Source organism: Theropithecus gelada, chromosome 2 (genome assembly GCF_003255815.1).
Source record: "Theropithecus gelada isolate Dixy chromosome 2, Tgel_1.0, whole genome shotgun sequence".
NCBI classification, from domain to species: domain Eukaryota; kingdom Metazoa; phylum Chordata; class Mammalia; order Primates; family Cercopithecidae; genus Theropithecus; species Theropithecus gelada.
Genome location: NC_037669.1, coordinates 23,359,074 through 23,431,162, shown reverse-complemented (window position 1 = coordinate 23,431,162; position 72,089 = coordinate 23,359,074).

Below are 72,089 nucleotides of genomic sequence, written 5' to 3'. Positions count from 1 at the left end.
AATTATAAATAATTAATAAGTAAAGTACATAGGCTTTTTCAGAAATCATATAATGGATTAATTTTCTTTGTTGTTTAGATTTGCTGAATCAGTATTCAGTTCTCCAATTCCCTTGATTTGTTTTGAAAAAATTCATTGCATTTTCTGCATGACACTATAATGGTGGATGCGTGTCATTATTAATTTATTGAAACTCATACAATGTACAACTCTAAGAATAAACCCTAATATAATCTATGGACTCTGATAACAATGTATCAAAGTTAGTTCATGATTGTAACAAAAGTTCTACTCCGATGGGAAACGTTTACGGTGGGGTTGGCTATGATTTTATGGAAGTGGGGGTGTATAGGAGAACTCTCTGTACTTCCTGTTATTCTGTGAACCCAAAACTACTTTTTAAAAAAGGATATTAAAACACGACACGTTGTATTTGAGCATGCAAATCACCTTTATACGGACACAGCCAGATATGCATAAACACTGCCTACTCAACTATGAATATCCTATCACATCTTTGTGATTTCTAAAGTCTCAAATAGATACTCATTTCTTTGCACATTCTCTTGAAGTCAAATGCCACATTAAAAAAATCTCTGTGTTGTATTTTGTGTTTGCTTTCATCTAAATTCTTAAAATGCACGGAGATATAAAAGGAATAAACTTGAACCATCGCCTAAGCTTATATTGTTCTTCAAATAAATGGATTAAAAGATAGCTTTGTCTAGAAAATGGCAATATTTGACATTAAATTCCAAAATCCATATAGTCTCACAATAATTGTTGTTTAAGAAATAATTTATCATTGAATACTAGTGAAACATTTGAAAAGATGATCATTGGCCGGGCGCGGTGGCTCAAGCCTGTAATCCCAGCACTTTGGGAGGCCGAGACGGGCGGATCACGAGGTCAGGAGATCGAGACCATCCTGGCTAACACGGTGAAACCCCGTCTCTACTAAAAAATACAAAAAACTAGCCGGGCGAGGTGGCGGGCGCCTGTAGTCCCAGCTACTCGGGAGGCTGAGGCAGGAGAATGGCATAAACCCGGGAGGCGGAGCTTGCAGTGAGCTGAGATCCGGCCACTGTACTCCAGCCTGGGCGACAGAGCGAGACTCCGTCTCAAAAAAAAAAAAAAAAAAAAAAAAAAAAAAAAAAAAAAAAAAAAAAAGAAAAGATGATCATTTTGTTCTATATCTCTTCAATATCTGTGACTATTTTACTTAAATATTTTGGTGCTAATTTTAATTTACAGGTCATTTTCTACCAAGAACATAGTCTGCAAAACTGTAGCAAAACTGAAAAACAATGCAGTCTTATATGCTTTAAAGTATCAATCTGAGTTTAAATTTTCACAAAGAATCTCTAGAAAATTAATCAAAACTCCCCATCTTATTGTTACTGAGCTGTATAAATGCCATAATTAACACTATCTACAATTAGGTCAAATTCCTGCTGTCATGTAACTTTTTAATCTAAGACTAGGTAGAAGTTTCTGACAGGAAAATGTAGAATAAACTTTAATTTCAAAAAAATTAATATGATTAACATTTTAAGCAGCTATTTATATAATTCTGAAGATTATGACTCATATTAGTCATTTTTAAATACTTTAGAACCAGAACACTGTTCTTATCAGAAATCTCCACACTTAAAAATAGACAAGTTGCTCTGTTTCAATGGGAATAAGGGTGGGCATTTCATGGAGTTCTTAGATTATTCTCAGTCCTTCATCCCTGACAAAGTTTCTAAATTACATCATCAGGACCCTGAATGGCCAACTTAGATGTTCCAAAATTACTGATACTCAAAACAAAATTTTAGCCTTTGACCTTTTCCTGTGAAAAAGCAAAATGTTATAGGCCTCCAATTTCTTGTCTATATTTGTTAGGAATAGGTTCAACTTTGAGCAAATAAATATATAGCTTTACTTATTAAACTATTAATTAATTAATAGTTTAAAATAAAGAGCAATCTTTCCTCATAACTAGGGTGTCTGGTTATAGGTAGTTACTTGCCCAAAGATGCCATCCACAATTCAAGCTGTTTCTAATATTCAGATTCAAAACTCCTTGGCCATATTCAAAGCGGAAGTGAAAAAAGAGTTTGAAGATAAATCTTTCCATAGGTAGGTTGAGTGGGTTTTGTTTGTTTGTTTGCTTGTTTTAAAAGAAACCACAGTTTCTTCTCAGTAAACTTCTTATGTCTCGTTAGCCACAGTATTGTCACGTTCTCATCATTATATTAATCACAGCTATGGGGGTGAGGTTTTTTGACAGATTTGCCAAATAATGATTTATTCTTTTGGGATTCATCAGTCCGAGATCAGTGGGCTTGATCCTCTAAGCAAATAAACTATAATTATATTATAATCAGAAAGATGTGTGTTTGGCGGGAGGAAACGGTTGTGGGATAGGCAACTGCAGTGCCCACCAACCATTCTGTATGACACAGTTACCTTTCCAAATTATCTAAAACATTAGTAAATTGGAGAGTTCAAACTCATATTAATATCTGAGGTATTCTCAAAAACGTCAAGCTTTATATCTGTGTAACCCTTAATGTTTTAGCATAGTTAACAAAATATCAAAAATCTCCTTCAGATCTTGATGGCTTAATAGAGATGATCTAATGCTGCAAATAAGAAAATTGAGGCAAAAAGAAAAGAGGCTTCAGATTGCACAATGTTTTGGGGATTATGCTATTTCACAGGAATAATATAGCAGAGGAGCTGATGATAGATTAGATTAGCAATCCATCAATTTATAGTGATAGAATTAAACAATTAATGAAATGAAATGGGTTCTTAGGACATAGAAAGGGAAAGAAACTGAGTTTGAGTTCTTGAAACTAGAGCTTAGGAGGAGTTGGCAATAGATTGTTTGAGAGGTGATGTCAGAAAGCAGAGCTATGGAGTATGATATTGAGAAAAATAAAGCTGGTATCAGCATGAAATTAATGAAGCCAGTTTTGTAGGTTGTGGGGAGTGGGAACATGAGTCCTACTGGGATTTCCAGAGAACCAAATACAATGTTTATCTGAAGGATGGGATGTCCACTATTCTTGAGGGTTCTTCTATTGCTTTCTCACTGGCTACCAGAGCCTCAAAGAAGGTGCTGGCAAACAGTAAAAAGATACTCAATACATCCTCATGTTGAAACTTTGCTGGACTGGGATGAGCCTGAAGTGACAGTGTCTGCCATAACTTCAGCTTCCCATAGCAGTGGGCTACAAACAAATGATGTGTGTAAAGTGCCAAAGAGGTGTTACAAATCGAATAAGAGTTTTATAGCTTATGCAATTTAAAGATAAATTGTTATGCATAACAAAAAATGAAGAATAATGTTTCAAAGTGAAGGAGGGAAAAAAAAAAAACTGTTGACTATACCTCTATACCTCATTGGCTGGTGAAGACACAATCTATGTTACTCAAATGTCTCAGCAACCTGAAGAGGTAGGTATTGTCATTTATACTTCAAAGAGAAAGTTGGCTCTTCAGGTTCTCACAGGTAATAACAGATAATTCTAGAATATGAACCTCACTTCCTTGTAATGTTGAACTGCTTGTTCTTAAAATGCACCATATATTTTCTTGAGCCAATTAAGTTCTTACCTAAAGTAAATTCTGTTGTAAGATTTCTGTTTCATACAGGCAAAAGACAAACTTTTTGTTGTTTATCTTCAGCTTTTATTTTAGGTACAGGAGATACATGTGTAGCATTGTTACATAGGTATGCTGGACCCAGGTAGTGAGCATAGTACCCAATAATTAGTTTTTCAATCCATGCTTTCTTCTCTCATTCCTCCCTCTAGTAGTCCATAGTATCTATTGTTCCCATATTGATGTCAATGTATGCTCAATGTTTAGCGCCCACTTATAAGTGAGAACAGGAGGTATTTGGTTTTCTGTTCCTGCATTAATTTGCTTAGTGTTATGGCCTCCAGTTCCATCCATGCTGCCGCAAATGATATGATTTCATTCTTTTTATAGCTATGTAATATTCCAATATTTTCTTTGTCTGTTCCACCATTGATGAGCAGCTAGGTTGATTCCATGTCTTTGCTATCATGAATAGCACAGTAATGAAGAAATGAGTGCAAATGTCTTTTTGGTGGAATTATCTATATTCCTCTGTGTATACACCCAGCAATGGGATTACAGGATTGAATAATAAATAGCTCTGTTTTAACTTCTTTGAGAATTCTAAAGACTGCTTTCCACAGTTACTGAACTAAATTCCGTTGCAATCAAAAGTGTACAAGCAGTCCCTTTTCTCTGCAGCCTCACCAGCATCTGTTGTTTCAGATTTTTCAATAACAGCCATTCTGACTGTTGTGAGTTGGTATCCCATTGTGGTTTTTATTTACATTTCTCTGATAATTAATGATGCTGACCATTTTTTTATGTGCTTGTTGGCTGCATGTATATCTTCTTTTGAGAAGTATGTGTTCATGTAATTTCACCACTTTTAATGTGGTTATTAGTTTTTTGCTTGTTGATTTGTTGAAGATGACTATATTTTGGTTTTTTATATATATATATATATATGTATGTATATGTACATATATATACTTTGTTGGATCCACAGTTTGTGAATATTTTCTCCCATCTAGTAGGCTGTCTGTTTACTCTATACATAGTTTCTTTTGCTGTGTGACATTGAGAAGAGTAATTCCTAGGTTTCTTCCAGAAGTTTTAGAGTTTGAGGTCTTATATTTAAATATTTAATCCATTTTGAGATAATTTTTGTGTACGGTGAGACGCAGAAGTCCAGATTCAGTCTTTGGCATATCCTTAGCCATTTACGTCAGCACCATTTATAACATAAGGAGTCCTTTCCCTAGTATGCGTTTTTGTTGGCCTTGTCAAAGAACAGATGATCTTGATTCTTCCAATTCATGAGTATGCAACATATTTACATTTATCTGCATCGTCTGATTTCTTCCAGCAATGCAAAATACAAACTTTTAATAGTAACTTTCAAAGTTTCTCCTTATTCTTGTGTCTTACTTCTTCAGTGTCAACTCACCTCATACTCTGGCTCACTTTCAGTGAAGTAGGGACTCAGTGCAATGTGGCTTGACCCAGCCATACTCCTAGCAATGTCTTATACATGACATTCCCTCTAACTGGAACTCTGCACTTCAGATTCCTTTCCTCCTTTACATCTCAGCATAGATGCTACTTTTCTCTAGAAATCTATGACAACCATTCCCAATCCAGATCAAATCACTTTTGTGAGTCTCCTGTCTCATTCCTATAGCTCCATGAAAGAAAGAACATGGCCTTTCATTTTTCATTATTACATACCCAGACTCCACTATCTCATTCTCCTACTATCACTTTGGGGACTATTTCCGAATTCTTTTCATGTTCCACTATTTTAAAATTTGGTATTTCCCATGGATTTCTTCTGTGTTCTCTGTTTCTACAAAAAGAACTCTCTCTGAGAAAATCCTCATTAATTTTCCTGATCCCAAAATCTTTGTAAGTTTCCAGAGTGTTATGAATAATAAAAAGCAAACTCCTACAGTGAATATCCTTGTTATTTATACATTGTTGTGCCACAAACCCATGGAAATTAAACATATAGAAACAGGATTGACAATTTATACAGATATCTCTTCCCATTTTATAAATTTGTTATTTTATGCATAAAGTTTGATACTATCTCCTTTAATCCTTATGCCCAAACCACACAATTTCATGTGATTGTTTTTATCTGACACTTTTTAGGCAAACTGAATGAAAATGTCTTTGAAATAGTAGATTGCTTTGATGATTATTTTAGGAAACTAAAATTATTTTATATTTTTTGTCACAAAAAGGTGAGTTTAAGGTAAAAATTTATTTTATATTAGCTTAGAATAGGACATTTTATAATCACTGTGGTAGTAATTAATTGATCCAGGCATTCATCACTAATGGTTGTTAAAGCTAGTAGTACAAAGTTGATGAGGAACACAGTATTTACATAGTGTCAGAGTACCTCTCTATAAATGACCTATTAATTAGTAACACTTTCTTTAGTTAGGAAACCTGGCAGACAGGACCTTAACTAAGTGATCAATTTAACATCATTAATAATGCGACAAGCCTGTGCCTTCTGCTGTGATACACTGAAAACGACAAAGCATTGCTTTCTCTAATGTTCCAGTGAAAGATGCAAAAATCTAAATATAATCATCTAATAAATCTAGTTCAGCTCTGTAAAATAACTGGCCTGTATTTAAAAAAAAATATATTGACATCATAAAGTACAATGTCTGAAAAATTGTTCCAGAATAAACAACATCTTACATTGAATTTAGAAAATACAGGATCTCAAACTAAATTTGGATGTAATGTTACACCCTGTATACAATCCTGGGACTTAAAACAAAATCAACGATGAGAGGTTGGATGCAGTGCCTCATGCCCAGGAAGCTGAGGCAGGAGGATTGCTTAAGGCTAGGTGTTCAATATAAGCTTGGGCAACGTAGCAAGACAAAAAATAAAATTAAAAATTGAAAAATAGCCAGGTGTGGTGCCACATGCCTGTAATCCCAGCTACTCGAGGGACAGCGGTAGGAGGATTGTTTGAGTTCAGGAGTTTGAGGCTGCAGTAAGCTATGTCTGCAACACTGCACCCCAGCCTGGGCAACAGAGTGAGACTCTGTCTTTAAAAATAAAAATAAAATAAAATAAACAATGAAATTAAGTGAAAAGTACAAATGATTATTTGGAAAAAGACTTTCTCAAATTCATGAACAATTTTCATAGATATATTTTGTAATTTGTTTATATGTTTTTCCCCTAAATGAACTAACATAATTGTCTGATGATAGACACTATTATAGTCAACTTTGGTAAATCCTGACTTGGATAGGCACAATGGATTCTTTTAATAAGTTGATTATGTTCTACTTTTTGATATGTATGATAGATATACAGATATAAACTTTTAAAAATACATTTTTCTGTTGTTTTCAGGATAAGAGCTGTCTATGACAAACCCACAGCCAACATCATACTGAATGGGCAAAAGCTAAAACCATTCCCCTTGAGAACTGAATGAGACAAGGATAGCCACTCTCACCACACCTATTTACCATCATACTGGAAGTCCTAGCCAGAGCAATCAGGCAAGAGAAAGAAAGAAAAGGCATTCAAATAGAAAAAGGAGAAATCAAATTATCTATCTTCTCTGATGATATGATTATACACCTAGAAAATCCTAAAGACTGATAAAAACCTTCTAGAATTGACAAACAACTTTAGTAAAGTTTCAAGATACAAAATCAATGTACAAAATTCAGTAGCATTTCTATTCACCAACAACATCCAAGCTAAACGTGAAATTTAGAACACAATCACACTTACAGTAGCCACAAAGAAAATGGAGAACCCAGGAATACAGCTAACCAGAGAGGCAAAAGATCTCTTAAGGAGACCTCCAAAACACTGCTAAAAGAAATCAGAGGTGACACAAATAAATGGTGAAACATTCCATGTTGTTGGATTGGAAGAATTTATATTGTAAAAATGGTCATATTGCCCAAAGCAGTATTTACAGATTCAATGCTATTCTAAAACTCCCAATGACATTTTTTACATAATTAGAAAAAATCTATTCTAAAATTCTTACAGAAACAAAAAAAGAGCCAGTGCAATTCTAAGCAAAAAGAACAAAGCTGGAAACATAATATCGACTTCAAACTATAATATAAAGTCACAATAAAAAAAAAATAGCATGGTACTGGTACAAAACAGACACATAGACCAATGGAATGGAATAGAAAACACAGAAATAAAATTGCCCACCTGCAACCATCTGATCTTTGATAAGGCCAACAAAACAAGCAATTAGGAAAGAGCTCCCTATACAATAAGTGGTAGTGGAGTAACTAGCTAGCCATATGCCAAAGATTGAAGTTGAACCCCTACCTTTCACCATATCAGCTCAAAGTGACATTAAAAATTTAAATGTGATACCTCAAATTATGAAAACCCTAGAAGACAACCTAAGAACTACTCTGCTCAACATCGGCCTTAACAAATAATTTTTGGCTAAGTTTCCAAAAGCAGTTTCAACTAAAACAAAAATAGACAAATGGGACTTAGAGTAAAGAGATATTGCACAGAAAAACAAAGTGCCAACATAGCAAACAGACAACCTACAGAATGGGAGAAGATATTCACAAACTATGCATCCAAAACAGGCCAGTATCGAGAATCTATAGGCAACTTAATTCAACAAGCAAAACACAAATAACCATGTTAAAACGTGGACAAATTACCTGAACAGACACTTCTCAAAAGAAGACATGCATGCAGCCAACAAGCATATAAAAAATAGTCAGAATCACTAACCATCAGAGAAATGCAAATCAAAATCATAATGAGATGTTATCTCACACCAGTCAGAATGACTACTAATAAAAAGTCAAAAAATAACAGATGCTGGCAAGGCTGTTGAGAAAAGGGAATGCTTATACAATGCTGGTAGAAATGTAAATTAGTGTAGCCACTGTGGAAAGCAGTCTGGAGATTTTATGAAGAACTTATAACAAAGTTACTATTTGACCCAGAAATCCCATTGCTAGGTATATACACCCAAAAGAAAATAAGTAATTTTACCAAAATCACGCATACACTGATGTTCATCATTGCACTATTCACAATACCAAGACATATATTCAATCCAGGTGTCCATCAATCATATATTGGATAAAGAAAATTTGGTACATATATACCATGGAATACTATGCAGTCACAAAAAAGAATGAAGTCACATTATTTGCAACAACGTAGATGGAGCTGGAGGCCATCATACTAAGTAAATTAATGCCGGAACAGGAAAACTGGTAGTGCATGTTCACACAGATAGTGGGAGCTAAACATTGAGCACACACAGACGCAATTACGGGAATGATAAATAACTGTGGACTACTAGAGAGGAAGGAAGATGAGTGGGTTAATATCAGGTACTATGCTCTATCAGGGTGATGGATCCATACTACAAAACCCAGTATCACACAATGCTCCTATGTAACTATTCTGTACATGTAACCCCTGTATCTAAAATATAAGTCAAAATTAAAAAGACAAAAGTACATTGATCATTACATTTATGAAATGCAGAATTTATACACTATAATTCAATTAAAATGTTATAATAATAATCATCACAGTTACTTTTTAATTCTGTGTCTGATAACAAATCATTAAGTCATATGCAGGTTTATTTATATTAGCTTTTTTCCTTTTGATTTCAGTTATTTAGACATGTTGCCTGGATGTTGGTTAATTTTATATTGAGTGCTGACATTGTATATGAAAAATGGTAGGGAAAATTTAATTTTCTTCTGACAGATAGGTAAAATATGAGTAAATTACCTGAACCCAAACTAGGATTAAGAAATTTAATGGATAGATTTCAAATTTTGTGAAAGGAAGTCTTTGTATAGATTTTTAGACTTTTGGTAATTTGTCAGTTTTATGTTTTTCTATTAGTCCTGTTATTCTGTTGTTTCGATTTGATTTTCTGTTTCTTTTTTGTTGTATATATTTATGTAGTATAATGTGATATTTTGTTATACGTTGTAGAATGATTAAATCAAGTGAATTGACATATTGTGCAGTTTACATACCGTTTTTGTGGTGAGAACATTTAGAATCTATTCTCTTAACACTTCTCAAGTATATAGTACAAAATTATTAATTGTAGTCATTATATTGTCCTACAGATCTTTAGAACACTTACTTAAAGACCTGAAAGCATATGAAGAAATGAAGATTGTGTTCTGAACAGCAAAACAATTGTCCTTTCTCTTTCAGAAGGCATCCAATAAATAATAGCGATTTCTTGATCCAAATTTTCAACAGATTAGTGATTAGACTAAAAGAAAGGCATGTGAAATTAAAACCTCTTTACCACCAATTAAGCATAAGTTGACAACTTAAGAAGTTAGCTTTATTTTTTCCATACAGGTATTAATTGACTGAGGCAGGCTTTCCCGAATGAGGTGACCTCCTCAGGTAAGACACGTGTGGACAGGGAATCTCTCTTGTTTACCATCACCAATTTTCTCCAAACTAGAAAGACATAGAATGATTGGTCCCTTTTTCTTTCTAAAGATGAGGTCAACAAATGACATTTCATTTAGTAGGTCAATCTGAGGTGGGGAAAACACAGAAGAATTATTCTTTAGGTAATTTTATTTTTAATCTCTAAAAATATAAGAACTATATTTTGTGAGTCCTCCAGCTCTAAATAGCATATATCCTGGTAGTTTCCCCAAAATAGAGTATAGGAAAATGAAAAATAAATGTAGAGAAATGCAAAAGAGTTTGGCAAATCTATTATGAAGTATAAAATCAAAACAATATTTTTCATTTAAATTATGACCTCCAGAGTTCACATAACATATCAAACCACAATAGTATTGCTCAAAAAGTTTCAAAATCTTTCTTTGGAAATTGCTTTTGATATTAAATGAAGATCTTTTTCTGGAGATTATATTTTTTGAAAGATTTCAAATAATACAGAGGTGAGGTTATTTTATCATTATTATTATTTAACTAAATGAACTAAAGATTGGATAATGCAGTTTTGGATTTAAAAAACAACCTGCAATGTAACATATTTAGACTGATTAAATGAGTAATACAATGGCCAAGAAACAAAGCAAAGTATGTTGCCTATAAATTAACTGAAGATGATTACAAAATAAAAGTATCCATCATTTATTTTGGGGGCGATGGGTATTTGTTTGCCCATAACAAATTTATCAAGGTATATCTTTTGGTCTGTTTTTTATAAGCTCCTGCTCCCTTAAAAAGTTTGCGCTCCCATTCTCATCATCTTCCAATCATACACTAATTTTATACAGCCTCAAATTTTTATCTAAAAATTGAAGAAAGTAAAACTTATATATTTGGACAGTTTTTTTTAAAGAATCCTTATTAAACCATGCTAAAAAGTGCTCTCCAAAATATTCTGTTATTCCAGATGTTTAAAATATCCAGTAAATCCCACAGCCAGATTATATTAAATTAGCCTCTGACTAAGACAAGTCCCACAACTACCTGAAATAGTTCTGCTTAATTGGGGCCTCAGTGCAATGCTCAAGTACAGCAGAACTTCCTTATCATTTCTTTTCTTTCTTCTATAATTATTGTTGATCACCAGTGCTTAACTAAACAAAACCCTTCTATTTAAAGCTAATTTTATATAGTATAATCTTATCTAATGCTTCTGAATGTTTAAGGTATAATGCACTGTTAATGGAGTTGGGGTTATTTTTCATCAAACTCTGAACAGAACTAGCATGGCAATCAAAACTCTATGCTTTGACACAAGTAATTATTAAGTAGTAATCAATCAAATACATGTATTAGGAATTACCTCGCTTAATGGCAAAAGGCAAACATTGCACATAGTTCCAATGTCAAATAGATAATATAACATCTAGCTCCATTTTGACCAAGGAAATTAAGCTGCTTAAGTGAAATGACTTAAAAAAACAAAAAAGTATCACATATAGAATCAGAATTTTAGAGTTAGATTTGTCTTTTCTCTATAGGCCGAGAAGAGCTATTGGCAGCTAACTTTGGAATATAAAAGATAAGGAGTTGATCTTCTTTAAATGTAGCTGAACTTCATGGTCCACGAGATGGAGATTCTCAAAGTTAGAAAATCTTGGCTCTTCTTTTGACAAAGTCTAATTCTTCCTAATTGTATTGAGCAAGTGGAAAGATAAACCTCAGTAAAACGTTAATCTTCAGAAGAAAGCCAGTGAGTTAGAAATAATCACTTCTCCATATTCTGTCTCTGATTGTGAACCTTAAAGACATCTTCCTTATATATTGAATTAAAATCTGCTCTTCTCTTTCCCTCCCAGCAATTTTTTTCGATTACCTTCATTTAGACCTGCTTCTACACAGAAGGCCTCCATTATTCTCTATATGAGATAGCAGTTATAATTTTTTTTTCCAAATTAAATATTCCCAGGTCTCTCTACATAAACTAAAATATCATACTTTTGTTTGTTTGTCTTTTAATATTGGTACATATTTCTCATAAGAGAAGCTATTGGAATTTTGGGAGACAGAGTTTTTTATTGTGTGGAATTCTCCAATGTATTGCTGAATTCTTAGCATTCTTATTCCTCTTATTAGATTCCAAGAGGCATTTATAGCTCATTGTGACAACTAAAATGCAGCCCTCATGAATTTCTAAACATCCCATGGGTCTGGTATAGTTCTGATTGAAACTACATATATCCTTAGTCTAGGAACATTACTCTGAGTGGACTCTATTTTTTCACTCAAGTAGATGTCTTCCTAGAACCGAATGAAGTAGAACTGTGCAGAAACAGAACACGGTGGAACCATCCCTTTGTTTTTATTCTGAACAGCTATAATAAATGTTGTTTTGTTATAGGTTATTTTTTTTTGGCATTGAGCACTTTTTCATATACCTGTTGGTTATTTTTATGTCTCCCTTGGAAAAATATTTGTTCAAGTCCCTTGTCCATTTTTATTGTTATTTGTTTTACTGCTGTTGAGTTATAAGGGTTCTTTATAAATTTTGAATATTAATCTCACATTAGCTATGTGGTCTTCAAATATTTTTTCCCAGGCAATAGGATGCCTTTTCATTTTATCAATTGTGTCCTTTGTTGTACAAAAGCTTTTAGTCATGTTTATTTTTACTTTTGTAGCCTGAGCTTTTGGTAAAATATACAAAAATCTTCACCAAGGCGAATGTCAAGGAGAGTTTCCCCTACGTTTTCTTCTAGAAGTTTTATGGTACAATATCAGGTCTTACATTTAGGTCTTTTAACCATTTTGAGTTGATTTTTGTATATGGTATAAGATAAGGGTCCAATTTTATTCTTTTTCATGAAGACAATGAATTTTTCCAGCACTATTTGCTAAAGAAAGTTTACTTTCCCTAATGTGTTTTCTTGGTACCTTTGTCAAAAATTAGTTGACCACACCATTATGTATTAATATCAGCTAAAGTTTTGTATTTTAAGAAATAAATGATGACTATCTTTTTGAGCCATCCAGATAATCAGTTAATGATCCAGACTGCTAGCCACATCATCCAACTGCTAAACCGTCATTGTGCACTTCCCTGAATACATTGCTGTCTTCTTTTCTTCCCATAGTTCCTTCATTTGCTTATTTAAGTATTGAGTATCTCCTATGTGTCTAGTACTATGGTAGACATAATAATAAAGACACAATTCTATCGTTATTACATTTAGTAATCGGTGTATACGCCAGACACATGTTTCTGTAGACGGTGGCTAGGAATCTTTACAATTGTATCATGTAAATAATGATACAAAAAGAGAATTCTTAAAGGCATATATGGTTGGAGATTCATTGCAAAATCTACAGCATTTTATACCAACTCATGTACCCTAGTTAAGCAGGAGAACATAATGTGAGAAAGTAATCTTTTTTTTTTTTTTTTCTGGAGAGGGAGTCTCACTCTGTCACCAAGGCTGGAGTGCAATGGAGCAATCTTGGCTCACTACACCCTCTGCCTCCTGGGTTCAGACTATTCTCCTCCCTCAGCCTCCCAAGTACATGGGATTACAGGTGTGCACCACCACACTCGGCTAATTTTTGTATTTTTAGTAGAGACAGGTTTCACCATGTTGGCCAGACTGGTCTCAAACTCCTGACCTCAGGTGATCTGCCCACCTCGGCCACCCAAAGTGCTCCAAAGTGCTGGGATTACAGGCATGGCCACTGCACTAGGCTGAGAAACTAATTTATGTTACAGAGTGCTTCATAGTAAAAAGTAAAGATTTTCACAAGCTATATATCAGTTTAGTTAAAAATAATTCTAAAACATAGGCAACAAATAGTAGAAGAAAAAACATACTTACTAATTTTAGAAGATCCAAGAGTGAATCAGGTACAGCTATCTATGTTGTAGAGTTGAGAAGTTACCTAATATCTTGAAACCTCATTTACTTCATTGGGAAATGGGGATGCTTGATTACATTGTGAGGATTGAATGAAATAATATACGATTTCTAGCATATTCCAAAAACCAAAAATGCATTTTCTTTCTTTTTATGTAACTGCTTTTGAATGAGGAGAAATAAACTTTCTTTAGTCAACATACATTTGATACATGTTGGGATACCTTGCAATTGTACATCCAGTTATAGTTACCACATCTCATATGATTCATTTTACTTGAGATTCACAAAAAAGACTGTGAGACTCAAATGACAAAATAGTTATTAGGAAGGTACAAAATATGTACAACAACGTTACTGTGTGGTATTACATAGCATATGTCTTGACATAACTATGTAGGATGACATAACATATGTCTAAACATAACATAAAATGGAATAAGAGAAATTGTATTTAAAAAGAGACTCAGAAGTCCAGACAAGGGTGTTATCAAATCTGACTTGTTCACAAAGATTCCTATGGCAGAGGGCAGATACTAGCACCTTCCACTTCAGGAAGCATTAGAAAATGTGTAGTGCTTGTTTTTCTTTCTGTTTACCACGCCTTCAGGTCATGTGTGCTTAGGTCCTTGGTGACCAAGGAAGACATAAAGGAGTTCAGAGATTACCTGATAATGACAATGCTTTTTTGTAACACAATGTAAGTTTCAACGTTTAAATCCCAACTCATAGCCTATGTTACTATATTAAATAAAATCATGAATGTAATCCATACAGGGCTCTCTTAGGCCGAATAGATGCAGAAATATGAGTTTGAAAGACTTCCAAAGAAGAAAATGTATGACTTCTGATGTCTCTGATGGCAAATAAAGGAAATTCAGTATCATCTACTGATATGGTACTCAACCTGTACAGAGAGTACAACACTCTGCGGACAGAAGTCTTGAAGTGAGTACATAAGGAAACCTATAAATTAATAAAAATTTAGAACAAAGAACATAAAATATATGCATTTACAATTGTATGTGTGTAAACATTAGTAACAGGTAAATGAATACACCTTCTTCTTAGTTTCTCATAAACATGGTAATGTTGAAACATTACTGGGTGTCCTAAAGTTACCTGTTCATAGAATTAGTTTGGGAAGATTGCCTGAAAGAGATGAAGTTTGGGTGCAGGTATTTAGTTCATCTTTAGAAATTCCAGCATGAATTTGGCTACAATTATTTAATTGATTTCTTATCAGTGCCCTTGCCAATTTTCAAGGTAGTTGGATAGATTGTATTGTGGTTGTTTGTATCATCTGTGCATTTCCTAACAGAAGCAGTACAAGAACAAGGCAGAACAATTTGCCTTTAAAGTTCCGATTTGGAAATTATGATAAAGGCCAATATTCCCCGAAATAAAACAGTAGATGAGAAAGGGCAAAACTGTGAATCTATCCAATTGTAGAATCCTTCAGGGATGAAAGACCAAAAGAGTAAATGTGGTTCAAATAACGAATTTACCACTAATGTGAATACTAATTTCTTTATCCCCAGAGATTATTTTTATTGCAGGTATTATCATCATAAAAGGACTTTAATTCAGACATGTCTAATTACAGTACGGGTTAATTCTATTAACTAGAAAATTTCCAAAGGACTTTAACATTTCTGATTATTAAATAAGTTTAAGTGGTCTAACCAAATTGCTAATGATTGCTTCTCACTGCAAAAGAGAAACTACTTGATAAATCTGATCTTCCTTCAGGAACAGGACAAGGACTTGATTTTGAGGGCAACCATAATTTATTGCAATTATACTTAATGCATGGTAACAATGATGATATTATGTATAGTCCGTATTTTTTCCAATGATTGCTTCCCTTGCTATTGTCATTCTCATGCGTAGGCGTAAAGAGCCTGTTATTAGTAATAAAACTAATAATGATAAAATAAATGGGCTTCCTTATGCATAAATGCAAGAAAGCCTCGTTTGCAATGCTGATGGACTTAGAAGCTTCTTTAATGTAAGGCATCCTGTTACAATAGACAAATACAGCTTTTCTATACATCATATGTGGATTCTTTGAATGCGTATTTTTTTGTCGCTCTTTCTGTAGACATTGGTCTACTCACATTAGAATGGATAGGATTAATTAAAACTGTTTGTTTCAGCTTTGCCTGAGCATTTCATGAATCCTTATTTGCCTGTAGAAGAATCTTATATTCCATTCCTTTCCCTTCTGTCACACCACTGAAAATTTCCCATTCATTGTTTAATTTGGCATTTCTCACTCAGTGTTTAATAAGAGTTCAGCACAGTGAAAAACACTAGGAATAAAAATAGCAATAAAACACAGTGGCTTATCTCAAGGAGTTTATGACTTTTTAAATGAGATAGATTTGCACTACTAATTGCAATATGGCAGTCCATGAGATATTTAACTGACTATACTGAGGCTGCCTTGAAACAGGAGCCTAACCATTTATGACTGTTTCCAGCTTATTGAAATAAGTCAATTCAACACAAGAAAGAATTAGAAATATTCATTCTATAGGATTATCTGACCATGCTATCTGAAATGCAGATTGGGCCAAACATTGAAGGATTTCATATACAATTTTAATTCTAGGTTGTTTGTGCAATGAGAGGGCTGCAGAAACAGTAAATAGTTTTAGGGAGTAAAATAGGACTCAAGAGTCAAGTGGTGAGTTTAACAAGAAGGAAATAAGACACAGTATGTAACATAAACTGGCAATTGCGTAAGAACTACAAAGGAATATGTAAAAGTAATGGTAGCTACACTGAAAAGAAGAAAGACAAAAGGGAAAAGGGATGTGAGGAAAAGGCTTTCCATTGAAAAAATGTGGAATTATTAGAATTAATTTAAGTAATTTTATTCAAAACTATGGCCTATCCACTACTTAACTATAATTACCCGATATAGCTATCTTACAAAGAGGAGACAACATGCCCAAAGTCTAACATATAGTGAATGTGCAAAGTCAATTTTGTATTTCATTTTTCCTTGTCTTGCCTCCCTCTCCTCATTATCCTGCTTAGAATGTTAAAATAAATGTGTGGGTCATGGATTGCACCTCTTCCCTCTACTCAGAAGTAGATGGAGAAATTATTGTTTTAAAATATTGATGAATAAGGATTTATGTGGAATGCTTTGGATTGCCAAAGGATGAAAAGAAAAAAGGAATTTTTCTTAGGACCTCTGATTCTTCTTCAACAAGGGTTAAACAATTGTCAATAGATAGGAAAAAGCAACCGACAAATGAAAATGCAAGTATTAAGTGGGAGTATGAGGGAAAAAAATTCAGATGTTAGAGGAGAGAGGAAAGTGTGGTGTGACGTAAAGGTTTAAAGAGGAATAAACAAATAAGATTGATGAGTTGGAGATTATTAGTGTCATTACTTGAGGATTTATGTGCATATAATGATTGGTTCATGACAGCCAACGATATCACCTATTAAACCTTTTTATGCTCCAGGTATGATGCCTTATACATACCATTTTCTTGAGTTATCTGAACATATTAATTCAGTATCATGTATTTTAAGATATCCTTTTTAAATATCTTCATATTGAGTTGGTCTACTTTCTCCTCTATACCACTCTTTATGCAACAGTAGCGGTCATATTTGTCACTTAAACAAGAGGATATTTGTTACTTTCAACTCAAAGGTACTTGTCCCAAACAAATATATATACATCAAGCAACGTAAATTTTCAACTCATAGTAGTTTCTGTAAATTGCGAGTGTCTCTGAGATGATTCGCCTCTAGTTTCAAATCTTCCAGTCATTAAGAATCAAGTATCTTCTCTCCAATAGGCAGTCACAGGACAGAACACCCAGAGGCTAATATCCCTAATTCTAGTTTTACAATTCTGAAGTGACGAAAGGGTACCATTCAAACAACCCCAATCATTACTAATTGGCCAGCAAAATATATAATGTCATAATTCATATTGTTTTTTAAGACTATGATGAAGTCAGTTTTTTACTCAGCCACGGGTAGCAACAAACTATCTAAGATTGGCTGCTGCTACTGCAAGTAGCAGGGAGAAATAAAATAGTGTCATTCAAAGATGAATGAGACTTGAGAGATCTTCTCTTTTTTTCTTTTATTTTCTTGAGTGAATACATCTTGAAGTTAAAAGCCCATTTTCTTGACAAAAAAGCAACTTACTAGTTTTAGTGACTGCTAACAATGATCAGCACTTACTATTGCAAATGCCAAGCTTTTATGTTATGCTTGTGTGTATGTGGATATGTGAGCATGTGTGCCCAGGGAGGTGTGTGAATGTATACTGACTCTGAAGCATTCTATGTAGACTGCTACAGTGGCAAGTAGGAATAGCAGAGAAAAGGGAAATAAGCTTCCTTTGCTCTCCGCTGACTCCTCACTGCTCATCACATGACTTCTTTTCCAGGTTGATCGCTGTTCACTTTCATAGTCCTCACTACTTTCCTCCCTCCTTGCATTTTATAAATACTTTAGCTTCCAACTGAATAATATTTGACTGGAGTGTCTTGGAAACCTATCATCTATCTATCCATGTATCTATCTATCTCTCTATCTATCATCTATCTGTCTATATCATCTATTTATCTCCTAATCTCTACATTTCCAATGTATATATTTCTGTGCATCTAAGAAATACAACTTTAAGTATAATTTGGTGGGAGAAGTAAAGACAAATACTTTTCGTTCAGTTTCTACTCCAATTAAATTTGTTATAGAAAAATATGTCCTCAAATGAATTTGTCCTTCACTAGGAACAAGAGTATGGAACAATAAAATTTCAATAGGCAGAAAAATAACAGAAAAAATGATTCTGAAATATAAACTAATAGAAACAGAAGGGGGAAAAAGCAGGCCAAATGCTGGACAAATGTCAAATATCCAGAATCTGGGTAAAATTCAGAATATTCATAAAAGGTCACATCTCCATGAATCCAAAACCAAAAACTTCAGATTTCTGGAAATTACCTTATCTGATTCCTCGTTGGGCTCTCTGGTTCAGTTTGTAAGTCTCAATCTCATTACATGAATCTCACAGTCCTCTTCTTTCCCAGGTCCCTCGTCTATTACCATTCATACTCAAAGTTTCAAGAACTACCTGCCGTAGCTCGTAATCAAAGGGCCTATTACCATTTGCCAATTTTCCAGGTTCGCGAAGGAGAAAGGGAGAAGCTTTATTCCCAATGACTGAATCTAGAGTTGAAGTAGATCCCATTCTCATGAGAAAATACTTACCGTGGTTACCAGAATCTATAGAAATACAATGGCAGCTAGTCTAGGTGCCTATCCAAAGAATTCAAAAGGATTTTGTAAATAAACTATACTTCGAGTTTTAATTAAAAGTTTATTTTTCCCTCCCTTGATAAACTTTCTATACTGTGTTGTTTATGACCCTAGCTTCAACTATTGTCAGTATCCCAGTAATCCTTTTCTTACCACCACCACCATTTTGTCTAAACTCCAATTCAGACCACTGACCTAAGCTACTAAACTGTATATCCAAATGCTTACTTAATATTGCACTTGGATGTCTCAAAAGGAACTGAACTCTGCACATACAGAATCAAACTCATTAATCATTGCTCAGACCTGATGTCTTCCAGTTTCCCATAACCTAGTGAATTAACCCATACAGTTAAACAAGATTGAAACATAGACATTCATGAAACCTCACATAAATGTCTATACAATATTATTTTTATTAATACTTGCTAACATTTAAATAAAACTTTAAGGTATGTTTTAAAATGATTTATGTGAACTAACATACTTAATCCATATTTGTACTATTATTACCTTTATTTATAGGAAGATGGAAACACGGAGAGATTCAATAACTTGCCCAAGATCACGAGGCTAGTCATTGTTAGAGCTGGGTTTCAAACCTGTGCAGTCTGGCTCCAGTCTCCGTGTTCTTGTTCAGTACGCTCTATTGCTTTTCTTACAAATTGTAGTGACTAATATTTGTTTAACTGCTCAACATATACTAGGCATTGAACTAAGTAACTTTTAATTTTCTTTAAAACTTGTCCTTGGCCGAGAGTGGTGGCTCACGCCTGTAATCCCAACACTTTGGGAGGTCGACGCAGATGGATCACAAGGTCAGGAGTTTTAGGCCAGCATGACCAACATGGTGAAACCCCATCTCTACTAAAAATACAAAAATTAGCTGGGCTTGGTGGCATGTGCCTGTAATCCCAGCTACTCAGGAGGCTGAGGCAGGAGAATCATTTGAACCCAGGAGGTAGAGCTTGCAGTAAGCCGAGATCATGCCACTGCACTCTAGCCACTGCACTCCAACCTGGGTGACAGAGCGAGACTCCATCTAAAACAAACAAACAAACAAACAAACAAACAAACAAAACTTATCCTCATTGTTCAGCACCCAATTATGAGTGAGAATATGCAGTGTTCGCTTTTCTGTTCCTGTGTTAGTTTGCTGAGAATGATGGTTTCCAGCTTGCATGGACACAGGACGGGGAACTTCACACACCAGGGCCTGGGGCCTGTCGGAGGGTGGGGGACTAGGGGAGGGACTAGGGGAGGGATAACATTAGGAGAAACACCTAATGTAGATGATGGGTTGATGGGTGCAGTTTCAAATCTGTCATTATCACCTTGGAGTCATCAGATATGGCGTCATAATTCAAAATCTGTCATTATCACTTCAGATTCCATGTTTTTTTCTTGAGACGGTGTCTAGCTCTGTTTCCCAGGCTGGAGTACAGTGGCACAGCCATGATACACTTCAGCCTAGACCTCTTGGGCTCAGGTGGTCCTCTCACTTCAGTCTCCAGAATATCTGGAACTAAGGGAGCGTACCACCGCATCTTTTTATTGTTATGTTTGGCAGAAACAAGATCTCCCTATATTGGCCAGGCTAGTCTCAAACTCCTATGCTCAAGCAATCCTCCCATGTAGGCCTGCCAAACTGCTGGGAATTACATGCATGAGCCACCACACAAAGCCATGTTCCCACATTTTTAACAGCCAACATTCTTTACAAACTGTATCAAAATATACAAATAGTCCAGGTTTTGATTAGAAGGACATGATTGTTTGAAGAATACTACAATATTTGTATGCATAAGCAAAGGTTCTGCCTTGTTAAGTATGCTGTTCATTATGGCAAATAAATCTACATCAAACTTTGAGTTCTACTTTACTTTATCTAATGCCCAAGGTTTTTTTTTTTTTTTTTTTCTTTTGATGGAGTTTATCACTTGTTCCCCAGGCTGGAGTGCGATGGTGTAATCTTGGCTCACAGTAATCTCCACCTCCTGGGTTCAAGCAATTCTCCTGCCTCAGCCTCCTGAGTAGCTGGGATTACAGATGCCCACCACCATGCCCAGCTAATTTTTTGTATTTTTAGTAGAGATGGGGTTTCACTATGTTGGTCAGGCTGGTCTCAAACTCCTGAACTCAGGTGACCCACCCTCCTCAGCCTCCCAAAGTGCTGGGATTACAGGCACGAGCCGTGGTGCCCGGCCATGCCCAAGCATTTTCAACCATGTCCGTGTTCAGCTGTATTCTAAAAACAAAATGGGTTTTCTATTGATGGACCAAAATGAAATAATAAATTAAATAATTTGGGCTATATTTCTTTAAATTTTCAACATTATTTTATTTCCAAACACTAGCCTATTTTCTGAGGGATTTGGCTGCTGTGGAGTCAAATATTCCTCTGAATTTTGGAGCATACGCTAAGGCTTTTAGGTTTTTTCCTCTAATTTGTCATTTGAATAAATTAGAAAGCTGTAAGTCTTCTCCCTGCTCCAAACTCTGAAAAGTAAATTACAGTGCAAATATCACCTTGGGAGTACATTCTATTTGAGTAATAATCATTCCTTTTAGACAACATATGCTACCTTATTTTTTAATACTTCCAACCACCTAACAAAAATATATAAGATATATATGATATGTTTGTATTGTATATACACATCATCAAAGGTTTTTTCATCTCTGTTTAAATTTTATGACTAGAGATCAAGAAATATATATATTTAAGTTTTCTTTATATGAGCGCTTTAACAATGAAACTTTAATACTTGTTTACTTCAAAAATGTAGACATTTTATTTGGAAAATTTATAAATCAAAAACATATTTTAAAAATTTCTCCTCTTTAGTTATGTTTTTGACTGGTATACTATTAATTTTTAATATCTATTTGGATCTCCTCCAGTACAGTTAAAACACAGATTATTCTAAATGCAGGTACTGATTTTACTTTTAGAATCACAGCAATGTCTTGAGTCTTCTAAGATAAATTCTTTGCATTTTGAAACCATCGAAAATCAACTCATGATCCTAATACGAATCTGTTTATTCACTTGCAGAATTACATTTTGAAAGTGGCTGGAATTCTATAGTATTTTGATGATCAGTTTTGTTTCAGAAAACACACACACACACACACACACACACACACACACACACACACCTAAAAAGGACAGCAATTCAGGTGACACTGTTCAAAATCCAAATGCATTCATGTGGTATTTAATTAGCTGTTTAGGTGCAAAAGCTGCCACTGTGAGAGGACTTCAAAAGGAATTCTTGGTCTCCCTGGCAGGTGGGTGTCTCTGCTCCAGTAGTCCTAGTGGCAAGAGGGAGGATAGACATTCTCCAGGTCCTACCTTGAAAGGAAAAAGAGTGATAGTAAGTGCCCTTTCCTCCCCTCTCATGATTTTTAAGGTGCTTTAGACACATTATTTCCTGCTTTTAAAGAGATTCTCTTGTAGTTAGTAAAATACAAAGAAAGGAGAGGTTTGGTTCTTCATTTCTCAACAAGGTCAAAAGCCAACATATCACAGGGTCAGATCTGCTGCCCTGGAGAAATTCTAGAGGGCAATTTCTCCTGTCCTCATGAAGGAAGACGGGCAGTTGATGAGCTCTCAGCCTCTGAGAGGAGAATTGAGTCCATTAAAATTTCTTTCATTTATATAATAATTCCTTTCATTCCTTTCATCCTCAAAGTGCTTTGCAAACATTAAACTAATTAATTAAGTGAAAGCAATTTGTGGATTAAGGCATATAAACAACTGCCTGTCATTGGCAAGAAATACTTGTCCTTGTTTGTTTATCATTTCATTACTAGGCTTATGGGCGGCTTTTAATTTTAATAGCATTATCTAAGACACCAAGGCCACAAGAATGGAAATGCCTCACGGTAAAGTCACCCTTTTGCTATGCTATAAAATGACCCCAATCCAGCTCAACACCTCTCCCACACAACTTAATTCATTTAATAAGAGCAATTGAGAGAAGTTTCACTGAAGAAACTAGTGAGCCCTTTACAAATAAAAATCTTAACCTTATTTCCTTTTATTCTGAATATGGAATAAACAATACACAGCTTCTATGGACAGGCTATCTATTTTATTAGTATATTTAGAAGAAATCAAAAACCTCAAATCTCTGTTTATAAAATGCTAAGTTAATAAGAAATGTGAGGTGTTTCATAAGGTAACTCATATGCTCATACAAAACTTTCAAGAACTAAAATGTCTTCCTAAAAGATTAACATATCACAGCTCCAAAAGGTACTCCTTACCTACCAAGGTTTTAAGATTAAAATGTGTATGCCATTGCCCAAACAAAAAGGACAGAGAGGAAAAAAAAAAAAAAAAAAGAGGCTGAGAATAAATAGTTACGTTTTCAAGTTACTCTCTGAAAAATTCCCTTCAAGAGAAAAACACCTTACAGATAAATTAAGATTTTTCTTTTCCCAAGCAGCATGTGAAATTTCAAGTGATCAAAATATGTGCTACAGCACTTTGTACTGAAAATGAGACTACAATGCTTCAGGGTTAAATCATGCACTGATCTTGGAAAATGTGCATGAACAGCTAATTAATAGCTGAAATATCTTAAGACATATCTACCTAGATTTTACGACATATAACGATGGTTAATATCTAATCATTTCTAACTAATAGTGAAAAGCTGGGTACTCTTAACGTTTCAAATAGTGGAAGAATCAATACAATAACACCTCAATGCAAAGCCCTTTCAGTAAAACATTTGTTTATACTAGGAGTCAAAAAAACTCATTTTAATCAAAGGATTACAGATAATTGGGATATGATTTTAGATCTGAAAGGGGTAAAGCGTCCAATTTCCTCATTATATAAATGAACAAACAAGTTCTGAATATTTGGGTAGTAGTGAAGTCAGATAGCAACTTTGTGATAGAAGTTAGAATACAACCATGCAAGTGATCTCTCCACACTACAAGACTGCAAGACTGCTCTCTTCCTAATTTGAGAAACCTGCAGATCAAGCATTGTTTCAGGATATTTTGCTATGATGGTACAGAAGTATTTGTATGTGAGGAGTTGTTATTTGGCCTCTTCTGCCCTAAGTTTGCTGGTATTGTAACGGAGGGGATTGTCAGCACAGCATTTGCTCTTTGTTAGTTTCTGAAACGTGCTGATATTTTATTAGTGCTAACATTTTACTTAACCATAATTTATTTAGCTTCTGGAGAATGCATTTCTGCTACCAATGAATGAATTCTTGACCTGTTGTGTGTCATTAACTTTTTGGCAGTTTATTGAAAGCTGTGGACCTTTAAATGCTTCTCAAAGTAATATTTTTAAATGCTTAAAATAAATTACATATGACTACAAAGAAATCAAATGATGGTGAAATTACTAACATACTATAAATTCAAATTTGTGTAATATCTGTATATGTGTTTTAATTGATGCCTTACAGTGCAGGTGTAATACTTACATTAATTTTCTAAGTAGCAATTGGTGTGAACAATAAACAATCTATAATGGAAAATGAAAGTATCTATGATGTATATTAGTAACAAAATCATAGGTGCTGATATCTATTATGAGTTTGCCCACATTCAAAATGGAAAGAAATGCCAAATTTTAGAGATTGCTAAAAAGAAAGATGTAATTTTTTCTCCATCCAAAATCATGAAGCCCCTAAATTCTAACCTCACAGATGTCAAAGGCTCTCACAGATTCGAAAACTCTCTATTGGTTTTTGTTTTAGATAATCCTATTGTTCCATTTTAATCCCTTTTCATCAACATACATTCTTTTTCCTTATGACCCAATACACTTCTAAAGATTTCAGAATTTTAAGGCATTTATTATCTAGTTCATTTTCTGGCCAATCACTAAAGGTAAAATCTTTGAACAGTGGAGTTGTTTAATAACATGTAGCAGTACGCTGCCAGCCTCTTTAATATCTCAAGTTCCTGGAGATACTTTTTTGTCTTTATAAAAATAGCAGCTTTGCCATCTACAGCACTTTTTGAAATCCGACAGCATGAAAATGACAGCAAGCCCTAAGACTGCTAAGCTATAATGAGTTACAATGGTAAATCAGAGCTGTCTGAATATCTTAAGCTAAATATGAATCTTCACGTGTGGGATTGTTATGATCTATGTTTCCCAACCCCAACAGACAGAAATAAGGCAACTACAATGCCAGGTTCTATGACAGTCAAATGGATCCCAAGTCATCACACACTCATTCTAGAAAACACAGATTGCGAGACCTTTAGATTTGGACTAAACATATCAATCGTCTCCTATCCCTGCCACTCTCTTATTCCTGTTTTTATCATCTTCAGTTTGGATTTTTATAATGTTTTCACCCTTGTTGTTTATTATTATCTCATTTTAATTGTGTATTTGATGCCCACAGCACCTTGATCGGGTGAGTGTAATATAAATAAAATTATCTTGAGACACAAAGACTGTAGGTGGTGTTTAAATTTGTTTTTCTTGTCTCTACCTGAAATCATAGAAGTATTTAGTTTATTTTCTCTCTTTTTCTCTCTTCTTTTTTGCCCGATGACACTCAATCCAGAAAACACCTGCAACTAAGCCATGTTTTTCAATAAACCTGTGCCTGTCTACCTTAAACATACCTTTTTAAGGTAACATAAATTGCAGTGATCTCCAAATACACCTGAAAGATTTTGGTCAGATTTATTTCTCAACAATTTTCTGTCTTCTCTAGAGTCAAAAATCTCTTTTGGAAAATTTGCATTATATAACCATATTAACAATGTCATATATAACTACCTTATAATAAGGATATACATATATATTACAGCAGGTAGTTTCAACAGTAACCATGGAAACAACTAGAATGCAGTAATACTTTCAGAATTTGCATTGCCTACTCTGTGCTAAGGGCAGTGGATACCTGAATAAAAACAGCAACTTTTACCCAAGAGCCACGTTCTAACTTAGGCAATCTAAAATGTTGGAAAGAACGAATCTTGTGTCTACTGTATGTCTGGGTATTTCATGCATTATTTGTATTAGTTACACTTTCTCAGCCACCCTGGGAATGCCATTGTATTCCTCCACTTTGCATATGAGACAAATGGATTTAAGAGTAGTTAAATAATTTGTCTAACATAGTGGAGCTGGTAAACATTAAAGCCAGGATTTAACTGCATAACTCTTAGGTTTAGAAACCATGATCTCTTCAGGGCCAGGATTTAAGTGCACAACTCTTAAATGTAGAAGCCATGATCTCTCCACTATGCCAAACATCTATTTTAGAAGTCAGGTGACAGATTTACCACATTAGAGTTTTGTAGTTTGTAGTTTGGTGTGAGGGACTTGGGAAAATGTGCCTTTAACTAAGACATCCTCTTCCCAGGGTACTGACTGCATTTGGGGTAGATATATTGTCTAAGGAAATCTCTGTGGTAGATAAGAAAAATATTCTCTTAATAAGAGGTATTTTATTTGCATCTTCTATTTTAACAGAACTGTTCTAACGAATTTCTTGAGAACTATGTTCAGTTGTGTAAAAAATAACAACCAAATAATAAAGCACAGAAAGAAATTTGATTGAACCAGATGTGCATTTACTCAAAGACCTCTGTAGCTGCTGCTTGCCTGAGAGAGAGACATATGCGGGCATGGCAGAAACATTACTATCTAAAACTGATGGTTTTGTTGCATTAACTGTTTCTTCCTGTAACAGGAAATTTATTACCAAAAAGAGTGTTATTGACTGGGTACGGTGGCTCATACCTGTAATCCCAGCAGCTCACACCTGTAACCCCAGCACTTTGGAAGGCTGAGGCGGGTGGATCACCTAAAATTAGGAGTATGAGACCATCCTGGCCAGCATGGCAAAACCGTGTTTCTACTAATAATATAAAAATTAGACAGGTGTGGTGGTGCACACCCATAATCCCAGCCACTCAGGAGGCTGAGGCACGAGAATTGGTTGAACTCGTGAGAAGGAGGTTGCAGTGAGCCGAGATCGCAACACTACAGTCCAGCCTGGGTGACAGCGTGAGACTCTGTCTCCAAAAAACAAAAAACAGTGTTATTAATGTTAGAATATACTGGGGCGGGGCCAAGGTGACCCACTAGAAGCAGCAGCGTTCAGAGGCTCCCATAGAAGAAAACCATAATAAGCGTGTGAATCCTTTACCAGCAACCAAAGTATCCAGATTCTCTCATCAAAATTGACTAGAAAGCTGGTGTTACCCACGAAAAGAGAGAAGAGCAGTGTGGCGCAGTGGCCTAACTGAGAGCCACACAGAGAAGAGGAACCTCCTCCCCCAAGCCAAGGGAGGAGTGAGTGAGTGCACTACCCAGCCTAGGAAACCGTGCTTTTTCCAGGGAACAGTGCAGCTCACAGATAGGAAAATCCCATTTGCAAACCCATGGCACCAGGGCCTACCATGAAGCATACACAAGTATCAACAGCCAGATTAACCAAGTGGAAGAAAGGATATCAGAGTTTGAAGACCACCTTACTAAATTAAGACACGCAAACAAGAATAGAGAGAAAAGAATGAAAAAGAATGAACAAAGCCTCCAAGAAATACGGGACTTCATAAAAAGACCAAACCTATGGGTGATTGGAGATGAGGAGAATGGAAACAAGCTGGAAAACACACTTCTGGATATTATCCAGGAGAACTTCCCCAATCTAGCAAGACAGGTGAACATGCAAATTCAGGAGACATAGAGAACACCATTAAGATACTTCAGTAGAAGATCAACCCCAAGACACATTATCATCAGAATCTCCAAGGTCGAAATGAAGGAAAAACTGTTAAGGGCAGCCTGAGAGAAAGATCAGTTCACCTACAAAGGGAAGTCAATCAGGTTAACAGTGGACCCCCCAGCAGAAACTCTACAAGCCAGAAGAGATTGGGGACCAATATTCAACATTCTTAAATGAAAGAATTTTCAACCCAGAATTTCATATCCAGCCAATTTAAGCTTCAAAAGTGAAGGAGAAATAAAATCCTTTACTGACAAGCAAATGCTGAGGAATTTCGTTACCACCAGGCCTACCTGCAAGAGCTCCTGAAAGAAGCACTAAATATGGAAAGAAAAAATCGGTACCAGTCACTGCAAAATCACACCAAAATATAAAGATCAATGAGACTATGAAGAGACTGCATCAACTGGTGTGCAAAATAACCAAGTATCACCATGATGACAGGATCAAATTCACACATAACAATACTAACCTAAAATGTAAATGGACTGAATGCCCCAATTAAATGACACAGACTGGCAAAGTAAATAAGGAGTCAAGACCCATCAATGTGCTGTATTCAGGAGACCTATCTTACCTGCAAAGACACATACAGGCTAAAAATAAAAGGATGGAGGAAAATTTACCAAGCAAATGGAAAGCAAAAGAAAAAAAGCAGGGGCTGCAGTCTTAGTCTCTGACAAAACAGACTTTAAACCAACAAAGATCAAAAAAGACAAAGAAGGCTATTACATAATGATAAAGGGAAAAATTCAACAAGAAGGGCTAACTCTTCTAAATATATAAGGACCCAATGTAGGAGCACCCAGATTCATAAATCAAGTTCTTAGAGACATACAAAGAGACTTACACTCCCATACAATAATAATGGGAGATTTTAACACCCCGCTGTCAATGTAGACAGATCAACAAGGCAGAAAATTAACAAGGATATTCAGGACTTGAACTCAGCTCTAGATCAAGTGGACCTAGTAGACATCTACAGAACTTTCTACCCCAAATCAACAGAATATACATTCTTCTCAGTGCCACATGACAATTACTCTAAAATCAACCACATAATTGGAAGTAAAACATGCCTCAGCAAATTCAAAAAAAATGAAATCATAACAGTCTCTCAAACCACAGTGCAATCAAATTAGAACTCAGGATTAAGAAATTCACTCAAAAACACACAATTTCATGGAAATTCAACAACCTGCTCCTGAATGGCTCCTGGGTATATAATGAAATTAAGTCAGGAATCAAGAAGCTCTTTGAAACCTGTGAGAACACAGAGACAAAGTACTGGAATCTCTGGGACACAGTTAAAGCAGTGGTAAGAAGGACATTTATAGCACTAAATGCCCACATCAGAAAGCTAGAAATATCTCAAATCAACACCCTAACATCACAATTTAAAAAGCTAGAGAGGCCAGAGCAAACTAATCCAAAATCTAGCAGAAGACAAGAAATAACTATGATTAGAGAAGAATTGAAGGAGATAGAGATATGAAAAACTCTCAAAAAAATCAATGAACCCAGGAGCTATTTTTTGAAAAAATAAACAAAACAGAGCAATAGCTAGATTAATAAAGACGAAGAAAGGGGAGATTTAAACAGACACAATAAAAATGATAAAAGGGTTATCACCATTGATCCCCACAGAAATACAAACTACCATCAGAGAATACTGTAAACACTTCTTCTCAAATGAACTAAACAATCCAAAGGAAATGGATAGATTCCTGGACGCATACACCCTACCAAAGCTAAACCAGGAAGAATTTGAATCCCTGAATAGACCAAAACAAAAACAAGCTCTGTAACTGAGGTAGTAATTGACAGCCTACCAACTAAAAAAAGTCCTAGGAGAAGATGGATTCCCACCTGAATTCTACCAGAAATACAAAGAAGAGCTGGTACTATTCCTTCTGAAACTATTCCAAACAATTGAAAAGGAGGGGGTTCCTCCCTAACTCATTTTATGAGGCCAGCATCATCCTGATAACAAATCTGACAGAGACACAACAAAAAAAGAAAATTTCAGTCAGGCCAGTATCCCTGATAAACATCAATGTGAAAATCCTCAAAATACTGGCAAACCGAATCTGGCAGCACATCGAAAAGCTTATCCACCACAATCAAGTCAGCTTCATGCCTGGGATTCAAGGCTAGTTCAACATATGCAAATCAATAAACATAATCCATCACATAAACAGAACCAATGACAAAAAACACATGATTATCTCAATATGTGCAGAACGGGACTTAGATAAAATTCAAAATCCCTTCATGTTAAAAACTCTCAATAAACTAGGTATTGATAGAACACATCTCAAAATAATAAGAGCTATTTATGACAAACCCACAGCCAGTATCATACTGAATGGTCAAAAGCTGGAAACATTCCCTTTGAAAACCTGCACAAGACAAGGATGCCCTCTCTCACCACTCCTATTCCACATAATACTGTAAGTTCTGACCAGGGCAATCAGGAAAGAGAAATAAATAAAGGGTATTCAAACAGGAAGAGAGGAAGTCAAGTTGTCTCTGCAGACGACATGGTTTTGTATTTAGAAAACCCCATTGTCTCAGCCCCAAAACTCCTTCAGCTCATAAGCAACTTCAGCAAAGTCTCAGGATACAAAATCAATGTGCAAAAATCACAACCATTCCTTTACAGCAACAATAGGCAGGCAGAGAGACAAATCATGAATGAACTCTCATTCACAATTGCTACGAAGAGAATGAAACTTAGGAATACAGCTAACAAGGGATGTGAAGGACCTCCTCAAGGAGAACTACAAACCACTGTTCAAGGAAATCAGAGAGAACACAAACAAATGGAAAAACATTCCATCCTCGTGGATAGGAAGAATCAATATCGTGAAAATGACCATACCACACAAATTTTTAATTTATAGATTCAATGCTATTCCCATCAAATTAACATTGACATTCTTCATAGAATTAGAAAAAAACTGTTTTAGTTTCATATGGAATCAAAGAAGACCTAGTATAACCAAGATAATCTTAAGCAAAACAAACAAAGCTGGAGGCTTATGCTACCTGACTTCAAACTATACTACAAGGCTACAGAAACCAGAACAGCATGGTACTGGTACCAAAACAGACATATAGACAAATGGAGCAGAACAGAGACCTCAGAAATAACACCACATATCCACAGCCATCTGATCTTTGACAAACCTAACAATAACAAGCAATGGGGAAAGGATCTCCTATTTAGTAAATGGTACTGGGAAAACTGAGTAGCTGCATGCAGAAAACTGAAACTGGACCCCTTCCTTACATCTTATACAAAAATTAACTCAAGATGGATTAAAGACTTAAATGTAAAACTCAAAACCATAAAAACCGTAGAAGAAAACCTAGGCAATACCATTCAGGACATAGGCATGGGCTAATACTTCATGATAAAAATGCCAAAAGCAATTGCTATGAAATGAACCTAAAAAGGAAAGACATGTCAAGGCAAATGAAAGTGATATTATAATTCATATATGCTAATATTAGGAAATAATTAAAAATGGATACATCTTCCCACTCCTCGGCCTGTTTGTTTTCCATTTAAGGAGAGTGTGTGGGTAGCTCAGGATAGTGTAAATGAACCAGGAGCCTGTGATGTATGCGTTTGCATGTGTGTGTTTGTGTGAGTCTCAAAAAGAAATGAATGGAGCAAAACAGAAACAAACAAACAAACAAAAGTAGGAAGATTGAGATTAGGTTCCTCTTGGTGGAACATTTTTCCTTTCTTTAAGGACAGAGACTATGTTTTAGTCTTAGCAAAATCCTTGGCACTTACTAGATACTAAGCAAATGCCAAATGCATACTGGAACAATAGGAGGGATGGGAAGAAGGAGTGAAGGGAGGGAGGGAGGGAGGGAGGCAGGGAGGAAGGAAGGAAGGAAGGAAGGAAGGAAGGAAGGAAGGAAGGAAGGAAGGAAGGAAGGAAGGAAGGAAGGAAGGAGGGAGGGAGGGAGGGAGGGAGAGAGGGAGGGAGGAAGGGAAGGGGGAAAGGGGGAAGAGGGGAAGGGGAAGGGGGAAAGGGGGAAGACAGGGAGGGAGGGAGGCTCACTGAAGTCTTATTGGTTTATTTATTTGTTTATTTTTTTAAGACGGAGTTTTGCTCTTGTCGCCCAGGCTGGGGAGCAATAGTGCAATCTCGGCTCACTGCAACCTCCGCTTCCCTGGTTAAAACGATTCTCCCGCCTCAGCCTCTGGAGTAGCTGGGATTACAGGCGCGCATCACCACACCCAGCTAATTTTTTTTTTTTTTTTTTTTTTTTTCTTGAGACCCACTCTCTCTCTGTAATCCAGGCTGGAGTTCGGTGGTGAGATCTCAGCTCACTGAAAGCTCTGCGTCCCGGGTTCAAGCAATTCTCCTGCCTCAGCACTCCCCATAGCTGGGATTACAGGCGCCTGCCACCATGCCTGGCTAATTTTTTGTATTTTAGTAGAGATGTAGTTTCACCGTGTTGCCCAGGCTGGTCTCCAACTCCTGAGTTAAGGCAATTCACCCGCCTCGGCCTCCCAAAGTGCTGGGATTACAGGCTCATGCCACTACGCCTGTCCCTAATTTTTGTATTTTTGGTAGAGACAAGGTTTCACCATGTTAGCCAGGCTGGTCTTAAACTCCAGACCTCAGGTGATACGCCTGCCTCAGCATTCCAAATTACTGGGATTACATGAGGGAGCCACGGCGCCAGGCCGAATTCTTATTTGTTGGGTAATATTTACAAGGCATTTTGTGCAGTTCTTCAAGGTGGAATCTGCGATTCTGAAAATATTCCACTTGTGGCCATAGCATCACTTTCTCAAAGTTGGATGATGATAAATGATGGTAGTTGTGAACCTGAATATTTTCTTCTTTACATTCTTTTACACTCTGTTAAACGGGAACTTAGTGGTAGATGCCTTTGGATTAAATGCCTTTAGGTTCACATTTTTTAGAAGACACAGTGAAGTTATTTATGAGAGGGAAAAGCACAGGAGTTAAAATTGATCCATTCGAGTGGAACAGACTTGCTCTATCTCTACCTGCAGGGTTGATCTCCCAAATATTAAGGCTGCCACAGACTTCAAAGTTTAGGGAGTCAGGCCCTCGAGTCAATTAGGCGTCCTATCTCTTTGCTTGCATAGCACTATGTGTATCCATGACATCACCCCAATTAAATTGGATTTATTGTTTCGTCCGATTTTCTTAAATCTTCATGACAGAAAAATTCACCCAAAAATGAATCCCATTGTCTACCAGTCATGTTGAAGAAGTGAGAACTCACGAAAATGCCATTAAAATAATGGTGCAATTCCCTTTGAAAACTGGCACAAGACAGGGATGCCCTCTCTCACCACTCCTATTCAACATAGTGTTGGAAGTTCTGGCTANAAATACCTAGGAATCCAACTTACAAGGGATGTAAAGGACCTCTTCAAGGAGAACTACAAACCACTGCTCAGTGAAATAAAAGAGGACACAAACAAATGGAAGAACATACCATGCTCATGGATAGGAAGAATCAATATCGTGAAAATGGCCATACTGCCCAAGGTAATTTATAGATTCAATGCCATCCCCATCAAGCTACCAATGAGTTTCTTCACAGAATTGGAAAAAACTGCTTTAAAGTTCATATGGAACCAAAAAAGAGCCCGCATCTCCAAGACAATCCTAAGTCAAAAGAACAAAGCTGGAGGCATCACGCTACCTGACTTCAAACTATACTACAAGGCTACAGTAACCAAAACAGCATGGTACTGGTACCAAAACAGAGATATAGACCAATGGAACAGAACAGAGTCCTCAGAAATAATACCACACATCTACAGCCATCTGATCTTTGACAAACCTGAGAGAAAGAAGAAATGGGGAAAGGATTCCCTATTTAATAAATGGTGCTGGGAAAATTGGCTAGCCATAAGTAGAAAGCTGAAACTGGATCCTTTCCTTACTCCTTATACGAAAATTAATTCAAGATGGATTAGAGACTTAAATGTTAGACCTAATACCATAAAAATCCTAGAGGAAAATCTAGGTAGTACCATTCAGGACATAGGCATGGGCAAAGACTTCATGTCTAAAACACCAAAAGCAACGGCAGCAAAAGCCAAAATTGACAAATGGGATCTCATTAAACTAAAGAGCTTCTGCACAGCAAAAGAAACTACCATCAGAGTGAACAGGCAACCTACAGAATGGGAGAAAATTTTTGCAATCTACTCATCTGACAAAGGGCTAATATCCAGAACCTACAAAGAACTCCAACAAATTTACAAGAAAAAAACAAACAACCCCATCAAAAAGTGGGCAAAGGATATGAATAGACATTTCTCAAAAGAAGACATTCATACAGCCAACAAACACATGAAAAAATGCTCATCATCACTGGCCATCAGAGAAATGCAAATCAAAACCACAATGAGATACCATCTCACACCAGTTAGAATGGCGATCATTAAAAAGTCAGGAAACAACAGGTGCTGGAGAGGATGTGGAGAAATAGGAACACTTTTACACTGTTGGTGGGATTGTAAACTAGTTCAACCATTATGGAAAACAGTATGGCGATTCCTCAAGGATCTAGAACTAGATGTACCATATGACCCAGCCATCCCATTACTGGGTATATACCCAAAGGATTATAAATTATGCTGCTATAAAGACACATGCACACGTATGTTTATTGCAGCACTATTCACAATAGCAAAGACTTGGAATCAACCCAAATGTCCATCAGTGACAGATTGGATTAAGAAAATGTGGCATATATACACCATGGAATACTATGCAGCCATAAAAAAGGATGAGCTTGTGTCCTTTGTAGGGACATGGATGCAGCTGGAATCCATCATTCTTAGCAAACTATCACAAGAACAGAAAACCAAACACCGCATGTTCTCACTCATAGGTGGGAACTGAACAATGAGATCACTTGGACTCGGGAAGGGGAACATCACACACCGGGGCCTATCATGGGGAGGGGGGCGGGGGGAGGGATTGCATTGGGAGTTATACCTGATGTAAATGACGAGTTGATGGGTGCAGCACACCAACAAGGCACAAGTATACATATGTAACAAACCTGCACGTTATGCACATGTACCCTACAACTTACAGTATAATAATAATAAATAAATTAAAAAAAAAATAATAAAATAAAATAAAATAAAATAATGGTGCAAACATAATTTAGCTTGAAATTATAGAGTCTGCTTATTTTTGCTTTTATTTTTGTTTTTATTTTTGTCTATGCCAGTCTTGTAGCAACAGGAATATTTCAACCTTCCTCAACCCTGAAACAGTATCTTACACTTTTCTTCTTTTTAAAAAAATTTACTGTCCCATTTTATGCCATGGCTCTGAGCACAAGTAAAGGCTCATATTCTTGGACTCTGTATAGGTGCAGAATTAGCCAAGTATTTACAAAAATCATTAAAATAATAGTAATAAAAATAATAATCTATACCACAACAGAAAATGTTCACTGCTATTTAGTAGGAAACTAGTAGCAAAGTATTTGAATTGTTTTGCTTCTGTGATAAAATATGTTCCCTTTAGAATGTACTTCATCTCCGTGATCATATCCAATGTCTAAATAAATGTAGATCAAAGGAGTTCGCATTGATATCAATGCGTCAAATATGAAGAATTCTGACCAGCTTGGCAAAGAGAGCACAACCACATCCTCTCCCACCAATAAAATTCCTCTCGATACCACCTGAAAAGGTACCTACTAAGCATGAAGCACCTTTCTCTCAACCAAAGCACATTAATTTTATTTTCAAAGTCACCATTGCGGGTACAAGTATTACTTAAGGTGATTTATTTGCTGATTCCATGTAAACCCAAACTGCAGAAACATGTTTACATCCTCATCGTTATAGAAATATGAAACATGCAATTGTACATACCCCTTCTAATTTTGTTGCTTATATCTTTTAGATTGCATTAGGAGGCAGGGTTTATTAAATAAGCAAGTCCAGTGTGTACAAAGCATCATTAATTTTGTGTGGAATGACATGCCACTGGGTACTTGCAAGAAATAAAAGAGCTCCCTCTGCTGCCAGAAAATGAATTTTTCTTTAATTGTTATTAAAATCTCCTACCTAACTTCTCTGATGTTTACTTCATAAGTTATATTCTTTGTAATTACTGTTTCTCTTATCTTTAAAATTGTTTGATATTATACCATTTGATTTTTAAGAAAAAATAAGCAATTTAAATTCAATATTTAATTATTTCAAGTAACTCAAAATTGTCTCCACTTAAATAGTAATTATAAACAGTTCTTTGTTGCAAAACGAAAACATCAGTTCACACAGACTTGCATTAATCTCAAGAATGTTATAATTACCTAAAATTGCACACAAATTAATATTTCAGCACATGCCATCAAAGAGTCTAATACATGAACTTTTCAATAAATGAAATTGGTATCCTGAAGATGATTCAAAAAAAACCTCTGCACATCTACAGCATCCATAAATTATTAGTTTACCTATACTTACAGGATTTTCAAAATGTGTCTTTTTCTGAATTTCTTTGGAGTCTGAAATCGTCGGAATGAATCCTGTGACATAATTGAGTTCCTGGAGATACATCTGTTATTAATAATGATTTAATTCTAAAATATATACACACAATAAAGATTACAATTTACAGTGAAGATGGGAGTGGTCAATTGAGATTATTCACTAGATTTTCACTTCTTGGAATTCACACTCTTCTTCAACTAAATTATAAATTAATATCACGGGCCTTTGAGGTCATAAGAGTATATAAACTGCTAATATTAAAATTTCTATCTGACATTTTATTGTGATTTAAAATTTCATTGACAATTTTATAAGCATTATTAATAAGAAACTTCAACACTGAGATTAATTTCAGTAATCTAGGAGTAACCTAGAAGAAAAAGGTGGTATTGAATGGAATGTAAATAATGATTCCAAAAAGCATCAACACTTCCCTTGCTAGACATGGAGAGCTATCTATAATTCTCTGCCTTTACAATCACTTGTACATGCCCTAGGAGATAGCCAAAGGTTTCTAAATAATTATGCTAGCAATATCAGCATGTGCACAATATTATATAAAACCTGCCGTTACAAGAATTTGATTCTTATACGTTTTGCTGTGTTAACAAAGGTGTTTGAAATTACAGATTCTTTCAATACTGGGTTATGTATATACCATTCAAACTAATAGATCCAGGCTTACCTTCCCCTTAGACTAAATCGAGTCTAATAATCATGAATAGCAAATGATTGACAAGGGAATACAATCTAGCACTGAGCCAAGATGTTAGAAAAAAATGGGTGGAACAAAACAGAGTAAAAGCAATCAAGAATAATCTCAAGAAAACAATAATATGATATTTTTCATACAATAAATAAACCAAGACTCAGTTGTTGCAGCTTGGCTTTTACCGCTATTTTCATAATGTGCAACAGTAGAAGGTGTAAAGTAGGTATGTAAAAGTGTAAAGGGACTTTTATGAGACAGACAAGCAGGGTTGGTTAAAGATGGATTCAGAAATTGGTAGATGTTAGAGGCTGAGAGAATATACTCTGAGTCAAAGATTTTGGATCTGAGGACATTGAGTCTATACAATCAACACTTATAGAAATAAGGATGTATCTTCATGAAAAGATTAAAAATATCTACTTTTCTGTGTAATAAAATGACATTATTCTCAGCAATGATGAAACTACATTTCAGGGATGTAGCTAAATTTTTGGAATGTTTTCGAAATATATTACTACAATGTGAAGGACATCACAAGTAAATTATACTTTGAAAGCTCTTCTTTTGTAAAATTGGAACAAAAACATATTAAAGTTTTAATGCCAACATGTTTCTAGGTGAAGAGGGTATATGTCCAATATTCACTCCAAACTTTTCAAGAAATAAAATAAAAATGGTATTATATTCTACAGCTATTGGAAAAGATCGCTTGTGTTAAGACAGCTCTCACTTTTAACTTTCCATTCTTTCTTTTGCAGATTTTTTTTCAGTCTTAAAACATCTGTTATTGACGCACTTGACACAACTGGGCCTTTGTTCCTTTCTTTCTCTTTTTCACCATTCCACTAAATTATATTTTCTATGCTTCTGACTTTATTTAATGAGAAGTAAGTTAAGTTTCTAAGTAATAGCTAGTGTTCAAACAAACAAACCAAATTATTGAAAATCCTTGATGCATCTATTGTTATGGAAAGCATATGAAAGATTTGCAGAGATTAATATTTACCTACAGAACAAATCATTAGAGAATCATTCTATTTTGAATTATTGTATGACTATGATCATAAGAAGAGGTCAGTGATGGAAGAGATTATTTGTGAATTAATATAATCAAAATATCAGTGCTGAAATCTGAAAACTTGGAAGATGGGACAGATAATATTTGGTTCACTGATATGAGACATACTTGTTTTTGAGCAAATTAGAAAGGATATGAAAAGGTATCAAACAAAATAAAAATAAAAAAGGTGTATTGCAAGTGAAAAACCAAAAATATTCTCATTTTTAGAAGGATTCATTCCAGAATGGAGCAACAATATGAAAGTAGGATAAGCTGACTTGCTGGAAAACTACATGTAGTGGTAAATAAAGGTCTGACAAAGCCGTAATGAAGCTGGACTCCCGGTATTGCAGTAGAAAACGTAACTACTACCAGAAAGGTTAGGGAGGTTCTCATGCCTGCTGCAGCAGGTAGTGTTTCCATGAGTCCATTCCCTTTGGCTGATCCACACCCATCCAGAAGTTAGAGCTATTGTAGGTTATGAGGAAGACGCAGGAGCATCTCTCTTTATCAAGGAAAAAGGAGGAGGGAGCAAGGCAAGCAGTGCAACTAGGGACCTGCTTCTCCTTCCACGGCTGGGTCTAATATAACAATATCCCTCCCAACACGCTGGCCAATATAGGGATTGCCCACAGCGAGATGTGTTTTTCACTTAGGAGTTTGTCGTTAAAAAATCAAGTTCATTGACCCATTGAAATGACACTTTGGCTAAGTGTCTCCTCCACTCCAGTTCCATAGCACTTACTTCTACTTTTGTTTTCTAAACATGAGCCCCACATCCTTAACATTCAAGAATAATTTTAAACCAAGTTGGGATATAAGTAAATTTTATCTTTAACTTTCCTATTAGGGAAAGCCTCTACAGAATAGGAGGCAGTAATAAGCTGACATACTAGCACATCTAGAGGCCACTCCTCAAAGGCCACAAAAGGAACACTTGCAGAAAGTGTGGTGAGAGATGAGGAAATGATTACCATCTCAAGGCTGCATTCACTTAAGAGGCAGTGTAGCAAAATAGGAAAGAATGCAGTCAGACTGCTTGGTCCAAATTTTGGATACTTCACAACTAGTGTGACCTTAGCCAAATCTTTTCATTTCTTTATGCCTCCATTTTCACTTTTTGTGCAAAGGGGATAAAAATAGTACTTTTCCTCATGGTGTTTTTACATGGATGAGTGATGTATATAGTGTGCTAGGTATGAAGAACTTTGTAAACATTACAAAAATATAGCTGACATTTTACAGAAACTCAGTTTACCAAGCTATGTGCAAATATAACTTCATAGTACTCTGCAAGTTCTTTTCATTATCATTCACATTTCACAGAAGAAACTGAAGCTTAATAATTTCCTGTAAATTTCTGGAGATCACAGAGTGTATAAAGGCTCAAAAGGATTTCATCTACTTTTGAAACTTTTGTTCCATCCTTCCCCCATCTGTCTCTGAAGTCTGGTACTAAAATTCAAACACAACCTTTTGTGTCTAAGAATGCACAAACCTAGAGTATGAAAAGCAGGGTGGGGGGGGGGGATAGTCTATATTTTGCAAGCTCGCTAAATATTTTAGGCTTTACCCTCAACTCATTGGAGGCACGATACCCTCTATATTTTTAATCTGCCATCAATCAGTACAGTATTTTATTGTCTCCACCTTTTATTACTTTTATCAGCAACTTGTAAACATACTGTACTAAGAAAAGTTGTTAGTTACTTACATTCTAAAAATATTAGCTAGAAGTTAAATCTCTATTATGTCTATGTTAACCTGAAATTTTCCTTCCCTTAGTAGCACAGTCACATTTAAACAATGCTGTGACATTTATAATTCAGAAAGCATACCAAGTGAAATGAGTCTGAGAGGGAAAAAAAAGCACAGAGAGCCTCAGAGAAGGCACGTTACACCCGAGTTTAAAATGCTTATAGCTCCATTCCAGATATTTCATGGTAGTAGCAAAAAGAAAAAAAAAAAAGCAACATATTGCATTAACACATAAGCATGAAAATGCCATAGCATGAAAATGCCCTATTCATGGGAGACAGGTGTTAAATTATAGAATAGTGTATTGTTCATATGGTATTTATGTCTTTCAAGTTTGTTTGACATTCCAGAAACAATATGACTCGAGCTCATGAATAAAATTAGAATCATTTTCTTTCTTTCTTAAAAACAAGATACTACTTTTTCCTCATTCTCACTTCTACTGGAAAAATAAGTAGAGGTAAATTAATCTATGTATCTTACTAACACAATACAAATTATGCTTACGGAAACTAATTAAGTAGGTAAAGCACATTTTACATGTGGACTTTCAGATTATTTTTTCTCCGATCCTTGTGGTTTCAAGTTGCAGGAATTCGTTCAGTGACTTTGAAAATGGAGTAACCATATTGCTTACAGGAAGCAGAGAATGATAAATAAAGATACCAGGGATTTGGGAAGAGCGAAAATAAATAAAATGTACTTCTTTCCAGAACATCTTAGATATTCTAATGTGATAATTCACAATACAGCTCACTTGACAGGATGAGGAGTAACGTGTGGGTTTCATCTGCTAAACAGCTCCAGAAAAGACGATGGTTTTTTATACTGAATAAATAAAAGATATACTTGTACACATATAAATGGGGGGGAAACTGCTCATATTTAGTAAATCGCTTTTTTCTCTTTATTACAACATATTTCTTTTTTCTTTTAATCTAGTTTTCATTATAAATTAGATCAGTTATGCCAGAAGTGTGGGTTGAAGGAATTTTAATTAGTTAGTTCCTAGTAGAAAAATATATTGTTCAGAAAGTTAATTTAGAGCTGTAGTGTATTCTGAAGATGAGGGATGTGTTTGTGTGTGTGTGTGGGGGGGGTGTGTATTGCATTAAAATGAGGATATATTATGAAAAGTACATTGTTAGGCTACTTCATCATTGTGTGAACATCATAGAGTGTATTTGTACAAATCCAGGTGATATAGCCTGCTGCACACTTAGGCTACGTAGAATAGGCTACAAACCTATACAGCATGTTACATTACTGAATACTGTAGGCAACTGAAACACAATGGTACTTAGGCTACACTAAATTTATTTTTAAAAATATTTTTCCTTCAATAATAAATTAACCTCAACTTACTGTAATATTTTATGTATTTTTTGTTTTATATAATGTTTACTCTTTTGTAATAACACAGTTTAAAACACAAACACATTGCACATCTGTACAAAGATATTTTCTTTCCTTATGTCTTTTTTGTACGAACATTTTTCTATTTTTTATTTTATGTTTACTTTGTAAAACTTTTTGTTAAAAATTAAGACACATAATTATGAATATCACTGTCCTCCACCTCCACAATCTTGTCCCACTGGAAGGTCATCGGGGCAACACATGCATGGGGCTGCCATCTCCTGTGAGAAACATGCCTTCTTCTGGAAAATACCTTCTGAAGGACCTGCTTGTGCTTGTTGCACAGTTTACTTCTTTAAAAGGAATACATTCTAAACTAATGATGATAAATATAGTACAGCGAATACACAAGCCAATAACATAGTTGCTTTTAGCATTATGAAGTATTATGTCCATGACAGGAAATGTGGTGGTCTGTTTATGCCACCACTACCACGACGTGTGAGTAAAGTGTTGCACTATGACATTATGACAGCTAAGACATCACTAGGTAACAGAAATTTTTCAGCTGCATTGTGATCCTGTGGGACCACTGTCATATATGTGGTCCATCATTGACCAAAATGTCAGTATGTGGCACACAGCTATATATGTGTGTGTGTATATGTGAATATATGTGTGTATACATATATACACACATACATACACACATATACATTATATTCACATATAAACTGTATTTTAGGTCTACATAATATTTGTACTCACATGTAAAACTCAAGTATATCACTTAAACGAATCTTTTCATCACCAATTTGTCATGGTGATTTGGGGCCCTCCCTATATTATTACTAGTAGATGATATTAGCATATTATCTTCAATCTCAATGCCTAGTCTTCAAAAAAACATTCAAACTATAGCAAATTAATTTGTGTGAGACTCTAAATTCTTTGACACTAGCAAGTTATCATTTAAGCAATTACTTCTTTCAAACAATTGAGTACTAAGTCACCGAGTAGATTAATTTACAAATATTTAAAAGTATTTTCAAGTCTCTTCTAAGTACCTACCACCTTATTGAATAGGATTCAAAAAAATAATAATAATAATAAAGAGAAACCACAGTGCTCTTCTACAAGGAAATTGGAAACTGGAAGAGAAACTATATGCTTTGAATCAAATGGCAAAAATAGAGATAGCCTGTGTGTATAGTAATCCAATGTATGTGTTTAAATATGAAGTATATATGTATAACTTATACTATTCAATAGGCAACCCATTGGCTTATACTAGCAGGAATTAAAATAAGTTATTACACATAATTGAAGGAAAAAAAGTTATGCTTGAACTGGAGAAAGATGAATAAAAAAGACAAATGGGTAAAGTGAAAGGTTTATTTTCTTTTAGCATGAGAGTTTTCCATTAACTTTAGGCCAGAGACGAACTCAGTAGACTCCCAAAACCACTAGTAACAAAAGTGAAAATAGACAAATGATATTACCTCAAACTGAAAAGCTTCTGCACAGCCAGAAAACAATCAACAGAATTAAGAGACAACCTAAAGAATGGTGGACAGTGTTTACAAACCATGTACCTCAGGGGTTAAATATAAAATATATAAGAAACTCAAACAACTCAATAGCAAGGAATCAGATAGCCCAGTTTAAAAATTGGCCAATGACCTGAACAGACATTTCTCAAGAGAAAACGTAAAAATGGCCAAAATGTACATTTAAAAATTACTCAACATCACCAACCATCTGAGGAATGCAAATTAAAACCACAATGAGATTACCACCTCATCCTTATTAGAATGACCATTACCAGAAAGATTAAGAGTAAGTGTTGGCCAGAATGTGGAAAAAAATGAATTTCTGCACATTGTTGCTGGGAATGTATAATAATACAGCCATTAGAGAAAACAGTATGGAGGAGATTCCTCAAAAATCCAAAAATAGAACTACCATATGATCCAGCAATTCCACTGCCAGTTATATTCAAAGAAAATGAAATTAGTATGTCAAAGAGATATCTGCACTCCCATGTTTATTGTAACATAATTCACAATAGCCAAGGTATGTAATCAACCTAGGTGTTCATCAGCACATGATGGATATATACATACAATATATGATGTGTAAACATATACATCATGTGGTATACACATACAATAAAATATTATTCAGCTTTAAAAACAAAGGAAATCTTGTTATTTATGACGACATGAATAAAGCTGAAGGATATTATGCTAAGTGAAACAAGCCAGGCACAGAGAGTTGAATACTGCATGATTTCATTCGTATGTGGAATCTAAAAAAGTTGAACTCATACAAGTAGAGGGTAAAATGGTGGTCACCAGGGGCTGGGGGTGGGATCAAGTGGGTGAGATGGTGGTCAAAGAATATAAAATTTTAGTGAGGAAGAGGGATAAGTTTTAAAATTTTCTTGTACAACATTGTGACTATAATTAGTAACCATGTGTTGTATTTTTTAAAATGCAGAGTAGGTTTTGTGTTCTCACCACAAAAAAAATGATATATCAGTTAATTCACATGTCAATTAGCTCAACTTAGCCATTCCATAATGTATACATATTTTGAAAACATGTTATACACTATAAATACAAGGAATTTTTATTTGACAAATAAATAAATAAATACAATGTCGAACGGTGATTTCCAGGATCTGAGGGGAGGGTTAAGAGGGCAGTTCCTACTTAATGTTTATATTGCTTCAGCCATGCAAGATAACATATCTATAGAAATCTGCTGTATGACAATCTGCATATAGTTAACAGTATTTTACTACATTCATACAATTGGTTAAAAAGGTGGATTTCACATTACAATTTCTTTATGATAATAAAAAAGAAATGATAACATGTGAGTGAAAAAGGAATTCAGTAGAGAATAAGAAACACGTGGCATCAGGAGCACATGAGAGATGGTTTACGTTCTAAAAAAATGGAAAAGAGCATCTTAATCACAGCTGGAAGAAAAATCAGTACACAGAGATTCTAAGCTATAGTTAAAATACACATATTGAGACTCATTTTCACAGCATTACAGGCAGAGTTAACATGTAACCCCTGCACTAAATACACATAGAAATTACCCATAAATGAAATGCTGAAATTTCAAGTAGGATTACAAAAAAAAAATTAAATTCAAAGATCTCAGAAATCAAAAACATACTAGAAAATTAGGAAATAGAGTTACTGTGGTTTGGGTAGTATGTGGATAAAGAAAGTCTATTTGTCCCCAAATAGGCCTTAGAGTAAATCTTTGCTTTTTAATAACTCATAAAAAGACAGGAAGTTAAACCTTTGTATCAGGACAAAATAAAATTCAGAAAAATATATGGAATCCATACCTTCAAGGGATGCATATTCGGGGAAATAGAGGGGGTACATCTACTGCCTCTTGAAAAAAAAAGATTAAGGCCGGTGTGTGTGTGTGTGTGTGTGTGTGTGTGTGTGTTTGGGTTTTTTTTTAGTTGTTTTTTGTTTTTGTTTTGTGAGCTGAGTTGGGAAAAAAGAGCTTCTTCTAATACATACACACACACACACCCCAAGCACGATTTATAAAAATCTGTTTTAATACTATACATATGTTGTGGGAAACAGAATCCATTGAGTTAATGTTAAAAAAAAAATGGTCCCACCCTAATTATAACATTTCTCCCATAAATTAAGGCGCATAAGTTTCCATAGGCAAATTTATCTTTATAAAAATGTTCTCTTGTTCCAAATAAGCTCACTATAGAAAATATAAAAAGCATAATGATACAGCAAAACAACACACTAGAGGACAACAAACCCTAAGGAATTAAAACGATAGGACAATGTGAAAAATATTATAATTATTCCAACATAATTAAAGAACTTAACAGGGAAACCAAAAAATACATCAAGATATTACAAAAGGTGTAAATAGGATGTGAGAAAACTACGTAATACCAAAAATAAAATATATACTCATCGATACTAAGAAATCTACTAAGAGGTTGTCCAGACTAGACTCAGCCAAAAAAAAATCATTAGCTATAAGGTACGTATTAGAAAAGCAATCATAATGAAGCTTAAAATAATTGAATCAACATCTAAATATTGGATTATCTAATTACAAAATGTCAAAGACAGAAATAATTTTTTCATCATGAGAAAAATCTTAACTACAAATTAAAACAGGTAGGTAACAGAGCATTTCAACAGGAACTACAGGAGATTTTTTCAAATTGGGTGAAAAAATAATTGTCAACATAAAATTGTACTCACCAAAAATAATATTCAGGATGTAGGGTAAAATCAAAGTACTTTAAGCAAAAAAATGAAGACTTAAAACTAAAATCACTTGCTGTAGAAAACTACTACATCATGGCACAGAAAAGAAAATTGGATCAGAATTCAATAGGTAAGGAACAAAATTGCTTTGTAATTTGGTAGACATTAAATTATATTTCCTGAGAAAGTTAATTGTAAGTATAATAAAGATTTTATCTGGAGAAGTTTCGAAAGAAGATATAATTAAAATAGTAGAAAATATGATACAAAAGTTGAAATGGAGGTCAAAATTAAGTTATTTTATGACTATTGTGTTGTTCAGAGGGTAAGTAAATACATTTATTATGTTTGTATATTAACTCTGTTACATAAGTTAAAATTTTATATATTTAAGTGAACCATTAAAATAGAATACATATATCATAGTAAACAGGTAGGGAAAAAATAGAGAAAAATTTAATCAATATAATAAAGAAAATAGGAGAAACATTTTTAAGACCCTCAAAGCAGGAAAAATATAATGTAATATTATATTTTTTAAAATATCAGCAGTTACTGTAAATAAAGTCATAGAAATTTTGATTAATTTCTATAATTAATTTCTTATTATTAATTTCTATAATTAATTTCTATAATAATTGATTAAGTCATAAAAATCAGATTGAAATTTTTAAAATTTAACAACTATACACTTTTTAACGAAGACACCCCTAAAACATAACGACACAGAACTTTTGAAAGAAAAGTGATAAATATATATTCCTTGCAACTGCTGAGGGAGGAAACTGAGGCCCAAGTGCTACTATAAAGGACCGCTTGGGAATTTGAGGGATTTTTTGTAGAAATTGTCAGAAATGTGGAGGATTAAAATCAAACTATCAGAGGAAAGGCAAAAGAGGTTAAGTACAAGATGTTCCCTTGTTAAGCGACATCTCAAAACTCCATCACACCACATTATCAAAGATTTCCCAGTGTGGTATTAAGGCTCCAAAACTGATGCAAGGAGTTTTCCAAAGTTAATCACCTTGATAGTAGCTGAACCCAAACTACTAATGATTACTAAATACAAAATCTGGTCCAAAACTCTATTATTTGCTTGCTAAAAAACATATTTTTGAGAACTATGATGTCAAAGCAGAATATTCCTTGGAATATCACTATTTCCACAAGCAGGAGAAGCAGTGTACTAGAACTACCTTATCTTAGCTAATGGACAGTATCAAAGAGGTCTGCGTCTGCTATCTAGAAAAATACATACGGATATTTCTCAAAAGAAGACATTCATACAGCCAACAGACACATGAAAAAATGCTCATCATCACTGGCCATCAGAGAAATGCAAATCAAAGCCACAATGAGATACCATCTCACACCAGTTAGAATGGCCATCATTAAAAAGTCAGGAAACAACAGGTGCTGGAGAGGATGTGGAGAAATAGGAACACTTTTACACTGTTGGTGGGATTGTAAACTAGTTCAACCATTATGGAAAACAGTATGGCGATTTCTCAAGGATCTAGAACTAGATGTACCATATGACCCAGCCATCCCATTACTGGGTATATACCCAAAGGATTATAAATTATGCTGCTATAAAGACACATGCACACGTATGTTTATTGCGGCACTATTCACAATAGCAAAGACTTGGAATCAACCCAAATGTCCATCAGTGACAGACTGGATTAAGAAAATGTGGCACATATACACCATGGAATACTATGCAGCCTTAAAAAAGGATGAGTTTGTGTCCTTTGTAGGGACATGGATGCAGCTGGAAACCATCATTCTTAGCAAACTATCACAAGAACAGAAAACCAAACACCGCATGTTCTCACTCATAGGTGGGAACTGAACAATGAGATCACTTGGACTCGGAATGGGGAACATCACTCACCGGGGCCTATCATGGGGAGGGGGGAGGGGGGAGGGATTGCATTGGGAGTTATACCTGATGTAAATGACCAGTTGATGGGTGCTGACGAGTTGATGGGTGCAGCACAGCAACATGGCACAAGTATACATATGTAACAAATCTGCACGTTATGCTCATGTACCCTAGAACATAAAGTATAATAATAATAATAATAAAATACATATTTAGTGATGCCAAGGGAAAAAGAAGGTGTTATTTCAAATCCTACTTACTCTTTTTAATTTTAAGAATAAAATGTTGATAAAAGCACCAAGCCTATTGGATTTATTACTTTTTATGCAGTTTATTTTGCCTGATCTAGATCTCTTATACTTACAGATTTTGTTCTTGAATTTATGCCTTCATGCCTCTAAGTTTTGAATTTAGTATGCTGTGCCATTGATCTGAATTCCTTAATTAAAAATAACTGACCATTTTAGAGTCTGTTTTTCCCAAAAATCTAGTTTTTATGCTCAAATTCATTATCTACAACTTTTTTTAGCTTCAACATTTGTTGAAATTTATTTTTTTGTTTCTAATCTAAAGTCATGCAATATGAAACAAAAAACACTTATGATCTTTTAACCTGTATTAACACTTCTGTGCTACTCATTACTATAACCATACATAAAACTTGCTGTTTGTTACAAAGTTTAAGACATTGGCTGGGCCCAGTGGTGCACACCTGTAGTCCTAGCACTTTGTGAGGCCGAGGCGAGCAGATAGTTTGAGCCCAGGAGTTGGAGACCAGCCTTGGCAACATGGCAAAATCCTGTCTCTACAAAAATTAGCCTGGCAAGGTGGCTATGCCTGTAATCCCACCTACTCAGGAGACTGAGATGGGAGATTGGCTTGAGCCTGGGATGCGCAGATTGCAGTGAGCTGAGATCATGTCACCCCAGCCTCAGTGACAGAGGCAGACCCCGTCTCTCTCTAAAACAGAAAACACATTGTTTATTACACAGGATATGTTTATACTTCTATAAATGTTAAATTTATTTTCAGAAGTATTATTTTACTTTGAATTTTATTCAACATAAATCTAAGTAGTCAAAATGATTAAAAACAGAGACATCAGAGTTCTGTTTGCGGTACAAGAAAGGAAGTTCCTAACAGCTCAAAATTCATAGATAATGGATAAATGGAAATTTTAAAAATACAAAGTAAAGAAATAATATTTTTTAAACTACTTAGAAGAAAAGGTAAGCAGATTTTTTAGGGAATTCAAATCTTGTCAAAACATACCACAGATAAGTTAAAATTTAAAGAAAGGGAGCAGCAGATCTATACTTTGTGCTTTTGCTGGAGAACAGTACTCAGTAGTGGCATGACATAGAATAGTTAATAACTTCAACAAAAAACTCACTATCTTCATGGCCTAGGAAACTAGAGAAATCAACTTACTGTAGGTGGGGCAGAGCTTACTGTTTGAGCCTACCCAAATAAATTGCCTGCTAAAACAAGCACAGCTTTACTCTTTGAAATGAGATAATAAAATTTAGTTTCGAAAACAAAACATTCAAATATTTTAAGATAAAATTCCAATTTACGCAACATATAAAGAATCAGAAAACTATGACTCATTCTCAATATAAAAGATAATTAACAGAGAAGAACACTGAAATAATCTATACAGAGGTGTCAATACACAAGGATTTACAACCTTCAATGATGACAAAGAAAATGCACTCATATTGAATGAAAAGATAGAGAATCTCCCCAGAAAACTATACAATATTTTGCAAAATAAAAATTTTAACTGAAAAATAATATATAACATTTAAAAATTGGATAAGCTTTACAGTAGAATGGATATGATAGAGGAAAAAAGCCAATAAACTTTAAGATCAATCGCATCCTTTTAATATTTAATACAGAGAAATAAGGTTGAAAAAAATACACAGTCTTAGAGCTCTGTGATGAAATATCAAAATGTCTAACATATAGTTATGGAGTCTCAGAATAGGTGAAGAGACATAATAGATCAAGACAAATATTTAAGAAAAAGTGAGTGAAATTTTCCCAAACTTAAGGAAAGCCATAAAAGTGTAATTCAGGAAGCTCAGTGAACTCCAAAGAGGGTAAATTGAATAAACCACCTCTTGGCACTTCATAGTCAAATTGTTGAAAACCAAATATAAAGAAAAAATCCTTAAAGCAGGGAAAAATACTAAAAAAAACTATGGAACACAAGACAGTGTAAAAAATTCTTAAACTTTTCAGAAAAAAATGTTTTTAAAACTGTCAATGTGTAATTCTTATCCAGTAAATTTTTCATCAAAAATCAATGGTGTCATAATTTCACTTACATAAGGTATCTAAAACAGTTAAACTCATAGAAACAGAGAGTAGACATTGGTTGTTGTCAGGGATCTGTGGGGAGACCAGAACAGACAGGGACTTGCTGTTCAATGCTTATAAAAGTTTCAGTTACACCGAATTAGTAAGTTTTAGAGATATGCTATGCAACGGTGTGCTTATAATTAACAATGGCGCATAATCATTTGTTAGGAGGTTACATCTCATTGTAAATGTTCTTACCACAATAAATAAATTAAAAGTGCTTGTGCAGGGTTAGGGAAGAAGGGACCTTTGGTGGTAATGACTATAGGATGGAGGGTTTATTTTTGGGGTGATGAAAATATTGATTGTGGATGCACAACCTTGTGAATATGTAAAAAGCTACAAATTGTACACTTTAAAAGGGTAAATTGTGTGTTATGTAATTTATATCCCAATATAACTGTTTTCTGAAAACTGAATGGAGACATTAAACCCATCCATGTTCAGATAAAACAAAACCAAGAAAATAAATCGCAAGCATATCTGCATAAATTAAAACGTTCATGGACTGAAAAATAATGGGACAGAATCAATATTGAAGTAAATATAAAAAGATTGCTTTTATGTTCTCTTAACTTATTTAAACATATATAGTTTAATGCAAAATATATTGTACACTGATGTCATACAGATGACAAACATAGCATAAAGGAACATAGTAGATGAAATAGATGGATATTAATGGCTGCAAGACTTCCAGTTTTTTTCAAGAATACAATATTAACTCTAACTGCTAAGTGGACAGAAGAGCAGAAAAGCAGCAGAATAGCACAGGAGAGAAGGAGAAAAGAGAAGGAGCATCTGAACATTGAAAGGAGTCCTTCTGAGGATGGTCGGAGAGGAGATCGGCCACAGGATGGCCAGACTCCAAGGGGAAGATTATCTTCCCACTCCAGTTCCCCATCCATCCTACTGAGAGGCACCTCCACCACTCAATAAAACACCTACATTCACCACCTGTGATGGTTAATACTGTCAACTTGATTGGATTCAAGGATGCTAAGTATTGTTCCTGGGTGTCTCTGTGAGGGTGTTGCCAAAGGAGATTAACATTTGAGTCAGTGGGCTGGGAAAGGCAGGCCCACCTTAATCTGGTGGGCACAATCGAATCAGCTGCCAGCGAATATAAAGCAGGTGAAAACATATGAAAAGGCGAAACTAGCCTAGTCTCCCAGCCTACATATTTCTCTTGTGCTGGATGCTTACTGCTCTCAAATATCAGACTCCAAGTTCTTCAGTTTTGAGACTCAGACTGGGTTTCCTTGCTCCTCAAGCTTGCAGACAGCCTATTGTGGGTCCTTGTTATCATGTAAGTTAATACTTAATAAACTCCTTTACATATCTATCCTATTAGCTCTGCCCCTTTATGGAACCCTGACTAATACAGATTTTGGTATCAGGAGTGGTTCTAGAGGAACAGAATATTAAAGATAGAGTTATTTCATTGGTTTTGGGGTTTCTGGAGTTGGTTGCTTAACATGATTAGGCCTAAAAACGTTAAGAACTCTACTTCCAATAGTATAGAGAACACCGATAGTCCTTGGCCTGAACTGTTTAGAGAGTTATGCAAAATAAATGCGTCTGCCACTGATTCACCACTCATGAGAGGCAAGGAGTTTCATTACTCTATACATAATACCTTTGACCATACATGGAGAGCCAAGGAACATAATGAGACTGGTTGGTTGCTCCTAAGTACAGGGGACAAAGTGATGAAATAAATGGTGAACTCAGGGATTCTGTCTCCTGGCTTTGCAAGCAGACACTGAGCCTCAAATCTGCTAAGAGTGCCCTGAGTGAGAGTTTTATCTCCTGTAGACAAAGAGCAGAAATTGTGGAAAAACAGACACAAGCTTTTATCATTCGAGTGACTGACCTGCAACAAAAGGTGCATGCACAGCCTTGCCAGTTGTCTACTGTTAAAGTGAGGGAATTGATTGGGAAAGAATGGGACCCTGCAATTTGGAACGGGGATGTGTGGGAGGACCCTGATGAAGCTGCGGACACAGAGTTTGTAAACTCTGATGAACCTTTTTTGCCAGAAGAACAGCTTTCCCATCCCCAGTAGTGGCAACATTCCCTCCCTGACCCATGTTGCCATCAGTCTTTTCACCTTTGCCTGAGTAGATAAACCCTATGCTGCCTGAAGCAAAGTGATGGACTCCCCTGAAGCAGTTGTCAGGCAAAATAATGTTGATTCTCCTCAGGAGCCACCCCCAAAACCCCTGTTTGCTTCTAGACCTATAACTAGACTAAAGTCCCAGTGGGCCCCTAGAAATGAGGTTGAGTGTCACCCATGAGGAGGTGCATTACATGTAAAAAGAACTGCTTGATTTCTCTAATTTATATAAAGAGAATTCTAGAGGACAGATGTGGGAACGGGTATTAAAGGTATGAGATAATGGGAGAAAGAACATAAAGTTAGATCAGGCTGAATGTATTGAGCTGGGCACAATAAGTAGGAACTCTGCATTTAATGTTGTGACTCAGGGAGTTGGGAAAAAAAGATTTGAATAGTTTATTTGCTTGGTTAGCTGAAATATGGATTAAAAGATGGCCCAATGTGAGTGAGCAGGAAATGCCTGTTCTCCCTTTGTTTAATGTAAAGGAAGGAATCCAAAGGCTTAGGGAGACTAGGATGGTGGAATGGGTTAGTCACTTTAGTCCTACTCGTCCCAGCTGGCAGGGTTCAGATGATATACCATTGACCAATGTCTTGTGAAATAGATTTGTGAGGGCAGAACCTGCATCTTTGAAGAACCCTGTGATTTCTTTTCTCTATGTGTCAGATCTAACAGTAGGAACCACAGTCACTCAACTACAAAATGTAAATATAGTGGGAATAATTGGATCCTGAGTTTTCAGAGGCCAAGTGACAGCAATCCACCATCCAAGTCAAGGTGAGCATAGCTACCATAATGGACAGCAGAGGCAAAGTGACAATCAGAATCATCTGATTCATGTAATGCTCTGACATTGGCTAATTAATCATGATGCTCCTAGAAGTATGATTGATAGGAAGCCTACTGTTTTCCTACATAATTTGTATAAGGAGAAAATTTCTAGGTCAAATGGACAAAAGAATAATTTGAATTATAAAAACAGAGACTCACAGCCCTTCAATCAATTTCCAGACTCAAGTCAGTTTACAGAAACAGAACTACTTGAATGAAGGGAAGGCCAGGTCCCCTTGAGGAACGACCCCACTACATTACCAACAATCTATCCAGTGAACCTTTTCCCATCCTTCACCAATGAGACCTCCAGCCTTTTACCAGGGTAACTGCATTGAGGAAAGAGAAATGATCAGAGATTTCAGGGACTACTGGACACTGGCTCTGAGCTGATGTTGATTTCAAGGGACTCAAAACATCATTGTGATCCTCCAGTTAAAGTAGGGGCTTATGGAGGTCAAGTAATTGACTAAGTTTTAGCTTGGGTCTGACTTATAGTGGGTCCAGTGGGTCCCAGACTCATCCTGTGGTCATTTCCCCAGTTCCAGAATGCATAATTGGCATAGATAAACTTAGCAGCTGGCAGAACAACCACACTGACTACCTGATGGTCAGGTGAGGGCTATTACTGTGGGAAAGGCCATTAGAGCTTTCTTTATCTAGAAAAATCATAAATCAAAAACACTAACAACAACAACAACAACAACAACAACAACAACAACTTTTCATCCTTGGAGGGATTGCAGAGATTAGTACCACCATCAAGGACTTGAAAGATGGAGAAGTAGTGATTCTGACTGTATCCCTGTTCAACTCTCCCATTTGGCCTGTGCAGAAGACAGATGGATCTTGGAGAATAATAATGGGTTATTGTTCGCATAACCAAGTGGTGAGTACAATTGCACCTGCTGTACTAGATGTGATTTCATTCCTTGAGCAAATTAACACATCGCCTGGCACCTGGTATGCAGCCATTGACTTCACAAATGCCTTTTTTTCTATTCCTGTCCGTAAGGACCACCAGAAGCAATTTGCCTTCAGCTGGCAAGGCCAGCAGTATACCCTTACTTTTCTACCTCAGGAGTGTATGAGCTCTCCAGCTTTGTGTCATAATCTTATTTGGAGAGACCTTGATCACTTTTCGTTTCTGCAAGATATCACACTGGTCCATTACATTGATTACATTATACTGATTGGATCCAGTGAACAAGAAGTAGAAAACCCACTGGACTTATTGGTGAGACATTTGCATGCCAGAGGATGGGAAATAAACCTGACTAAAATTCAGGAAGCTTCTACCTCAGTAAAATTTCTAGGGATCCAGTGGGGTGGAGCCTGTTGAGATATTCCCTCTAAGGTGAAGGATAAGTTGTTGCATTTGGGTCCTCCTATAACCAATAAAGAGGAACTATGCCTAGTGGACCTATTTGGATTTTGGAGGCAACATGTTCTTCATTTGGGTATGTTACTCCAGCCCATTTATCAAATGACCTGAAAGGTTGCCAGTTTTGAGTGGGGTTCAGAACAGCAGAAGGCTCTGCAACAGCTCCAGGCTGCTGTACAAGCTGCTCTGCCATTTGGGCCATAGGGCCCAGCACATCCAATGGTGCTTGAGGTGTCAGTGGCAGATAGGGATGCTGTATGGAGTCTTTGGCAGGCCCCCATAGGTGAATCATAGAGGAGGCCTCTAGCATTTTGGAGCAAGACCTTGCCATCTTCTGCAGATAACTACTGTCCTTTTGAGAGATGGCTCTTGGCCTGTTACTGGGCTTTGGTGGAAACTGAACGTTTGACTACGGGTCATCAAGTCAACATGCAACCTGAACTGCCTATCATGAACCGGGTACTTTCTGATCCATCTAGCCATAAAGCCAGTCATGCACAGCAGCATTCTATCATCAAATGAAAGTGGTATATACATGATCAGGCTCGAGCAGGTCCTGAAGGCACAGTAATTTAAACGTGGAAGTGGCTCAAATGCCTATGATCTCCACTCCTGTACACATGACTTTTCTCCTCAAGCCTGCATAGATGACCTCATGGGGAGTTCCCAATGATCAGCTGACAAAGGAAGAGAAGACTAGGGCCTGGTTCACAGATGGTTCTGCATGATAAGCAGGCACCACCCGGAAGTGGACAGCTGCAGCACTACAGCCCCTTTCTAGGACATCTCTGAAGGACAGCGCTGAAGGGAAATCTTCCCAGTGGGCAGAACTTTGAGCAATGCACCTGATTGTGCACTTCGCATGGAAGGAGAAATGGCCAGATGTGTGACTATATACTGATTCATGGGCTGTGGCCAATGGTTTGGCTGGATGGTCAGGGACTTGGAAAAGCATGTTTGGAAATGTGGTAACAAAGAAATTTGGGGTAGAGGTATGTGGAGGGACCTCTCTGAGCAGTCAAAAACTATGAAGATATTTGCATCCCATATGATTGCTCATTAATGGGTGACCTCAGCAGAGGAAGATTTTAATAATCAAGTGGCAAAAATACTACAGTGGATTTCAAAGTGCAGTACCTGAAGCTTGTAGTCATTTATGATCCTTGTAGTAGGAAGTTTGTGAGGTGCATTCATGTGACTGCTATAAGAATCATGCCACCAGAGAATACTAAAAACACATCTACACAAATAAAATAGACAATCTAGAAGAAATGGATAAGTTCCTAGACATATACATCCTCCCAAGACTAAACCAGGAAGAGGTTGAATCCCTGAATAGACCAACAACATGTTCTGATATTGAGGCAGCAATTAATAGCTTACGAACCAGAAAAAGCCCAGAAACAGATAGATTCACAGCCAAATTCAACCAGAGGTACGGAGAGAAGCTGGTGCCATTCTGTCTGAAACTATTCCAAGCAGTTGAAAAGAAGGGACTCCTCCCTAACTCATTTAATGAGGCCAGCATCATCCTGATAGCAAAACCTGACAGAGACACAACAAAAGAAGGAAACTACAGGCCACTATGCCTGATGAACATTGATGCGAAAATCCTCAATAAAATACTGGCAAACTGAATCCAAAAGCACATCAAAAAGCTTATCCACCATGATCAAACTGGCTTCATCCCTGGGATGCAAGGCTGGTTCAAAATATGCAAATCAATAAATGCAATGCATCACTTAAACAGAACCAAAGACAAAAGCCACCTGATCATCTCAATAAATGCAGAAAAGGCCTTTGAGAAAATTCAGCATTCCTTTGTGTTAAAAATGCTCAATGAACTAGGTACTGATGGAACATATCTCAAAATAATGAGTTATTTATGAAAAACCCACAGCCAATATTATACTGAATGGGCAAAAGCTGGAAGCATTCCCTTTGAAAACTGGCACAAAACAGGGATGCCCTCTCTCACCACTCCTTTTCAACACAGTATTGGAATTTCTGGTCAGGGCAATCAGGCAAGAGAAGGAATTCAAATAGGAAGAGAGGAAGTCAAATTGTCTTTTTTGCAGATGATATAATTTTATATTTAGAAAACCCCATCATCTCAGCCCAAAAACTCCTTAAATAGATAAGTAACTTCAACAAAATCTCAGGATATAAAATTGATATGCAAAAATCACAACCATTCCTATACACCAACAATAGACAAGCAGAGAGCCAAATCATGAATGAATTTTCATTTACAATTGCTACAAAGGGAATAAAATATCTAGGAATACAGCTAACAAGGGACGTGAAGGAGAACCACAAACCACTGCTCAAGGAAATAAGAGAGAACACAAACAAATGGACAAACACTTTATCCTCATTGATAGGAAGAATCAGTATCATGAAAATGAACATAGTACCCCAAATAATTTATAGATTCAATGCTATTCCTATTAAAATGTTATTGACATTTTTCACAGAATTAGAAAAAACAACTATTTAAATTTCACATGGAATCAAAGAAGACCCCATAGAGCCAAGACAATTCTAAGCAAAAAGAACAAAGCTGGAGGCATCATGCTACCTGACTTCAAACTGTACTACATTACTACAGTAACTTAAACTGCACGGTACTGGTACCAAAACAGATATATATGCCAATGGAACAGAAGAACAGAAACCTCAGAAATAACACCACATTTCTACAACCATCTGATCTTCAACAAACCGAACAAAACAAGCATTGGGGAAGGATTCCCTATTTAATAAATTGTGCTGGGCAAACTGGCTAGCAATATGCAGAAAACTGAAACTGGACTCCTTTCTTACACCTGATACAAAAATTAGCTCAAGATATATTAAACACTTAAATATAAAACCGCAAACGATTAAAACCGTAAAAGAAAACCAAGGCAATACCATTCAGGACATAGGCATGGACAAAGATTTCATTACAAAAATCCCAAAAGCAATTGCAACAAAAGCCAAAATTGACAAATGGGATCTAATTAAACTGAAGAGCTTCTGCCTTCTGCACAGCAATAGAAACTATCATCAGAGTGAAGAGGCAACCTACAGAATGGGAGAAAATGTTTGCAATCTACCCATCTGACAAAGGTGTAATATCCAGAAACTACAAGGAACTTAAACAAATTCACGAGAAAAAAACAACCCCATCAAAAGTGGGCAAAAGATATGAACAGACACTCCTCAAAAGAAGACATTTATGTGACCAACAGACATGTGAAAAAAAACTCAACATCGCTGATCATTAGAGAAATGCAAATCAAAACTACAGTGAAATTTCATCTCATGCCAGTCAGAATGGCGATTATTAAAAAAGTCAGGAAACAGTAGATGTTGGCAAGGCTTTGGAGAAATAGGAACGCTTTTACACTGTTGGTAGGAATGTAAATTAGTTCAACCACTGTGGAAGACAGTGTGAGGATTCCTCAAGGATCTAGAACCACAAATACCATTTTACCCAGCAATCCCATTATGGTTATATACCCAAATGAGTATAAATCATTCTGCTATAAAGACAAATGCATACATGTGTTTACTGCAGCACTATTTACAATAGCAAAGACATGGAACCAACCTAAATGCCCATCAGTGATAGACTGGATAAAGAAAATGTGCCACATATACACCGTGGAATACTATGCAGCCATAAAAAAGAATGAGATCGTGTCCTTTCCAGGGACAAGGATGAAGCTAGAAGCCATCATCCTCAGCAAACAAACACAGGAATAGAAAAAACAAACAGCACATGTTCTCACTCATAAGTAGGAGTTGAACAATGAGAACACATGAACACAGGGAGGGGAACAAAACACACCAGGCCGTGTCAGGGGGTGGGGGGCAAAGGGAGGGAGAGCATTAGTACAAATACCTAATGCATGCCAGGTTTACAATCTAAATGATGGGTTGATGGGTGCAGCAAACCATCTTGACACGTGTATACCTATGTAACAAACCTGCACGTTCTGCACATGTATTCTGGAACTTAAAGTAAAATTTTAAAAAAATATATGCATTACTAGCAGAATAGAATTAAGGATTGGAACTCCAAATTGGTTTAAAATATGCAAAGTAACTAATGTGCTTCATGTTGTTAACAAAATAAAGTAGATTTAACCTTTAGAAAGTAATCGTTGCAAATAAAGATATTAATGGAAACAAATACAGTATTTTAAAAGATTAACACTCATTTATAATAAAAATTCTCAGCAAACTAATAATAAAAGCAACTTTTTCAATAAAATAAAAAGCATTTAACAAAAACCTAAGTGTAACATCGTATTTAATGGTGAAATACTGATTTTTTAGTTGTTATGTTTGAAAACAAGGCAAGAATTTTTACTCAAATCATATGTATTTGATATTATACCAAAAGACACCGTGAAGCCCCAATATATAGGGCATGGAAAATATACAGAAAACATGAAGCTCTGAACAGAAAAAGCGACTGCTCTTCTATTTACAAATAGCTTATTTATTTAATATAGAAAATCCTTAGGAATCTACAGGCAAGCAAGAACTAATAAATGAATCAAGAAGGTAATATAAAAAGGATAATTTTGAAAAAAATCAATCGTATTTTTAATATATTAGCAAAAATGTTAGCACATCTTTGAAATCCTTTTACAATAACCTAAAATACATATAGAGAAATAAATTTAACAACAGCCATGAAAGTTTCTAGACTACAAACTCTAAAGTGTTTACAGGAAATAAAGAACTACATAGGTGGAGAGTAAGGCCATGTTCATGAGTTGAAAGTTTCTTGATTGTTAGATTTTATTCTACCTAAATCTGTGTACATTCAAATTATCCCATTGAACATTCCTGCAATTTTTAAAGAAGTTAACAAATTGTTTATAAAATATTTATTTAAATGCAAAGGATCTAGAAGATCCAAAGAGATTTTTAAAAATGAAACACAAATTGGAAGATTTATTCTACCTGACTTTAAAACTTACAGCTACTACAGTAGCTATAAAGCTATTGTAATCAAAGGAGTATGGTATTATCAAAAAATAGCAATACAGATTAATAAAACACAAGAGAGAGCCTATAAAAATCATTTTATAGAAAAAAAATCATTCTATCAGCAACTTAATATCCATATTGTAACCAAGTGGCTTGGCTTTACAATGCATTTCAAAATTTCATTTCTTCTCTCTGGTCTTAGTCTTGTAATACATTTTAACTCTGTTTCCCGGCCGGGCGCGGTGGCTCACGCCTGTAATCCCTGCACTTTGGGAGGCCGAGGCGGGCGGATCACGAGGTCAGGAGATCGAGACCATCCTGGCTAACAAGGTGAAACCCCGTCTCTACTAAAATACAAAAAAAATTAGCCGGGCGCGGTGGCGGGCGCCTGTAGTCCCAGCTACTCGGGAGGCTGAGGCAGGAGAATGGCGCGAACCCGGGAGGCAGAGCTTGCAGTGAGCCGAGATGGTGCCACTGCACTCCAGCCTGGGGGACAGAGTGAAGACTCCGCCTCAAAAAAAAAAAAAAAAAAAAAAAAAAAAAAAAAACTCTGTTTCCCTTCCTTCCCACCAGGCACTCCCTTGCACTGTGCTCACTTATCTAAATATGCACTTGCTTGCAAATTCCAGGGGCTAATTTTGAAGTAAACCAGGCAGGAAGACCGAGCTGTAGAATTCTCTGCATCTAGCAATTATCAAGGCGGTTCATCTACAACTTGGCCATTGTTGAGATGGCACCAGCCTACGCTTCAGGTGGGCAGAAGTTCAAGTTAGCTATCAGAACAAGACACGCAGTTCCTGCACCCTGCCCCACTCCCACATGCTTCCCATGCCAACCTTTCCTTCTAAAACCTACCTATTTCCTTAAAACTTTGAAATTGTTTTTGGAGGTATGAGCCTGGCCATTCTCAACTGCCAGCATTTGAGTAAAATTGCTCTCCTTTCACTGCACCTCTTTTATCATATTAATATTTTGGCTTTCAAAGAGTGAGCAGCTGGACCTGAGTTTAGTTTCAATATGGAAAACAATTCTCCATTGAAATTGTGCTTGAAATAAATTATAATCTTAAATATAAAAGATGAAAGTTAATCACAGCAAACCAAATATATAAAATTTGATGTCCAACTATTGGAATTCCTTCTTTATTTTTAAATGCAAGCAAAAAAAAAAAACACTTATTGTAATTGGTAACAAAGAGAATTACAGCAAACTTGAGAGTCAATACCCTACAAATGTCTTCTGCTCTTACTGGAATTAAATGAAAGATTAACAAATTTAAAATTGCAAAAAATATATACTTGCATACATAAATTTTTTAAATTTGAAATTAACTTCTAATTGCTAAAATACCTATAAGAGATGAAAACAAAAATTCTACAAGTCAAAATGTCTAGGATATAGCTACTGCAGTGTTTAAAAGACATTTAAAATGTTAGTCTTAATATTAGAAAAGAAAAAAGAAATAAATATTAATCCCTTATATAGCTTAAGAAATTAAAAAAAGAAAAATAGGTTATATCCCAATAATTTAGAGTAAAAAAATATAATAACAATATAAGAAGAGGTTCGGTGCAGTGGCTCATGCCTGTAATCCCAGCATTTTGAGAGGCCAAGATGGGCGAACACTGAAGTCTGGGAGTTTGAGACCAGTCTGGGCAACATGGAGGAACCTGTCTCTACTAAAAATACAAGAATTATTTTGGTGTAGTGGTACAGGCCTGTAGTCCTAGCTATTTAGCAGGCTGAGGTGGGAAGATCACTTGAACCTGGGAGATGGAGGTTGCAGTGAGCAGAGATTGCAACACTGTACTTCAGCCTGGGTGACAGAGACCACGTCTCAAAAAAATAAATAAAATAAGATAAAATTAAATTAAATTAAAATAAAAATAAATAAATATACACACACACACACACACACACACACACACACGAAGAAGATACTCTATATGGTTTGGCTGTGTCCCCCACCCAAATCTCATCTTGAATTATAGCTCTCATAATTTCCACATGTTGTGGGAGGGACCAGGGGGAGATAATTGAATCAGGGGTTTGCTGCAGGGGAAGGCACTTGTGGAGAACCCCTTGTAGGGCCGTGCAGAAGAGAAATGTGGGGTCGAAGTCCACAGTTCCCACTGGAATGCTGCCTACTGGAGCCATAAGAAGAGGGTGACAGTCCTCCAGATCCCAGAATGGTAGATCCATCAGCAACTTGTACCATGTGCCTGGAAAAGCCACAGACCCTCAAAGCCAGACCACAAAAGCAGCCAAGAGGGAGGCTGTGCCCTGCAAAGCCACAGGATTGGAGTTGCCCAATACCATGGAAATCCACTTCTTGTGCTGGCATGACGTGGATGTGAGACATGGAGTCAAAGGAGATCATTTCGGAGTTTTAAGATTTGACAGTTCCACTGGATTTCAGACTTACATAGGGCCTTTAGACCTTTTACTTTGGCCCATTTTTCCCATTTGGAATAGGTATATTTATCCAATGCCTGTACCCCCAGAGTATCTAGAAATTAACTAACTTGCTTTTGATGTTATAGGCTAACAGGCAGAAGAGATTTACTTTGTCTGTGATGAGACTTTGGACTGTGGACTTTTGAGTTAATGCTGAAATGAGTTAAGATTTGGGGACTGTTAGGAAGGCATGATTGATTCTGAAATGTGAAGACATTTGATTTGGGAGGGGCCAGGGGCAGAGTGATATGGTTTGGCTCTGTCCCCACCCAAATTTCATTTTGAATTTTACCTGGGATAATTCTCACATGTTGTGGGAGGGACCTGGTGTGAGGTAATTGAATCATGGGAGCGGTTCCCCCATACTGTTCTCATGGTAGTGAATAAGTCTCACGAGATCTGATGGCTTTGCAAGGGGTAACCCCTTTTGCTTGGCTCTCTTCTCTTGTCTGCCGCCATGCAAGACATGCCTTTTGCCTTCCACCATGATTGTGAGGCTTCTCCAGCCACATGTGACTGTGAGTTCATTAAACCTTTTATTCTTTACAGATTACCCTGTCTCAGTTTTGTCTTTATCAGCAGCATGAAAATGCACCAATACAATATTCATGGGAATATTTGTAGGATAACAATTTTAGCAGCATTTTTAGTACTGAAAAAAAACATCTTTGCCTGTGGGAGGTAGAATGGATAAGTAAAATGAACTATAGTCCTTCCAGGGAACATTTTTGAGCAATGAAAATATCCAAGAATGATTATGTGTGTCAAGAGGCATGAGTTTCACAGCTAAGGCTGAATTAAAACAAAAAAATTCCGGAAAGATGTATATACAAAATTAACCATTTTACGTAAAACTGAAAAACATGCAAAACTAAATAATATGTGATTTGAAGGTATACCATTGTGTAATTCAGCAACTTACAAAAAGCAAGCTAGTTATGAAAATAAAAATTCAATTCATTTTTAACTCAGGTGGAAAAAGAAAGAAATTCAATATTTTACAAGATGTAGAATACATACAACCCATACAATTGTTTATCCCTTTAAATTATTCTTTAAACAGTGGGCATAATAGGTTTCATAAAACTCAATAAAGCTATTTATTGTAAAGCTACTGGATTGTATTGGAATGGCATTATCTTTTCTCTACAAAATAGTTTTTATATCATTTCTAATGATATAAAAATTGCATGCTGATTGTAAAATAATTGTAACTATGTGAACGTATAAAAAGAAAGTAAATGCAAATGATCTCAACATCCAGAGAAAATAGCTATAAGGATTGTGGGGATCGTACTTCAATGTCTCTCTGCGTGCACATGTGCACATTCCTTGTTACAATGAGATAATCCTTTCAATTATGCTTTGCTTGGTGGACACTTGTTGAGGGCCAGGCACTTGGAAATGCAGCTTCAGTTCCTGCACTTCTTTCACTTAACTTGTCGCTGAGAAAGTCTCTTAGTTTTAACATCTGTAATATTGAATAAATACTTATTTAATGCATATCTCTTTTGAAACAAACACGAGTCTTCTGTTTAAAGGAACAAAAACAGATTTACATATTGGCCTGAAGGTTTAAACACGGGTTCTCTGAAAACACAAGCACCAGGAAATTCTAATACTGGGGACATTGCATGGAAAATACCCTGCCTCTGGGAACATACATTGAAATTCATGAACCATCAACAGGAGCTTATCTTCATTGCCCTATGGGAGGAAAAGGAAGGAAAAGTAATGGAAGGGTAATGAACAAAGCAGAGCTTTAACAGTAGAAAAAAGATGCACTACATTTTCCTTCCCTCTACTCAATTAAGGGTATATGTATGGGATGTGCGTGTATGCGTGTGTGTCTGAGTAAGAGTAGGATCAATCTAATTTTTTTTAAATGAAAACAAATATTTAAACACCTATAATAATAATAATCCCTCGGCAGGAGACAGCCAAAGGTCCCCAGAGAAACCCTACCTTCAAGCATAAAACTGGCAGAAGCTGCAAGACCGGACTGCTGATCCCAGATGAAACGCGCGACCCAGAGGGCAAACTGCCCCTGTTTGCCTGCCCTTTCCTGACTGATTGTTTCTAAATAATGTCCCCATGCACACTGGAGAAATGGGGTGAAGCCACAGGAATTTGCACCTTCTGCAGTGGGGAGGAGACTGGCTTCTTCAGCTCGTGCGTGGTAGTGTGGTGTTCAATCTGAGCCTGTTAGTAGGACGTCTTTTACAGCTGAGAGTTTTCTTTTAGTAAATTCTGCTCTCCTCACCTTTCAATGAGTATGCATGGCCAATCTTTCCTGATTGTGTGACAAGGAGCTGGTTTTAGCTGAGCTAAGGAGCAAAAACTACTGCATCATTAATAGTAACAACATTTGCATTTACACACTGCTTTATAGATTTTAAGTTACTTAAATTTTGCTTTCTCATTTAATCCACACGTCAACCACCTGAGATGGCAGAGAATATATCATTCATTCAAAGAATTAAAAATCTGAAGCGAAGAAAGTGTTTTTTGAAAACTTACTCAAGGTTACAAAGCTGCTTTATGTTAAAACAAGAACTAACACCATTACATCAAGTTGACTGATACGTATGTAGTTTATGGTTCACTCCTACTGAGAAACATAGATATTTTCTTTAAAGCAAATCTGCAGGGAAAGCAATATGTTATCTAATGAAATACATTTAAATGCAGGACCATTTTAAATTTTACTGGTGTGCTTAAAATTAGTTATAAGCTGAATTGAATAGGTATTTCGTTTTAAATATTTTGTAAACAGCATATATAAACACATGTGTATGCTTTGCAAACACAGCTTTTGAATGATGACAAGACCTTTAGAGATGCCAGTCTAATTACTTTTAAAAGGAGAAATAAAATTTTAGAGAATGTAAGGTATCCAAGTTCATGTCAACTTTCTAGGATATAATGTAACCAACGTGTAATGCAATATAGATTATAAAATAAAATATGTGTATGTTTGTATAAGTTATAAAATATATTGATGAGTTATATTGTAATAAGAAGCTTGATTTAAATTATATACATAATGACTATTTCATAGATAATTACTTTAATTGGTGAATTGCATAGTTGTGGTACATTTTCTCTAGCTTCATTAAAATGTGATCAATGAATAAAAATTTTATATATGTATGGTGCAAAATGTGAAGTTTTGATATACGTATGCATTGTGAAATCATTACCACAATCTAGCTAAATAACATATCCATCACCTCACATTTATTATTTTTTTGCAGTGAGAACATTTAAAATCTACCTCCCTGGCAATTTTCAAGGATACAATGTACTGTCATTAACTATAGTCACCATGGTGTACAATTGATCTGCAGACCTTTTTGTCTACTTGAAGCTTTGTAGATTTTGACCAACATTTACCCATTACCCATTCCCACCACATTCCCTGACAACCAACATTCTATTCTCTGCTTCTCTGAGTTTGATGTTCTTAGATTCAGTATATAAGTGAAACTATGATGTATTGTCTTTCTATGCCTGACTTCTTTCACTTAATCTAATGTCCTCCAGCTTTATCCATGTTGTTATAAATGGCAAGACTTTTGTCCTTTTAAGGCTGAATAATATTCTTCTGTGTGTGTGTGTAACTTTTCTTTTTTAATTTTTTTTTTTTTTAGACAGGTTCTCACTCTCTTGCCCAGGATGAAGTGCACTGCTGCAAACATGGCTTACTGCAACCTTGATTTCCTGAACTGAAGCGGTCCTCCCACCTCAGTGCTCCTGAACGGCTAGGACCACAGGTGCATACCTCCATGCCTTTTTAATTTTTTGACTTTTGGAAGAGATGGCGCCTTACTTTGTTGCCAAGGCTCATCTCGAACTCCTGGGCTCAGGCCATCTTCTCACCTTAGCCTCCCAAAGTGCTGGGATTACAAGAATGTGTCACCATGTCTGACCACATTTTCTTTGTTCGTTCATCTGTAGATAGACACAGGGTGAATTCCATATCTTGGGTATTGTGAATAGTGCTGCAATAAACATGGGGCTTTTATATGTAAACTGCTTTTGTTGTAGTATAACTTATATTCAGAAATGTGTTCATCAGATAAGTGTAAACTGTATACATTTTCTCAAATAGACCGCATTGTATAATAAAATCACACTTAAAATAAAAGTCAGAAGATTAATCAGAACACCAGAAATTCCTACCTGCTTCTTTAGTGAAGCAACTCCATTCTGAATTCTAATGATACAGAAGATATATATGAAATATACATAAGCACTTTTTGACTGGATTTTTTTTGCTCGGCATAGGTTTCTGACATTCATCCATGCAGTTGCATGGAGTTACATATAGTTGAAACATAATTATTTAAAACCATTTTACTGTTGATGAATATTTAGGTTGTTTCTAATTTTTGGCAATTATCAATAATGCTGTAAAAAATTGTACACCTGGCTTGTGATGAACACAGGTACACATTTCTATTTTGTCTAACTCTAGGAATAAGATGGCCTGACCATTGCCCTTGTTTTAGGTCACCTTTAATAGATATTGACAAATGGATATCCACAGTACTATGTGACAGAATCCATAGATCGAAATCCTCGAAAAATGTAATATTTGGTATCATACTGAATCAATAGGCAAACTTGAAAAAGTATCTTTTAAAAAATATTGAGTCTTCCTAACCACAAGCCCCGCATACGCTTTCATTTTTTTGTCTTTGAAATTTTCTCGTATTCCATAACTTTCACTGTAACAGATTTACACAGGTTTTATATGACTTTTTAAAGCCTTAAGTGTATTTTATATTATAAATAGCATAATTTATGAATTTACATTTCTATTTGTTTGTTGTTGATACATAGCAAATACAACTGCCATTATTATGTGAACTTTTTGAAGATAATTATAGATTCAGCTGCATTTGTAAGAATGCAGACAGATTAATGCATTCTTTACTCAGTTTCTCCCAAAGAAAACTCCTTGCAAAACTCTAATACAATATCACAACCAATACATTAGCATTTTTCCAGTAGAGGCATATGAAAGTTACAGTACCACAACAATGCTTCATGTTGCTGTTTAATAGCCAAGTGCATGTCCCTTTCTATCTCCATCCCTTACTCTTAACAACAAATAATAATCTGTTCTACATTCATATAATTTTGTCATTTTAAGAATGTCATATAAATAAAATAATAAAGTATGTAGTCTTTCATTATTGAGTGTTTTATTTAGCTTAGTTTCCTGCAGTTGCATCCAACTCACTGCATATATCAATAGTTTTTTTTTTTTTTTCTTTTTATTACTTGAATAGTATTACATAGTAGGGATATACCCCACAGTTTATTTAACTAGTAACCTACAAAAAGGCATTTGAATTATTTCCAGGTTGGCAATACTACAAATAAAACTGCTAGGAACATTGATATGCAGGATTGTTACACATCTTATTTTTTATTTCTCTGGGATAAATATTCAAGATTCCAATTGGTAGGTCATATGGTATTTGTATATTTAGTTGTACAAAACTTGTCAAACTATTTCACTGACTGGCTGTACAATTTTACATTCCCACCAGCAATGTAAGAGCAATCCAGGTTTCCCTGCATCATTGCCATCATTTGGTTTTGTCACTATTCTTAACTATTCTGATACATGCAGAGTGATATCTCATTATGATTTTAATTTGCATTTCCATAATGGCTAATGATGTTGAATATCTCTTCTTGAACCTCTTTGCCATCTCTATATACTCTTTGGTGAAAACTATTAACTATTAATAGTTAATAAACAAAAAATTATGTTTTGCCCATTTTTGAATTGCATTTATTTTCATTTTCAAATTCTGAGAGTTCTTTATATAATCAAGATACTAGTCATTTATTAAATTTGTGATTTACAAACATTACCAAGTAGTATTTAGCTTTTCTTTTTATCTTATAAACAGGGTATTTTCCACAGTCCATATTTTTGTCTTGTTTTTATTTTATTTGGAGTGATGGAGAATGGTATTATGATTTTAATTTTGTTTTCCACGTGTTCTTATTTTAGTACATAGAAACGTGATTGATTCTTATATGAGATCTTGTATCCTGTGAAGTTACTAGACTCCCTTATTAGTTCTAGGAGTGGTTTCATTTCTTTCTTTGATATTTTTGTATTTTTGGACATTGTTTACATAGAAAATCATGTCGTCTTCAAATAGGGAGAGTTTTATTTATTTGTATTTTTAATATTCAAATATCTTCCGTTTCTTTTTCTTTCCATATTGCAATGGCTAGAACTTCTGACATTATGTCGGAAAAACGTGGTAAGACAATATATCTAGACCATTTTCCTGAGGGTAGAAGTTCTTGATGTACTTGAGAAAGTTTCCCTCTATTCCTAGTTTACTGAACATTTATAATTATGAATGGCTTGAATTTTGACAAATATTTTTATGTGTCAATTAATAGTATTATTATTTTTTAATTTAAGTATGTTGATATGGTAGATTACATTAATTATCTTTGAATGCTGATAAGACTTCATATATGGATTAAATTCCATTTCATTTTAGTGTATAATTATTTTCATAAATAACTTAATTTTATTTAATATTTATTGAAGATTTTTGTTCTGTTTTCATTAGAGTCTATGGTTTTCTTTTCTTCTATTTTTTGCACTTTTTGTGGTACAGACTGTGTTTTGGTTTGGTATCAGGGTAATACTAGCTTCATTAACTGAGTTAAGAAGTCCTCTCTCCTGTTCTATAAAATAATTGGTAAGATTGATGTTAATTCATCTTTAAATGTTTAATAGACTTCACTGAAATATTGTGCCTGGAATTTTTTGAGGCAATTTTTAACTATTCCATTTTGATATACAATTTCTTAATGTTTATAGGAATATTCAGATAGCAATTTTATTTTGGTTGAGTTTCGGTAATTTTTCAAAGAATTGGTCCAAATTCTAATCAGGAAAAATTATGAACATAAAGTTGTTCATATATATCCTCATTTTATTTTTAATGGCTGCAGGATCTGTAGTAGCATTTCCTGTATCATCCTTGAGGTTGGTGATAATGTCTTTTTTCTTTATGTACTTGTCAGAATTGTTAGAGTTTTGTTAATTTCATTAATTTTCCATAGAATCAGTGTTTTTACTAATTATTTTTAATTTTTTTTCTTTCTACTTAATTAACTTCTTTTATCGTTGTTATTTTTTTTTCTTTTTCCTATCTCTGGGTTTATTTTACTCTTCTTCCAGTTTCTTAGAGACTTAAATTACTGATTTGAGAGCTTTCCTTTTCCAATGTAAGTATCTAATGCTATTCATTTCCCTTGTAGTACCTTTTTAGATGCAGCCCATCACTCTTTATATGTTGTGTTTTCATTTTCACTTAGTTCTATGAATTTTTAATATTATCTTTGAGATTATTCACTGACACATGCATTATTTCAATATGTGTTATTTAATTTCCAAAAGTTTGTAGATTTCTCCTTTGAATCCATTCTTGTCAGAATACATACTCTGTAATACAGCAATTCTTCTAACTATGTCAAGATTTGTTTTAAGGTACATGATATTGTTTATTGTTGTATATGTTCTATGGATACTTGAAAAGAATGTGATTCTATGTTGTTGGGCAGAGTAATTTATTGATTGATGTACCAATTAGTTTGTATTGGTGGATGGCATTGAGTTCTATATTTTTGCTAATTTCTCTTTAGGTGTTCTATCAGTTGTTGATAGGTAGGTGTTAAATCTCCAGCTCCAATTTTGGATTTGTCTATTTCTCTTTTCAGTTCTATCAATTTTGCTTCTAGTATTTTGAGGCTCTGTTATTTTGCGTGTACACATTCAGGATTGTTATTTCTTCTTGGTGGATTGCTCCTTTTATCTTTATGTAATGGTCCTCTTTATCTCTAGTAATTTTCTTTTCTTTGAAGTGTTATGTAGCCACTCCTGCTTCTTTTCTTTGGTTAATGTTTGCATGGTATGTATTTTTCCATTCTCTTACCATCAAACTAACTAGTTCAGTGTATTTGAAGTGGGTTTTTTGCTGACTGATTATTGCTGGATATATTTGTTTATCCACTCTGCCAATCTCTGTAAATTGATGCACTTAGACCATTTAAATATAATATATTTATTGCTATGCTAGTGCTTAAGTCTGCCATTTTATTATTTGTTTTTTTTATCTTCCTCATCCTCCATCTCTCTCATTTTCCTGTCAGCTTTTCTTAATTCCTGTAGGTTACTTGGACATTTTTAAGGACTCTATCTTGATTTTTTGTATAGAGTTCTTAAATATATTGCCATATTAATTTCCTAGTAGGTCTCTATGCATTGAGATATACATGTGTAAATTACTACAATCTGTTTTTATCTATATGTTACCACTTCAACTGAAGTGTAAAAATTTTATTTTCCTTTAGGTTCCTTACCTTAATTTCAGTTATTATATTTTTCAGTTCTATAATTTTTACTTACCTTTTTTTAATAACATCTATTTATTTGCTGGTATATTTTCTTTTTAGAACATTGTTTTAAGCACTTTGGGAGGCCGAGACGGGCGGATCACGAGGTCAGCAGATCGAGACCATCCTGGCTAACACGGTGAAACCCCGTCTCTACTAAAAAATAAAAAAAAAAACTAGCCGGGCGAGGTGTCGGGCGCCTGTAGTCCCAGCTACTCGGGAGGCTGAGGCAGGAGAATGGCGTGAACCCGGGAGGCGGAGCTTGCAGTGAGCTGAGATCTGGCCACTGCACTCCAGCTTGGGCGACAGAGCGAGACTCTGTCTCCAAAAAAAAAAAAAAAAAGATAATTTTTGATTTCTTGTTAGAGTATTTTTATAATGGTTGTTTTAAAACTCTGGATAATCCCAATATCTGATTTAATTTGATGTTAGCATTTGTTGTCTCTTCTCATTCATGGTGTGATTTTCCTGGTTCTTGCTATGAGGACTGATTTTAAACTGCATCCTGTAATCCTGAATACTACAATTCTGAATCCTATTTAATCATCTATTTTAGGCAGATAGTTCTGCTGAGGTGCGTTTACAGCTGGCCAAATACGAATGTTCAGTTCCTTTCAAGCCCCAGGGATACCAGAAAGTGGGGAAACAGAAGACTGACTCCTATTGCTGCACTGCGGCAGGTTAGAGGCAGTAGCTCAGCTCCCTATTAGTCCGTATGAACACCAAGGGACTGAGGAGTGGAAGCAGAGTACTCATGAGCTCTATTTTTCACCACCTGTTTTGCCTCATTGTTTCTGAGTTGGGGTGAAGTCTCAGCTCAACACTAGATCCTTGCTAACACTGCCCAGGCAGGCAAATCTGAGCATGCCTGCTTTGGGCAAGAAATGGAAGATCAGCGCCCTGCTCAGTCTTGCATACTCCACTTTGTTAGGGGTAATAAGAATACCTGCTGCTTCTTCTGGGTGGAAGATAGATGGCAAACTCCCTACACAGTCTGCCAACACTATTTATCCTACCAGGAGAATCAGGGAACAACCTAATCCTGCCAGCATTGGATGGACATCACCTGCCACCTCAGTACTGCCAACACTAACCCAGCAGTTGATTTCTACTGACCAGATATAGAAGGTTAGCTCTTTGCTTGTCACTAAGGACAAGTCAGGTGGTAGAATCTGAATGCTGCAAGCTTTTGCCAACAGAGGAACAGAAGATTAGTTCCTTTTTTCATCCTGCCAAAGTCATTCAGTGGAAGGGGGGTGTGGAGTAAAAGAACCAGTTCTAGCTTCCAGCAGAAGGTGGGTAGGTTGAAAGATCAACTCCCTACTCAGTCCCACTGAAGCCACAGGAGGAAGGCATGTTTTTTCCTTTGATGTTAGGCTGGAGGAGGGTCAGTGTTCCCCAAGAGGTCTTCTGCTGTTAGATCATTCCTTTCCCAGTGTTTTGGCTGGGAGGAAACAAGGTTCCTTGAGATTTCTCTCACACTCCACCATGCCTGTTGGCAGATCCAGGTTTGAGGCTTCTGCAGTGTCCTGTTTGGGATGTATGGAAGGCAGTAAGAAAACCCAGGGAGCTCATGTCTCAATCATTCTTAGAGTCCAGGATCCCTAGGCTCCTGGCCTTCTTCATTGCATGTTGGTCTGTTGCGTTAATATCCAGGTATTGTTGTTTTTGTATTTTTTTCGAAGTTGTGAGAGGGAGGAGCTAAGAAAAATAAGATTGCTGTATTGGTAGAAATGGGGAATCTGCAATTGATTTTCATATATTAGCTTTCTATACATAGACTTTCATAAACTTATTTACTCAAATCATTTATACATTGTTTTGGGTTTCCTATGTATTTATCCATTACATCTGCAAACAATGACAGGGTTTTTTTTCTTCTTCTTCTTCTTACTTAATCCATATTCTTTCT